The sequence below is a fragment of the Macaca nemestrina genome, chromosome 13 (assembly GCF_043159975.1).
Source record: "Macaca nemestrina isolate mMacNem1 chromosome 13, mMacNem.hap1, whole genome shotgun sequence".
Lineage (NCBI taxonomy): Eukaryota > Metazoa > Chordata > Mammalia > Primates > Cercopithecidae > Macaca > Macaca nemestrina.
This window is the reverse complement of record NC_092137.1, coordinates 108,040,664-108,112,752: the sequence shown is the minus strand read 5'-3', so window position 1 is coordinate 108,112,752 and position 72,089 is coordinate 108,040,664. Positions and strand designations below refer to the sequence as shown.

At 45.8% G+C, this 72,089-nt stretch overlaps 3 pseudogenes; 1 reads left to right on the top strand and 2 right to left on the bottom strand.

Annotated features, from left to right (window-relative positions):
* Positions 1–20,831: 20,831 nt before the first annotated feature.
* Positions 20,832–48,776, top strand: LOC139357936 (glycosylphosphatidylinositol anchor attachment 1 protein pseudogene; annotated as a pseudogene).
* A 1,030-nt stretch (positions 48,777–49,806) lies between these two features.
* On the bottom strand, positions 49,807–56,125 carry LOC105472040 (zinc finger and BTB domain-containing protein 45 pseudogene; annotated as a pseudogene).
* Positions 56,126–65,909: 9,784 nt separating this feature from the next.
* Positions 65,910–71,878, bottom strand: LOC139357740 (uncharacterized; annotated as a pseudogene).
* Positions 71,879–72,089: the final 211 nt, after the last annotated feature.

Genomic DNA, 72,089 nt, shown 5'->3' with positions numbered 1-72,089 from the left:
TTGGATTTGATATGCTAGTATTTTGTTGAAGATTTTTCTGTCTATGTTTATCAGGGATATTGGCCTGTACTCAGGGATATTGGCCCGTACTTTTCTTTTGTCTTTTTTTTTTTTTTTTTGAGACGGAGTCTCACTCTGTCGTCATCCAGGCTGGAGTGCAGTGGTGAGATCTCGGTTCACTGCAAGCTCCGCCTCCCAGGGTCATGCCATTCTCCTGCCTCAGCCTCTGGAGTAGCTGGTGCCTGCCAACATACCTGGCTAATTTTTTTTTTTTTTTTTTGTATTTTTAGTAGAGATGGGGTCTCACTGTGTTAGCCAGGATGGTCTCGATCTCCTGACCTTGTGATCCACCCACCTTGGCCTCCCAAAGCTCTGGGATTATAGGCGCGAGCCACCGCGCCCGTCCTTGGCCTGTACTTTTCTTTTTTTGCTGTGTCTTTTTCTGGTTTTGGTGTCAGGGTAATGCTGGTATAAAAATAACAATTTCTGTTCTGTGAAAGACACTATTAAGAGAATGAGAAGACAAGCCACAGGCTGAAAGAAAATATTTGCAAAGATATATCTGATAAAGGACTGTTATCCAAAATATACAAAGAACTCTTTTTTTTCTTTTTTTCTTTTTTTTTTTTTGCAACTTTTAGTTTTGATTCAGTGGATATTCGTGCAGATTTGCTACCTGGGTATATTGTGCGATGCTGATGTTTGGGGTGTGAATGATCCTGTCATTCAGGATCAGTACCCAATAGTTAGTTTTTCAACCCTTAGCACCTCCCATCCTCCCCCCTTTATTAGTACCCAGTGTCTATTGCCATCTTTACATCCATGAGTACCCAATGTTTAGCTCCCACTTATAAGTGAGAACATGTGGCATTTGATTTTCTGTTCCTGGGTTTATTCACTTAGGATGATGGACTGCAGCTGCATCCATGCTGTTGCAGAGCATAGGAATTTTTTTCCTTTTTATGGTTGCATAGTATATCATGGTATGTATGTATCATATTTTCTTTATCAAATCCATCATTGATGGGCACCTAAGTTAATTCTATGTCTTTGCTATTGTGAATAGTGCTGTGATGCACATGTGAGAGCACTTGTCTTTTTGGTAGAACGATTTTTCTTTTTTTTTTTTTTTTGAGACGGAGTCTCGCTCTGTCGCCCAGGCTGGAGTGCAGTGGCGCGATCTCGGCTCACTGCAAGCTCCGCCTCCCGGGTTCACGCCATACTCCTGGCTCCGCCTCCCGAGTAGCTGGGACTACAGGCGCCCACAACCGCGCCCGGCTAATTTTTTGTATTTTTAGTAGAGACGGGGTTTCACCGTGGTCTCGATCTCCTGACCTTGTGATCCGCCCACCTCGGCCTCCCAAAGTGCTGGGATTACAGGCGTGAGCCACCGCACCCGGCCAGAACGATTTTTCTTTTAGATATATGCCCAACAACGGGATTTCTGGGTTGAATGCTAGTTCTGTTTTAAGTTCTTTGAGAAATCTCCAAACTGCTTTCCACAGTGGCTGAGCTAATTTACATTCCCACCAAAAGTATATAAGAATTCTCTTTTCTCCACAGTCTTGCCAGCATCTATTGTTTTTTGATTTTGTAAGAATAGCCATTCTTACTAGTGTGAGATGTTTTTTCACTGTGGTTTTGATTTGCATTTCTCTGATGAATTAGTGATATTGAGCATCTTTTCATATATTTCTTAAGCACTTATATGTCTTCTTTTGAGAAATTTTTTTTTGCTTGTTGATTTGTTTCCATTCCTTATAGATTCTAGATGGTAGACCTTTGTCAGACATGTAGTTTGTGAATAGTTTCTCCCATTCTGTAGGCTATCTGTTTACTCCAAATTATACAAAGAATTCTTAACAGCCAATAATGATAAAATTAATGATCTAATTAATAAGTAAGTAAGAGATCTGAATAGATATCTCACCAAAGAAGATACACAAATGGCAAATAACTGTATGAAAAGATGCTCAACATCATATGTCACCAGGGAACTGGAAATTAAAACAACAATTACATATCACTAAACACCGATCAGAATGGCTAAAATCCAGAACACTGACGACATCGAATGCTGGTGAGAATGTGGAGCAACAGGAATTCTCCCTCAATGCTGGTGGGAAAGCAAAACGGCACCACTACATTGGAAGAGTTGGGCAGTTTCTTACAAAACTAAACATACTCTTACTACACAATCCGGTAATCAACCTCCTTGATATTTATCCAAAGAAGTTGTAAATTTATGTCCCCACCAAAAATGCACATGAGTGCTTATGGCAACTTTATTCACAATTGTCCCAAACTGGAAGCAATAGGTGATTGGATAAACAAACTGTGGTATATCTATATCATGGAATATTATTCAGCAATAAAAGGATATGAACTATATATATATATATATATATACATTTTTTTAAACAAGTTCTGGTTCTGTTGCCCAAGCTGGAGTGCAGTGGTGCAATCTTGGCTCACTGCAATCTCTGCCTCCCAGGTTGAAGTCCTCCTCCCACCTCAGCCTCCTGAGTACCTGGGACTACAGGCAGGCACTATTATGCCCAGTTAATTTTTCAAAAAATTTTGGTAGAGATAGGATTTTGCCATGTTGCCTAGGCTGGTCTTAGACTTGTGAGCTCAAGCGATCTGCTCACCTCAGCCTCCCAAAGTGCTGAGATTACAGTCACGAGCCACCACATTGTCCAGGACATGAACGATTAAGCCATGCAAAATCATGGAGAAACTTTAAATGTATGTTGCAAGGTGAAGGAAGCCTGTAGGAAAAGGCTACACACCGTAAGATTCCAACCATTTGGCATTCTGGAAAAGGCAAAACTATAGAGACAGTAAAATGATCTGTAGTTGGTGGGGGATGGGAGGAAGGAATAAATAGGCGGAGCACAGAGGATTTTTAGGGCAGTAAAACTATTTTGTACGATTCTATGATGATGGACATATGCCATTGTGCATTTGTCAAAAGCCCTACAAGTACAAAACATAAAGGCATAGCCCAGCCGGGGACAGTGGCTCACGCCTTTAATCCCAGCACTTTGGGAGGCCTAGAAGGGCGGATCACGTGAGGTCAGGAGTCCTCAAGACCAGCCTGGGCAACATGGCGAAACCCTGTCTCTACAAAAATACAAAAATTAGCCAGGCATGGTGGGGTGTGCCTGTAATCCCAGCTATTCGGGAGGCTGAGGCAGGAGAATCGCTTGAATCTGGGAGGCAGAGGTTGTGGTCACCCAAGATCACACCATTGCACTCAAACATGGGCAACAGAGGGAGATTCCGTCTACAAAAAAAAAAAAAAAAAAAAAAAAAGTAGCCCTAATTAAACCTAATTAAAATTAAGGATTCAGTGAATAATAATGCATCATTATTGGTTAATCAGTTATAGCAAATGTACCACAGTAAAGTTAATGACAGAGGAAACTGGAAGAGGGGAGATGAGGAGAAAGTGGGGGAGGAAGTATAGGAGACATTGTATTTTCTGCTTGGTTTTTCTGTAAAACCAAGCTCTAAACATAGTCTATTAGTTTCTAAAAAGGTAACGAAATGCTTGAAAAAAAGGTAAAGATATTGAGAAAAAGTCATGGCTTCAACAGTTGAGTAATGAACACAGCACATTTGATCGTCAACTCTGAAATCTACATGAAACATGCCAGCTAATTAGCTTCTATACATTTCAATAAATGTATAAAGAATTAGAACAAATGAACTAATTTTCCAAAACATGTAGAAGGATCTAAAGAGATACTAAATCAAACCACTGTTCTAGGTGGTGACACCGTATGTGGAAAATGTTTTTAAACGTGCCAATCCAAAATTATAAAAATGTCATTTCGATTTCTAGGAATGACAAAGTATTTGTGAAATCTCGCATAGACTTAAGTGATGTTTCCATAAATATTATTCATTTTTTTAAAATTATACACAACAGATTATGCTATGGTTTAGATGTTGGCCCCCGAACTTCATGTTAAAATTTAATACCCAGTGTTGGAGGTGGGGTCTAATGGGAGGTGTTGGGATCATGGGGGTGGCTCCCTCATGAGTAGATTAATACCCTCCCTGGGGGGTGGGGGGTGAGTGAGTTCTTGCTCTGTTAGTTCCTGTGAGAACTGGTTGTTAAAGGAACCTGGCACCACCTCCTCTTTCTCTTGCTTCCTCTCCCACCATGCAGTCTCTGCAAACCGACTCCCCTTTGTCTTTCTTCATGAGTGGAGACAGCCAGAGGTCCTGGCCACATGCCCAATCTTTCAGCCAACAGAATTGTGAGCCAAATAAATCATTTTTCTTTATAAACTATCCAGTCTCAGGTATTCCTTTATAGCAACACAGATGGGCTAAGACAGATGATATCCATTCTTAGTAACATAGCACAAATAATATAGTTATATGCCTTTCTAATCCTTGATTTCTTTATATATATAGAAACATGATTCATACAGCACCATGATCTTCTCAATATTACTGAAAATTTATTAAGAAAATACTCATTATCTTATCAGCATATGAGGTAATAAAAAATACCAGCTTTAGTAGTTAAGTGAATCTAATAGGTACAAAAATGAATATTTAATTACACTGAGCAAGAGCCCCAAATTTGGAAAATAGACATTTATGACTATAACATAATTATGACTAGACATAATCTAAATTAGTTTTGAGGTATAAAATTAGTTTTCCTTTCAAAATGATTCAAATCAACGACTTTAAAAAATGTTTTTTTAAATATGCCTGATGTTCAAGGACTACTCTGCCCCATAAGATCATTAATAGGCTCACGCCTGTAATCCCAACACTTTGGGAGGCTGAGGCGGGCGGATCACCTGAGGTCAGGAGTTTGAGCCTGGCCCACCTGGTGAAACTCCATCTCTATTAAAAAGACAAATTTAGCTGGGCATGATGGTGGGTGCCTGTAATTCCAGTTACTCCAGAGGCTGAGGCAGGAGAACCTAGGAGGCGGAGGTTGCAGTGAGCCAAAAGATTGCACCATTGCACTCCAGCCTGGGCAAAAAGAGCAAAACTCTGTCTCAAAAAAAAAAAATTATTAATAATACCTACACACTAAACTTTTGGTTCAGTAGTAATTTCAATTTACTGTCTAAGGTAAACTAACTTTTGTTCCTGTCATTCTCGACCCAGTTGTTTAAGATCAAGTTTAGAATGCCATGGTCTGGCATTTCCATCAGACTACTTCTTACAGGATCCTAAAAAATATTAGGCTAAAGGAATTTTAAATTTTTTAACATTTATACCTTTTTTTTTTTTTTTTTTTGAGATGGAGTCTCATTCTGTCACCAGACTGGAGTGCAGTGGCGCAATCTCGGCTCACTGCAACCTCTGCCTCCTGGGTTCAAGCAATTCTCCTGCCTCAGCCTCCTGAGTAGCTGGGACTACAGGCGTGCACCATCACACCCAGCTAATTTTTCTATTTTTAATAGAGATGGGGTTTCACCATGTTGGCCAGGTTGGTCTCGATCTCCTGACCTCATGATCTGCCCGCGTCAGCCTCCCAAAATGCTGGGATTACAGGCACGAGCCACCGAGCCTGGCCTAACATTTATACCTCTTTAAGAGGATCTGTCTCACAAATTCTTTTTTTTTTTTTTTTTTTTTGAGACAGAGTCTCACTCTGTCGCTCAGGCTGGAGTGCAGGGGCACGATCTCGGCTCACTGCAACCTCCGCCTCCCGGGTTCACACCATTCTCCTGTCTCAGCCTCCAGAGTAGCTGGGACCACAGGCGCCCACCACCACGCCTGGCTAATTTTTTTGTATTTTTAGTTTCACCAAGTTAGGCAGGATGGTCTCAATCTCCTGACCTTGTGATCCGCCCACCTCGGCCTCCCAAAGTGCTGGGATTACAGGCGTGAGCCACCACACCCTGCCACAGATTCTTATCCTCTCAGTCTAAGCCAAATAAACAACACTAACCAACATACTTTCAATGGACTAATTACAAGTTACTGTTCCGTGGAAAATAAAACATTTTGGTTTTTCATTTTCTAGGTGTAAAAATTGCTTAGGCTGCATTACCCCTAAAAGAGTATTTCTATTGTAGCCCCCAGTACTATTGCCTAACTCTTCAATTTTCTGTACAACAGAGAATCAGACACAATTCGAATTCTGTATTCCCCATTTGAAAAGCTGGCTTAGGCCAGGCACCGTGGCTCACGTGCCTTGGGAGGCTGAGGGGGTGGATCACCTGAGGTCAGGAGTTCAGAACCAACCTGGCCAACATGGTGAAACCCCTTGTCTACTAAAAACACAAAAATTAGCTGGGCGTGGTGGCATACGCCTGTAATCCCAGCTACTCGGGAGCCTGAGGCAGGAGAATTGCTTGAACCCAGGAGGCGGAGGTTGCATTGAGCCAAGATTGTGCCACTGTACTCTGGCCTGGGTGACAGAGTGAGACTCCATCTCAATAAATAAATAAATAAATAAATAAATAAATACGACTAGCTTAAAATAAACATGCATAGAAAATGAATTTACCCTTAGTAATAAATTAGAGAGGAAACCATATACTGCCTGAAATATCCCTACAATTTAGCATTTGTGAAACTTTTAGCGTTTTATTCACATGTCTATGAATTGCATTATGACTTCCCTTTATTATACGACTCAGATGATTTGTTCCAAAGTATAGAAACCTAACTTTGGAGTGAACACTCAGCTGAGTTTCTTTCAATGGAGAGCAGAGAGAGGTATGTTTGGTATGACCAGCGTTCAGAGCAACAGAATCGAACCGCCACAGCAGGGAGTAACACTGATACTCTTGCCAGCTGATGTGTGCGGCTTCATCAGAGGATGAGTGTGTCTTTAGTATCAGCTGAAACAGGAAAGATCACTTTGTTAAAGTTTACAAGTATTTGCAAGAAATACTTTCCAGTGCTGGTAAAAGCCATCTATATTGTCCTGAAAAGTCTCTAAGATGCTTTATATATAAGGTAATAAACCTATGGACACATAGATGAGTGGAGGCACCCTTTAAGAACAGTTCTGGGGCGGGCACAGTGGCTCACGCCTGTAATTCCAGCACTTTGGGAGGCTGAGGCAGGTGGATCACCTGAGGTCAGGAGTTTGAGACCAGTCTGGCCTTGTCAGGCGTGGTGAAACATGGCAAAACACTGTCTCTACTAAAAATACAAAAAATTAGTTGGGCGTGGTGGCAGGCACCTGTAATCCCAGCTACTTGAAAGGCCGAGGCAGGAGAATTGCTTGAAGCCAGAAGGCAGAGGTTATAGTTAGCTGAGATCATGCCACTGCACTCCAGCCTGGGTGACAGAGTGAGATGCCATCTCAAACAAAACAAAACAAAACACTTCTAATAGGTGCAAGATTAGAAACTTTGAGAAATAATTACAATTATTATTTAATATGATACAGTTGTTTTTAAGAAATTTAGCCTAATGAATGTTAGGGTTGTCTGGAGCTTGACTTGATTTTTAGCTACTGACAAGGTCACATAATGTGGTATGTTTTATGGACAATACATATGCTTTGTTGAATATATATTTCTTCCCTCAACAATAAAACCTGTTCCATAGCAAGTTACACCATTTGTTAGCTTATCTCCAGAAAAAACTGTGATGTCCTACAAGAGTCCCTTTAAAATCTATTTGGATAATAGTGAGTATTACAGTCATTCAAACTTAATTAAAATTAACGACAAACTCAAATATATGAAGGGATTTCTCAATGCCAGCTCACTTCTTTTCTGAGCCTCTAAAGCATTTTATGTATTTGTTTATGAATTTTGGAATTTTCAGTATGCTAGAAGTTTGAGTGTGTTTAAATCATGTATGGCCAGAAATATGCAATTCTCTAAAGTACATCACAGGCTGGCAGTGTGGAAGACATGCTAAGTTAACATTGTGACAACATGAATGGCTGCTGTGAACTAATTCTGGTCATAGCACAAGAGTAGTGCATACAAGCACAACCCATAGGAGATTGTGTGGGTAAATGATACTTTCGCTGAGTTCATAGAAAATACAGGAACCATCTAGGTGTTCTGGGTTATCTAATGGTTGAAAGCAGCAGCAGGGCACTTTGTAACACCTGAGCTTAACAGAGCTGGACCTGAGATTCCTCACAACTGAATGAGGTTGAACTAAATGACTGGTGGATTCTCACCTAGCTACACTGCCCTTCTCACCTGTCCTCATGAGGCTGTTGCAAAAATTTGATAAGATCAAAGACTTTACATGGTAGCTGGCCTCTACTTAGTGCTGAACAGGTAACAGGAATCACTACAATAATAATAATAATTATTATTAATATTATTAATAATTAATAATAATAATAATTATTATTATTATTGTTTCGATTCAGAGTCTTGTTCTGTCACCCAGGCTGTAGTACACTGGTGTGATCTGGTCTCACTGCAACCTCTGCCTCCCAGATTCAAGCGATCCTCCTGACTCAGCTTACTGAGTAGCTGGGATTACAGGCGTGCACCACCATGCCCAGCTAATTTTGGCACTTTTAGTAGAGATGGGGTTTCACCATGTTAGCCAGGCTTGCCTCATACTCCTGACCTCAGCCTCCCAAAGTGCTGGGATTATAGGCGTGAGCCACTGCGCCCGGCACCACTACTATAATCATAAAACCTATTTATAACACCCTATTTATAAAACCAAAGTAATCTACCTTAGGCATCAGTCAGGTCCCTACACTAGGGCTGTTTAGGAACGGGCTGGATGATCCTTTGTTGACAAGGATTTAGTAACTGGTTAGAACTAGGACTAGGACTCGGACTCAGGGAGCAAGGGAGAGGGGTCTAGATACCTCTGTTAGTTCTATTTATGTGAAACAAATTACCGGAAACCTCAAATTACCAATCGATTTATGTTGAATGTCCCTCAGACTTCCTTCACTTCTGACCCGCAGATTCTCTTCCAAAGGACTCTTCTAATTAGACAACAAATATCTCTTGATTATATCACAGTCAGAATACTATGCACCTTAAATACATCTGCAATCCCCGCCCCCCCAGCATTGCCATGTAAGGTTATCTAATTAGGGAAATTTAAGAACCCAATTTTGAGTTCTTAAATGAATTGCGGGCTAAAGGATTCTTTTCAGAAGTCCAGGCCCCCCTCAATGGGAGGAGATTTTACAGGGGTGGACTGCAGGAGACAGAAACTCAGGAGGTGTGTTAGAATCGTGTCTACCAAAATAGCCTTCCGGTCCCCTTCCAACTTGGAAAATCAGAGATTCTAATGTACAAAGAGGAGCAGCTCAAGGTTTATCAGAAAGAACTGGGAGAGATGAGAGAGTGAAACAACAGGAATTGAGTACCCGCTGTTCACCAGCGAGAGTGATCTGTGTGCTTCAGCTGATCCGATTTTCACAAGAACTGGTAGCACCCTCATGAGGAGGTGCGAGTTTCCCAGGACAGCACACCCACATCTTCATTGCATTTCCTCTCCTTTTTGGCTGTGATGCTCTAGATACTAAACTTGACACGCCTCATTTGCCTCATCAGTGCCTTGCCTGTCCAACCCTCTTCCTTCTTTCTGCTCCTACTGCCCTTCATTCCCTGCCACTAGTCCATCCCTGCCCCAACCATAGCTGGGGACACTCACCCGCATACTGCATGCTCCCTCGGAGTCTCTTGCCTATTTCCTCCCTCCTAACCTCCTCTCTCTGCCCTCTCCTCCTGCCTGTCAAGGTGAGGAATAATCATGGGAGTGTAGGTGGGAAAATATGGACAGGTTTGACATTTTAAAGGAACAATTATATTAACATCAGACTTCAGATAAATTATGTGTTATTTATCCACGTTCATATAAATATTTGCCATGTGTATGAACATGTAATACTAATATAATGGTTAAGATGCATAATTTTGTGTCCTATGTTTCTCAGTTCATATTCAGTTATTTTCTGATGGATCCAAATTTCTACTAATAAAATTATGTTTAGAGCTGCATAAAAAGCTAGAAACTGACCAACATATGGTATTTTTCAGCAACGTTGGCTGCATGTGTATTGAAAAGTATTAATCTGTTGAAAAGTATTTAACCTTTACCCTCATCACTTATTACTTGTCACAAAATTTTGCATTCAACAACCCAAATCATATCACAATCCTATTTTTATCTTACTTTTAAAAATGGAGTTACATGGTAAAATTCTGAGTTCTTAAATGAATGGTGGGCTAAAGGATTCTTTTCAGAAATTTTTCATTTTTATTTTTGTGGGTATGTAGTAGGTACATATTCATGGAGTATGTGAGATGTTTTGATTCAGGCATGCAATGCATGATAATCACATCAGGATAAACGGGGAATCCATCCCCTCAAGCATTTATACTTTTTTTGCATTACAAACAACCCAATTATACTTTTTTAGTTATTTTAAAATGTGCAATACATCATTGTTGACTGTAGTCACCCTGTTGTGCTATCAAATACTAGATATTATTCTTTCTACCTAACTAAATTTTTGTACCCATTAATCACCCCTATTTCCCTTCACCCCCTACTTCCCTTCCCAACCTCTGGTCACCATCCTTTTGCTCTCTGTCTCCATGAATTCAATTGTTTTGATTTTTAGCTCCCACAAATAAGTGAGAATATGGGAAATCTGTTTTTCTGTACCTGGCTTATTTCACTTAACACTACGACCTCCAGTTCCATCCATGCTGTTGCAAATGACAGGATCCCATTCTGTTTTTACAGCTGAATAGTACTCCATGGGGTATATGCACCACAGTTTCTTGATGCATTTGTCTGTTGATGGACACTTGGGTTGCTTCCAAATCTTGGCTATTGTGAATAGTGCTGCAGTAAACACGGAGTCCAGATATTTCTTCAATATACTGATTTTCTTTCTTTTAGGTATATACCTAGCAATGGGATTGCTGGATCATTTGGCAGTTCTATTTTTCATTTTTTGAGAAACCCCCCAAACTGTTTTCCATAGTGGTTGAACTAATTTACATTCCCTCCAACAGTGTACAGGGGTTCTCTTTTCCGTACGTCATTGCCAGCCTTTGTTACTGCTTGTCTTTTGGAAAAGAGTCATTTTAATTAAGGGGGGATGATATCTCATTGTAGTTTTGATTTGCATTTCTCTGATGACTGATGATGTTGAGCACCTTTTTATATGCCTGTTTGCCATTTATACGTCTTCTTTGAAGAAATGTCTACTCAGACTTTTGACCCATTTTTTAATCACATTATTAGTTTTTTTCCCCATAGAGTTGTTTGAGCTCCCTATATATTCTAGTTATTAATCCATTGTCAGATGAGTAGTTTGCAAATATTTTCTCCCATTCTGTGGATTGACTCTTTACTTTATTGATTGTTTCCTTTGCTGTGTATAGGCTTTTTAACAAGTGACCCATTTGTCCATTTTTGCTTTGGTTGCCCATGCTTGTAGGGTATTACTCAAAAAATCTTAATCTAGGCCAATATCCTGGAGAGTTTCCCAGTGTTTTCTTGGGGTAGTTTCATAGCTTGAGGACTTAGATGTAAGTCTTTAATCCATTTTGATTTGACTTTTGTGTATGGCAAGAGACAGAGGTCTAGTTTCATTCTTCTGCATTTGCATATCCAGTTTTCCCAGCACGATTTATCCTTTCTCCAATGTCTGTTCTTGGCACTTTGTTAAAATTGAGTTCACTGCAGATGTATGGATTTGTTTTCGAGTTCTATATTCTGTTCTATTGGTCTATGTGTCTGTTTTTATGCCAGTGCAATGCTGTTTTGATTACTATAGCTCTGTAGTATAATTTGAAGTCAGGTGATGTGATTCTTCCAGTTTTGTTGCTTTTGTTCAGGATAGATTTGGCTATTCTGGGTCTTTTGTGGTTCCATGTAAATTTTAGGATTTTTTGTTTTTTCTATTTCTGTGAAGAATGTCTTTGGTATTTTGATAGGGATTGTATTGAACCTGTAGATTGCTTTGAGTAGTATGGACATTTTAACAATATTGATTCTTCCAATCCATAAACATGGAATATCTTTCCATTTCTTTGTGTCCTCTTCAATTCTTTCATCAGTGTTTCGCAGTTTTCATTGTAGAGATCATTCACTTCTTTGGTTAAGTTTATTTATAGATATTTTACTTTATTTGTAGCTATTGTAGATGGGATTTTTCCTTGATTTCTTTTTCAGATTGTTTACTGTTGGCATATAGAAATGCTACTGATTTTTGTATGTTGATTTTGTATTCTGCAACTTTACTCAATTTACCAGTTCTAATAGTTTTTTGGTGGAGTCTTTAGGTTTTTCCAAATTTAAGATCATGTCAAATATAAGAATAATTTGACTTCTTCCTTTCCAATTTGGATGCCCTTTATTTCTTTCTCTTGTCTGATTGCTCTAGCTAGGACTTCCTAAAGGGTTCCTTAGAGTTTTTTCCTGGTTTGAGTTTTCTGATGAATTCCAGCAGATAGTTTTTCTACTTTGACTTTAGGATTGGTATTGCCCCACTGTGAGAACTGTAGTACTGACTGAGGAATGAGTGATCACTGGGCCCTGTCCCTCATTGGTTACACTGAAATTGTTCTGTAGCATGTGAATCCTTGTGTGCCTACAAGAGTTTCTCTGTGAGTAAAGGGTTTCTTATGTTTATTTCACTTCCTTCTCCAGTATAAATTATCTGATGTTCCTCTATTCCATTTTAACCACACCAGGGGTATATGGAAATCCAATTCTGACACTAACTATCAAGAGTTAGCATCAGACTTCACATATTTAAAGGCTCATTCCCACCAAGCTGCTCTTAAGATTTCAGATGCCAGGCACACCTTGGGGGGCCCCAAGCCACTTGTACTTCTACACAACTGGCTGTAAAATCAGAGGTTTTCATTTCTCCTCAGATTCAATAATTAACTGAAATGACTCACAGAGCTCAAGAGTAAGCAATAATTATGATTACAGGTTTATTATAAAACATACAACTTGGTAACAACAAATGAAGGGATGTATAGGGCGAGGTCTGGAGGGAATGTAAAGCTGTGTGCCCTCTCCCCATGGAGTCCCTGCTGGTTACCCTCCTGGTCAGCAAAGTGTTCACCAACCTAGAAGCTCCCCTGAGCCTCAGTGTCTAGAGATCTTTCTGAGGTTTCATTATGTAGGCTAGGATGATTAAATCATTGACCACATAATCAAACTCAATCTCCTGCTCCTCCCACCCCCAGGTTGAGCTGGCTCAAAGTATCAACCCTATAATTGCATAGTTGATCTTTCTGATGACCAGTCCCCATCCTGAAGCTATCTAGGGGCTCACCACAGTTACCTCACTAGCATGTCTAAGACACTTCTATCACTCTGAAAATTCCAAGGGTTTTTGAAGCTCTGTGATAGGAACTAAAGACAGTGTTAGATGTATTCTCTACTATACCACATCCTCCAGTATTTCCCTAAAACACCCAGGAAGCTTCCTCTTCCTGATTCAGAATGTCTATCCTATTTCTTGTTAGAGACTATTTCTCTTCTGGGTTTTCTTGTGCACACTGAGGCTGGACCTCTACTGAATGCTTGTTAAAGGTGATTACAGACCAAGGGCTTATCCCCAGTACAGTTCACTCCTGTTGTTTAAAGGATCAGTTAGGTATGAAGGCATTTCCACATTGATGACAGGCATAAAGTTCCTCCCCCATGTAAGTTCTCTGGTGTTTATGAAGTTTAGAGCTACTGCTGAAGGCTCTTACGCACTTATTACATTTATAATGTGGGTTCTCCCAGGTTGTCCATAGACAGAGAATTGGCTGAAGGCTTTCCCACATATCTGACATTCATATGATTTTTCTTCTCTATAATTCTTTGTGTGTGTGTGTGTGTGTAAATACAGTGAGAGCTCTTGATACAGGAGAGAGAAAGAAATTATTTAGGCAGATAGTGAGGGCCAAAGAGTACTCGACAGAACTTCCCTTCTAACAAAAAGCAGCCCAAGAAATCATTGCTTTTCTAACAAAGAGAAGCCTGAAAGATTGAGCTGCAAGCATTGACAAGGAAGCTGCAAGCTTTCACAGGGGGAGGCCTACGGCTACACCCATAGAAAAGGGCTATCTGGGGCCAGGCATGTCCACCACGGGGCTCCACCTTCCCTTTTTTTGTTACCATGTATAGAGTAAGAAAGAAATAAGCAACATGGAGTAGCTACCCACCTGCCTAATAAAAGGTTGGAGTGGGGGCTGCCAGAGATTCATGTCCTATGTAAATGGCACAACTGGTCGTAGCCGGTTTCTCGTGCCTTGTGTAGATCAGACACCATCTCCCCACTGGCTCACCTGTAAAAACCCCCTGCATCTCACCACAGATTGGCAACCCATTTTCCTGGGACCCCTCTCTGTAGCAGAGAGCTTTCTCTTTCTTTCACCTATTACAGTTCTGCTCTAGACCTCACCCTTGTCTGTGTCCGGGTCCTTAATCTCCGTGGCCATGAGACCAAGAACCTCCCCCAGACAACGAGGCCACTTCACTCTGATCTAAAATCCTGGTTACAATCATTTTATTTCTTTAGTGCAAATTCTCTCATGTTTACTAACCAGAAATTTGACCAAACTCAAGACATTTTGGGAAATTAAAAATTATGAAGTATTTTCAAGAATGAAGAGAAAAATAAAGAGGTGATATTGGAGATGTCATGAAAAGGAAAATCATCAAAGGGAAGGGACCAGGGCAAAGGCCACAATGTGAAGCTTTAACTCTAATGAAGACATGAATATATGTGAACAAAATTGGTTTATACATGAGAAATAATAACATTATGTGTGGAATTTTTCTCCCAACGGCTTCCCATAGGTTTTTTTTTTTTTTTGGACAGAGTCTTACTATGTCACCAGGCTGGAGTGCAGTGGCATGATCTTGGCTCACTGCAACCTCCGCCTCCCTGGTTCAAGCAATTCTCCTGCCTCAGTTTCCTGAGTAGCCGGGACTACAGGTGCGCACCACCATGCCTAACTAATTTTTGTATTTTTAGTAGAGACAGGGTTTCACCGTGTTGGCCAGGATGGTCTTGATCTCTTGAACTCATGATCTGCCTGCCTTGGCCTCCCAAAGTGCTGGGATTACAGGCATGAGCCACCGCGCCCAACAGCTTATCACAGTTTTCTAAAAATATCATTCACTCAAGGTCATCTGCATTTGTCATTATCAAAGTTCTGTCCCTCACCGACCAGGTACTCCCTGCACTGAGCATATCTGTCTGTGAGAGGAGCCGGGCACATTCCTCAGCCCTGGGCTCAAAACAAACAAGCCCAGTACAAACACACCCCATCCTCCCATCTCACCACATATCGCCACATATCTCTCAAACTTCCTGAGCCCAGTACAAACACATCCCATCCTCCCATCTCACCACATATCGCCACATATCTCTCAAACTTCCTGAGCCCAGTACAAACACATCCCATCCTCCCATCTCACCACATATCGCCACATATCTCTCAAACTTCCTGGGCCCAGTACAAACACCACCTAGAAAGTCTCCGATAAGGAGACAGCCGTTCAAAGTTTTACTGAAAGCGCGGGAACCAAAAGAATTCCTTTGTTCCCCTGTAACTTTCGGGCTATAAAAAGCAAACACTCGCATTGTTCGGGGCCCTCTTGTATGCTGTGTAATGGAGGGACCAAGTTTGAACTTGTTATAAAGATCCTTGCCGCTTGGCTTTGACTCTGGACTCTGGTGGTCTTCTCTGAGGAACAGAGGGTCTGGGCATTACATCTGCAGCCTACCTGGATTTGGGCTCTGGGGAAATCCTTCCTTCCCTCCACAGCACTGCTCCTTGCTTCAACTGGGAAATCACGAATGATTTGCAGAGCTGATGCTCTGTGGGGAAAGTTGCATGGATTTTGAATTCTGTGTGAGAACTGTGCATGATCTTCAGATCTGGGGCAGGCTCCCAACAAGGCAAGGTGAGCATAGAAGGGCACCCGGGGAAGAGCACCTTGAACACCAAGGACATTGAGGGCCCTTCCCTGGAGTAGGAAGGAGAACCCCTGACACCAAGCTCCAGACAGTCTCAGAAGCAGTGAAGATTTAAATATTTCCACCGTGGGTTGTGGAATTTATTCTCATAATTAATCCAATAAAATTAAGATCCATTGAAACAATCTAGGTTCTATTTGGAAAAGAAAAATGGCTGTTATTTTTATTACTGTGGTCTCAAACCCTAGCTTAGTGCTTAAAACAGTATTGTCACTTAGTAAAAATTTAATCCATTTATTTATTCAAAAAAATAGTCATTGAGTTCCCAGCACTGTTCTCAATGTTGGAGATGGAGTAGTAATAAAGACAAAAAGCTGTGGTCAGGAAGACATGTTCTAGGGGTTGATAAACTAGATTTAAGTAAACAAACAATGTTGAGGCAGTTGTAAGTGCTGTGAAAGAAAACAGATGAGGATAGAGACAAAGTAGCGTATGTGGAAGCCGCCTGGCCTGACGGGCTGAGCACCTGATGAATCACCTGCCTCCATGCCTGACCTTCAGCACCTGCTGTCACACATCCCTGTCACCTGTGGTCACCACACACCTAAGACCCCTGCAGCCTCTGACATGGTTGATTGAGTGAGTCATTTCCCCAACATGGCACTGGATGGATGAGAAAAGGACAGCCCTTCACTTATGTTCCCTGAAAGGATATCCTCAATGGAGAATGAAAAAATTGGTGTACATGTTGGGAAGGACATGATCTCATGATCAGTTCCTGACCTGCCATGAGCATTCCAGGGTTCTGGAGAAACAGAACGTTCATGAATACTTCTCAGACACACTTACTAATAGAAGATCCAGGCCAAGAGGAGAAATGTGCTCATCTGCTGGCAAAGGGTAATCAACTCAGGAGAAAGAGCAAGTCCCCACGAACCCCGTGGGTTCCTTGCCAGGAACTCGGCCGCCACCTGTCTTCCTTCACATTCTCCCTCAGGATAGTCTGAAAACTAAGCAGACAAAGCTGAAGAAGGATAAAGAAACCATGAGAGCCCAGTCTTATTCATCTCGTCATGGACCTCCAAGCCTTCATCTGGGAGTGAGTGCCACCAGGTCCAACCTACATGCACCTGCAGGGTGATCTAAGACAAACAGGAGGAGCCCTTTTTCCCAGGTCACAAGGAAGAAGGCTTTGGCTACAGCAGCTCATAAAGAACATATGAAAATCCTCATTTTATAGAAAAATAAGAGGACAATTATAGTGTTTTATGCTTTGCTTAGACCTGGTATTCAGGGATGTCATGTAATTCCCTCCCTGAGGGCAAATCCTAGGAGGACCTGACTCATTGCCACATGGTGATTCTTGTTTGCACAACCAAGAACAAAACTTTGTGACTTAATACTTCTTGGTTAGGTGCATTAGCATTCTTTCCCTAACACTCACCCAGCCCTGCAGAGCGACAACCTCCCTGCTGTGCCCGGCCCTGACCCTCCCTGTCCTGTCCCGCCCTACCCCCTTCCTCTCCACCCTGCCCTGTCCCCCACCCCCTACGCTTCCCCCTGCCCCCACCCTCCAATGCACTTGCCCTCAATCATCTTGATTCCGCAACGTGTAGGTTCAGGCAGCACCAGAGACTCAATCCTAGCTCCATGCCCCAGGGCCTGAATGCGCAGCCAAGCACCTTTGGAATCTGTTAAACAGTGGACATAACAGTTCAAAGCCTCATCTCCTGCTGGGGGGTTCAGTGGCTCACTATGTCAGTTTAGCAACAAAACCCCTTTTACCAAAAGGAAGAGGGATTGAGCCCTTTCTAATGCTACTGCTGTGTCTCACAGTCACCCTACGGCAGTAGAGCTCATAGAATACAGGAAGAAGGAGCTTAGTTTTGGGGGACATTTGATTCCTTTGGAAATCTGAGTGAAATGGTAGCTGGAGTTCTGCCTTAGTAATTATCATTGCAGGAACATCTCAGCATTTCATAATTTATGTTTTTGAAGCATTTGCCAACAGCAGACTACTTTCCAGAACAACGTTAATAATTGGATGTATTGCATGGACAGATAGTGATAATGAGTCATGAACAGGGTGGGAAGATAACTCCTTGAGTGAGGTCCCCAAAAGAGAAAAAAATTCCCATAGCATTAACTGAGACTCTCTGAATCAGTTACTTGCAATTGCTTATTTAATCCTCCGGGTGTGGTGGCTCACACCTGTAATCCCAGCACTTTTGGAGGCTGAGGTGGGTGGATCATGAGGTCAGGAGTTTGAGACCAGCCTGGCCAACATGGTGAAACTCTGTCTCTACTAAAAATACAAAAGCTAGCTGGGCGTGGTTGTGCGTGCCTGTAATCCCAGCTACTGGGAAGGCTGAGGCAGAAGAATGGCTTGAACCCAGGAGGCGGAGGTTGCAGTGAGCCAAAATCGTGCCACTGCACTCCAGCCTGGGTGACAGCACAGGACTCCATCTCAAAAAAAAAAAAAAATCCTCACAATAATTGTGCTATTTATGGATCAGCTGTCCATATAACAAGTGATGTGAAGTAAGTTCTAAAAGCTTTATGAATGTGACCAAGTCTCATGCTACAAAATGACAGAACTAGAATTTAAACCAAGCTCTGCCCATCTCTATCTCAAATTTCTACATGTGTTTGTCTTGAGAGAGGTGGACACCAGAGCCAGGTTTTACCGGGATATGTCTCCTGTCTGACCAGCGAGGAGAGGCTTTTCCTTGTTATCACAGCCTTGTCTTTTCAGTCTGTATGCACGGTCACTACCTACCCCATGCCCAGGTTCTACTCCATACCCCAAACATCAGCTCCCACGTCTCCTCATTTTTACTGTAAACCAGTAAGTGCCTGAGACAGATCTTCATTGATTAGAGGTTTATTTTGCCCAGGTTGAGAATATACCCAGGAAAAACAAATGAGAGTTTTGAGAGCTTCAATATTTAAAAGGAAAAGAGCAAGCAGGAGGGGAGGAAAAAAGAGGAGGGAGGGTAGGCAGCGAGGCAAGTGCTTTCATTCTTGTGGGGCTCTGATTAGCGCTCAATGAATTCACATTTCACATAACACAAGCATGTGGAATTACAGCCGTCTGTTTGGGAACAAAAGGAAGGCAGTTTTTGCCTGACTCAGTCTCCCATGCTTAACTTTCCCTTTGGCATAGTGAGTTTGGGATCCCAAATTCTATTTTTCCTTCACATTACTCATCCTTACTCATTGCAACACACACGTACCAAAGACCAACAATTCTCACGTCCATCTGACATTTCATATCTATTGATCAAGAGTCCAATCCCAGATGATTCCAAATATCACCTTTTCCCTGGCTGTATTTGCCCTAACACAGATAGGTGCTATGTCAAAGCCACCCTTTGACTGACAACAATCACCAAGGATCTTCCTGTTCATAAATCTCGGTAAGATCACAGTTACCGCCCTATCATTAAATTCCATGGAGTGTTCCTCAGCCTTTGGGTTGGAACTAAAGCAGAATTCAAACATAACCTCTTTTCGGGAACTTTATTTTTCCTAGTATGCTCTGACAGTTCCAATATCTGTCTATTATCAAACTATTCTAGTCACTCTGAACATGTGGATAATTGGAATAGAAGAGACCAAAATTAGACCCATGTAATGCAGTCAACCGATCTTTGTCACAGAGAAAAAGGAGCCTTTTGACTTATAGTCTTCTTAACAAATAGTAAAGGAAAAATTTGGTGACCATATGGGGAAAAACGAATATAGACATAAACTTTACACATAAAAAAATTTACTAAGAATAATTCACAGACTTAAATGTAAAATATAAAACTAAAAATCTTTTAGAAGAAATGTTAGGAGAAAATCTATGTGGTCTTGGGTTTTGTATGAGTGTTTATACACAAGTCCAAAAGCATGATCCATAAAAGACAAAAACTGATAAAATGAACTTTTTTTTTTTTTTTTTTTTTTGGAGACGGAGTGTTGCTCTTGTCGTCGAGGCAGGAGTACAGTGGCGTGATCTTGGCTCACTGCAACTTCCACCTCCCGGTTCAAGTGATTCTTGTTACTCAGTCTCCCAAGTAGCTGAGCTTACAGGTGCCCACAACCATGCCTGGCTGATATTTGTATTTTTAGCAGAGACGAGGATTCACCATGTTGGTCAGGCTGGTCTCGAACTCTTACCTCAAGTGATCCACCCACCTTGGCCTCCCAAAGTGCTGAGATTAGAGGCGTGAGCCACCGTGCCTGGCCGATAAAATGAAATTTATTAAAGTTAAAATTTTCAGAAGTGTGGAAGACCTTGTTAAGAGAATGAAAAGACAGGACACAGTCTGGGAGAAAACCTTTGAAAAAGACGTAACTAAAAAGGGACTTGTATCTAAAGTACTTTGTAAAAATTAACAGGAAAACAAACAACCCAATTAAAAATGGGTAAAGATCTAAACACCTCACCAAAGAAGATATACAGGTAAGCAAGGTAAGCATAGGAAATAAACAGGAAACATACAACATCATTTTTCATTAGGGGAAGAAAAATTAAAGCAATATGAGATAGTCCTAAACACCGATTAGAAAGGCTAAAATCTTAAAATTAAAAAAGAAAAAAAAAGACAATACCAATAGTCATACAGGATGTGGAAGAAATTAAACTCTCATTCATTACTGGTGGGAATGTGTAATGCTACAGACACTATGGAAGACAGTCTGATGCTTTCCCCCCAAAGTTAAATATAATCTCATTCTATGATCCAGCAAATCACACTCCTGCTTATTCAGCCAACTTTTTAAAAAGCTTATGTGCACACAAAAAGCAGCACATAAATATGTATAGCAGCTCTCTTCACAATGGTCAAAGACTGGAATAAATCAGGATGCACTTCAATAGGTGAATGGATAAGCAAACCAGGCTATATCCATGCAATGAAGCAATAGAAAAAAAAAAAAACAGTTATCAACCCATGCAAAGATATGGATGAACTCAACTCTATCTATATTGCTAAGTAAATGGGTCAGTCTGATGAGGCTATGTGCTGTATGATCCCATTTACATGACATTCTGGAAAAGGCAAAACTGCAAAGAGGGTAAACAGATCTGTGGTTGCCAGGGGTTTTAGGAGCAGGGAGCTTGAAGAGGAACATTTTTTATGATGCTTTAACGGTGGACACCTGCTGTTATGCATTAATTAAAACCCATAGAAGGTTACAACCCAAAGAATATGTGGTAAGGTATGCAAATTAACATAGTCACTGAGGAGGTTAGAGGATGTCAGGATGGAATGCAGAATGTGACAAAGAACCTAACCGTGTCACAAATGTATGAAACAAACATACCACCGATGGTGGGGGAAAGGTGCGGATCGAAGTGGCTTTGGAAATGACGGAGATCCAGAAAGCTAAAGGCAAAGGGACTGGACTTAAATGGTGCTGTCTCTTTTAGAAAGTTCCTTCCCACAAGGGTGACAGTTAACAGTTCTGATGCCACTCTACCTCTAGTGTGGAATTGCACAATGAATTAAATACCTGGCAGATGGGCGTGAGCCTGGTTTCTCACTGCTGGAGTGAGAAGTTACAGATGAGAAGAGAAGCTAGAATGAGCCACACGCTAATGGGTTAGTACTGAAGACATCAGTGTGACTCATGCTTACCTTAATTTAGACACACGTTCCATGAGTCTGTGTCCACGTGAGAATACACACATTTCCTTGTACTGTGAGCCGACAGCACTGAGAAGCAAGGCTTCCCTTGTTAGGATGGCTATTATCAAAAGGACAGGAGATAAACGATGGTGGAGAAAAGTGAACCCTTGTACACTGCTCTTGGGAATGTAATGTTTCTCAAACAAGTAAAAATAGAACTACCATATGATCCAGCAATCCCACTTCTTGGAAGATACCCAAAGGAAATGAAATCAGTATCGTGAAGGAATATCTGCATTACATGTTTAGTGCAGCATTATTCACAAGAACCAAGATATGGAAACGACCAAGTGTCTGTCAACAGGTGAGTGGATAAAGCAAATGTGAGGTATATATAGAATATAAGGCAGAATGTTATTCAGCATTTAAAAGCAGGAAATTTTGCCATTGGCAGCAACAACATGGGTAAGCCTTGAGGACATTATACTAAGTGAAATAAGTCAGACAGAAAGACAAATACTGTGTGATCTCGTATATATGTGGAATCTGAAAAAGTCAAACTCATAGAAGCAGACAGTAGATTGGTGGTTGCCAGGTGCTGGGGGTGTGGGAGGTGGGGAAATGGGGAGGTGCTGGCCGAAGAACACAAACTTCCAGGTATAAAACAAACAAGTTCTGGGGATCTAATGCACACATGGTGACTCTAGTTAATAATGCTGTGTTGGATACTTGAGTTTGCTAAGAGAGTAGATAGCAAATGTTCTAACCCCACGTGCACACGTGATGCAGGGGATGTGCTAATTAGCTTGATTGTAGCAATCATTTCTCAATGTATATGTATATCAAATCATCACCTTGCATACCTTAAATATATACAATTTTCATTTCTCAATTATACCTCAATAAAGCTGGAATAAAAGTTTCTCCCAAGGACAAATCTTATTCAAAGGAGAATGCTCTGGCATATTTCAAAATGGTGCCTGTTCTCCTCCACCTGCCTGAAGCCCTCTGAGATTTCTCTCCAGGATTCACTGTGAGAATCTGGTGGAGCTCCAGGAGGTAAGGCTTACAAATGTGCCCCCATGACTGGCTTCCCCTGCAGCTATCAGAATCATCCTCACTGAGCCCAGAGCCACCAGCTTTGCAGGCTCCCCTCCCACCTGGCACTCTGGTTCTGCTGTAGTTGTGGTTCTTTTTTTTTTTTTTTTTTTGAGACAGAGTCTTGCCCTGTTGCCCAGGCTGGAGTGCAGTGGCACAATCTCGGCTCACTACAACCTCCTCCTCCCGGGTTCAAGTGATTCTCCTGCCTCAGCCTCCTGAGTGGCTGGGATTACAGGTGCACACCACCACCCCCCACTATTTTTTTGTATTTTTAGTAGAGACAGGGCTTCACCATGTTGGTCAGGCTGGTCTTGAACTCCTGACCTGTGATCCACCTGCCTCAGCCTCCCAAAGTGCTGAGATTACAGGTGTGAGCCCCCGTGCCCAGCCAGTTGTGGTTCTTTGTGTCTAACTGTTGGTCTCTCTACTCTGGGGGGCTGAGGCTTGTCCTGTGACCTCACTTCTCTTACGGATCTAGGAAGAATTCTAGATATAAGTTTTTAATACGATCTTCCAATAAAAGAAACCAGAGCTTCTTGGAGAAATTGATAACAATGGGACTGGGGCAGCAAAAATACAAGATTGGATAGTAAGATTGAAAATAAGAAAGTGCTCAAAAAACAAAACTAAACAAACCCACAAAAATCTAATGTCAAACAAAGAAGGAGCTTTTGGAAAGCCCTCCCAGTGACCAAAGCAGGAACAATTTGAGCATCAAAATAAATAATGTAGTATTAAATTATAATTGAAAGCTCAAAATAACTATCCAGGTGTCCATGATGGCATATATAAATGATTAAATGAATAAATGAATGAATAGAAATCTCTTATGCAGAAGAACTCCTAATGATTAATGCAGATAACCAATCAACAAGGAGGCAGCACAAATTGCCCACTTCTTAAGTGAAGGCTTTGCATAGTGATTTCCTTCCAAAGGCCACATGCAGTATAGACAGGGGAAAAGTAGCTTCCCAGTGAAGAAAGCTGATAAACATAACCTCAGCCAGGTGATCAGCATTAATGTGAACAGGGTCTTGGGAGCATGTGCCCTTGCTATGATGTAAGAAGAATGGCACTTTACCTCAGATCATCTTTCTCAGAACCAATAGCCCCAATCTAACAATGAGAAAAACATCATTTAAACTGGAGGACATTCTCCAATACACCTGACCGGCACTCCTCAATATCATTCAAGGTTATCAAAAACAAAGAAAGTCTGATGAACTGCCACAGCCAAGAGAAGCCAAAGGAGACATCATTACTAAGTGGTATCCTTGATGGAACTCAAACAGACAAGGGAAATATATCAGTCCTTTCTCACGCTGCTATGAAGAACTGCCCCAGACTGTATGAAGCAAAGAAGTTTAATTTACGAAGCAAAGAGCTTTAATTGACTCACAGTTCTCCATGGCTGGGGAGGCCTCAGGAAAGTTACAATCACGGCAGAAGGCACTTTTTCACAGGACGGCAGGAAACAGAATGAGTACCAGCAGGGGAAATACCAGACGCTTAGAAAATCATCAGCTCTCCCTAGAACTCACTCGCTATCAGGAGAACAGCATGGGGGAAACCGCCCCCATGATTACATTACCGCCCACTCAGTCCCTCCCACCACACACCTGAGGATTGTGGGGATTACAATTCAAGATGAGATTTGGGTGGGGACACAGCCAAACTATATTAGGAAAACTAAGAAAATCTGAATAAAGTATGAACTTTAGTTTGTAATAATGACTTAATATTGGTTCATTCATTGTGATAAATGTATATACTGATGTAAGATGTTAGCAAGAGAGGAAATATACGGATGGGTCTGGACAATGTGAAAAGTCTTTGTGATATCTTCCCAAATTTTATGTAAATCTGAAACTATTCAACAACAAAAACTGTTAAAAAACATTATTTTTTCAAACACCTATTTGTTTAATTAGTTGTACTATTAATCACTAGTAATTGACAGTGATAACTGGCTGTACTTTTTTTTTGAAACAGGGTTTCCCTCTGTTGCCCAGACTGGAGTGCAGTGGCACCATCATAGCTCACTGCAGCCTGAAACTGCTGGGCTCAAGCGTACCACCATGCTTGGCTGTTTTTAATTTTTATTATTTACTTATTTTTTTTTTGAGACAGGGTCTCACTCTGTTGCCCAGGCTGGAGTACAGTGGTGTGGTCACAGCCTCAGCCTCCCACCTCAGCCTCCCAAGTAACTGGGACTACAGGTGCATGCCACCACACCTGGCTAATTTTTAAATTTTTTGTAGAGACAGGGTCTCATTGTGTTGTCCAGGCTGGTCTTGAACTTCTGGGTTCAAGCCAATCCTCCCACCTTGGCCTCCTGAAGTGCTGGGATTACAGGAGTGAGCCACTGCACCTGGTCCCTACCGTTTTTTAATAGGAACATTAAAAACATTTATTATAATGAAAAGTAAATGATACAGACTAACATAATTCCAAATAACGTCACTTTAACATATTTTATGATAATGCATATAATTATTTGTTATGTGTTACATTATTATTACTTTCATTGTTGTGTTGCTATGTCCTGAGCTCATTCTCTCTCTCTCTCTTTTTTTTTTTTTTTTTTTTTTTGAGACAAGGTCTCATTCTGTCACCCAGGCTGGAGTGCAGTTCTGTGATCATAGCTCACTGTAGCCTTGACCTCCCCGGCTCAAGCTATCCTCTCCATCAGTCTCTGGAGTAGCTAGGACTATAGGTGTGCACCATCAAATTTTCGTAGAGATGGGTCTCTGTATGTTGCCCAGGCTTGTCTTCAACTCGTGGGCTCATGTGAGTCTCCTGCCCTGGCCTCCCAAAGTGCTGGGATTACAGGCATGAGCCACTATGCCTGGCCAAGGGTTCACTCTGTAAACAGCTGATTACCTTTCACCAGGGAAAGATGCAGACTTTAGAGAATCTATTTCAATTCACAGTCAACATTTCCAAAACAGTAGCTTTATAAAATGATGCTTCAATGGTGAGCTCTTTCCTTGTGAGTGGCTCTCTTATTCCAAAGAAACTTCTCTTAGTTCTGTTTCATGAACATCTTTTAGCAGTGATACAAATACTTGCCACTAGAAAAACAATATTCAAGGATTGGAAGAATATTAACAATTTATGATGATGATTTGATGTTTCGCTGTGATGTTTTCTAAAACAAGTGATTATTTATTTTTTTAAGAAGTGTTAAAAGAATATTCAATCTCATAATTTTCTAGATGCTTTGCAGAAAGTGATGAAATCAGAGAAACAAAAATTACAGGATACTGTAAGAGTGATTTTAGGTGTTGTTATGTTTTGTAAAATAGAAAATTACCTCATAGAGCTATTATTGGAAGGAATTATTGGAAGCCCAAACACTGGAATGTTCCCAATTTTAGCTGACGTTATGATGTCCATATAGCTAGTCATGTAGCTAACGATAAAAAGGAATCTGTGCCTTATTTGTATAATAAAGTTCAAAAGGAATTTTTAATGCTCTTAGGAAGTCACGTTAAACCTGAGATATAATTAAGAACACCAGAAGTAAAATACTCTTCCGACCTTTCAATCTGTATAACAGAAGTAGCCAATCATGACCAAATGTATCATATCACAAGCTGTGTTCTATTAGCTATGCATACTTAATAAATTAATAAACATATCTTACCAGTTACTGGTATTGTATTGCATTGTAATTGCTACAGTACTGGTAATGTTCCAGTAACTATATATATATATATATATATACACACACACACACATATACACACACACACATATATGCACACATAATACATTACTGAGTCATAAGAAATTGTCAAACATAGCAATTATGTCACTTGAAAACAAAATACTCTAAGAAATATGTTTTAAGAATATAGTTTTACTGATGGAAAAAAAAAGAATAAAAAAGTAGATAAAATTAAGAATCCTGGGCTGGGTATTGTGGCTCACACCTGTAATCTCAGCACTTTTGAAGCCTGAGGCTGGCGGATTGCTTGAGCCCAGGAGTTTGAGACCAGCCTGGGTAACATAGTGAGACCCCTGACTCTAATAATAATAATAATAATAACAAAGTATTCTGTATAAAACGACAAATAGAGGATAAATCAAGTCTTTTAACTGAACAAACTGGAAACCCAGAGGAAATGGGTGATTTCATAGGAAAATGTAAATTACTAAAATGGACCCTGAAATAAGGAAAACACAAACTGCAATTTGCATAAAGAGCTGCCATATGACCCCACGACCATATGGGTTCACAGCTAAAGGTTAACTGACTTTCAGCTAATTCCGTATTGCAAATGGTCAAGACCAAGAAAAACAAACAAACAAACAAAGAAACAAAAAAGGGATTCTCCTGAATTCATCTTGTGGTTTAATATGAATACTTGATACAGCTAACATTTCCTCTAATCCACGACTCCGATGACGAAAAACATGCATTACCTATGCACACCTATAAATCTGCTGCCAATTAAACGGTGACTTTCTTAACAAAGGAATGAGAAGTATTGTTGATGCAGTTACTTCCATTATAGCCAGGAAAAGAAGACTGTAGTGAGATCTGATTTTGTTATAAATAATATATTTAAACGTAATGTAGTGGATTCCGCGCAGCTGTTTTCCACGCGTGTGCAGGGCTTTGGCCCTGTGGGAAAACAGACCAGCAAAACCTTGGCAACCGGGGCGCCCACCCCGCCGGCCCCAGCGTCTCAGCATCGGGGACTCTCCCAGAAACAAGCCAGAATCCGCAAATACACCGCGATAGGCAATGACCAGGAGCGGCAAAGCCTCGAGGAGGCGAAACTGCTAAAAAGTAAGTGTTTTAAAAATGTTCTCTGAAAAAGTAAAGAACCACGTGGGAAAATCCCAGAAAAGTGACCGCTTCCGTGGGCAGTTTTTAAGAGCGGTCCGAGGGCCGGGCGCGGTGGTTCATGTCTGTAATCCCAGCACTTTGGGAGGCCGAGGAGGGAGGATCACTTGAGGTCAGGTTCGAGACCAGCCTGGCCAACATGGTGAAACTCCATCTCCACCAAAAAATGCAAAAAACATTAGCCAGGCGTGGTGGCGCGGGCTTGTAATCCCAACTACTCGGGAGGCTAAGGCACGATAATTGCTTGAACTGGGGAGGCAAAGGTTGCAGTGAGCCGAGATCGCGCCACTGCACTCCAGCTGGGAAGACAGAGTGAGACTCCGTCTCAAAGGAAAAAAAAAAAAAAGGAACTGTCGGGAAAGCCGCGGCAAAGCTCCCTCCTCGGTCCGGGTCGCTCCCCTCCGCGCTCCGTGCGACCGAACTCCTGGGAAGGGAGCTCGGTTCTTCCCGCGCACGCCGTGTACCGGCTGCACACCGCGCACGCATGCACGGCGCGCGGGTGGAAAATAGCGGGATCGGGCGCACCCTGCCGGTGGTCAGCACACAGTGCAGGACCACCTGAGCCCACTATTTTGGAGTGAGTTGCATGCATCGCTTCGCGGCTGCGCCAATGCGTCACTGAAATTCAGTGTACAGATTATGCCAAGCGGTAATTTTGGAAATTCATACTGAAATGGAGCCTGCTATTCTGTGTCTTGATTAGAACGGATGGATATAAGAATCAAAGTAAAAAAGGGCAATGGTACAAGTTAATTGATTTCCTACACATCGGTAAAGAACAATTGGAATTTGATTTGAAATGAAAGAAAAATCATTTACAATACTACCCCCAAAACTGAAGCCCATATATAAACCTAACAAAATACGTACAAATGTTCATTCAGAAAACTTTGAAACACAGTTGGAAAAATAATTAGATAAAAGCTAAATCAATAATTCCTCCAAACTTGATCTATAGATTCAGTGTAATTCCAGTCAAAATCCCGGCAAAGACACCAATAAAATGTTTCTAAACCTAAAATAGGCAATATAAGACTGAGGAGGAACAAAGTTGAAGAATTTACACATCCAGATTCCAAGATTTATAAATTTATGAAGAGAGAGTAACATTGGGGAAGAAATGGTCACACAGACAAACGGAACAAGTAGACCAACATAAATATAGCCAACTGATTCTGTACAAGAGCAAAAGAGTCTTTTCCACAAATGGTGATGAAACAGCCAGATGACCTTGTGGGATCAAATGAATGTACAAATGAACTTTACAACTCCCACAAAAATACACACAAAATTATTCATAGACTTAGAATTTAAAGTAGAAAACTGTAAAAATTCTAGGATAGAACAGAGAAGAAAATCTACCTGACCTTGTATTTGGTGATGAGGTTTTATACACAACACCAAAAGCCAGTCCATGAAAGGAAAACTTGATAATGTAGACCTTATTAAAACGAAAATGTCTACTCCATAAAAGACCCCATTAGGAGAATGAAAAGGCAAGGCACATACTGGGATAAAATATTTGGAAAACATCTATCTAAAAAAGGACGATTATTCAAAGTATACCAAGAAAGTAAAACTCAACCAGAAGGAAACAAGCAATCTAATAAAAGTGGGTGATGATCTGAACAGACACCTCAACAAAGAATATATAAAGATGGCAAATAAGTATTACCAAAAGCAGCACAATAGCATATGTCATTAGGAGATTGCAAGTTACAACAACAGTGAGGTAGCTGTGTGGCTGTGAGGGTGTTTCTGGAAGAGATGGGCACTGAATGGGTAGCCTGAGCCATGCTCACCAATGTGGGTGAGTGCCATCCGATCCACTGGGGGCCGAAATAAAGCAATACAGTCTCTCTCTTTTTGAGTTGCAACTTTTGTCTTCTGTCCTTCCTGGTTCTCAAGCCTTTGGGCTCTGAGACTGCACCAGTAGCTCCCCACTTGACTATCTGGTCTTCAGGCTTGTGTGTTATACCACGGGTGTTCCTGGTTCTCCAGCTTGCAGGCAGTAGACTGTGGGACTTCTTGGCCTCTATAATCATGGGAGTCCATTCCCATAATAAATCTCTCTCTCTCTCTTTTTTCTTTTTTTGAGAAAGAGTCTGGCTCGGTTGCCCGTGCTGTTGTCCTGCAGTGCCACCTCGGCTCTCATTGTAGCCTTGACTTCCTGGGCTTAAGCAATCTTCCCACCTCACCTCCCCGAGGAGCTAGGACCACAAGTGTGCACCACCATGCTGGCTAATTTTTTTTGGAGACAGTGTTTCGCCATGTTGTCCAGGCTGGTCTCGAACTCCTGAGCAATCCACCCACCTCTGCCTCTCAAAGTGTTGGGATTACAGGCATAGGCCACTGCACTGGGCACAAATATCTCTCTATATATAGAGATATGTGTGTGTATATATATATATGTAAATATATATGTATATAAATATAAAATTCCTATTGGTTCCCTTAGAACAACTCAAATATAAAAGCAATGGCAATAGCAATTGCTGTGGAGGATTAGGAAAAACAGGAGCTCATCACTGCGGGTGGAAGGCATAATGGTACAGCCACTGGCAGTACCAATGATAGTTTTGTCTCAAAGCTAAACATAGTCTCAACCTAGGTGCTCCTAGGTCGACAACTGCTTTGAAAACTTATGTCCAAACAAAAAAAATGCAGTTATGTACAGCACCCTCTATTCAGATACTTTAAGTTTCCAGATACTTTAAATCAGGATGTCCTTCAATAGGTGAATAAAAAACAAGCTGAAGCACATTCACACAATGGAATACTACTCATTGATGAAAAGGAATGAGCTGTCAAGTCGCTCAAAGGCAGGAGTGAGCCTTCAATGCATATGGCCAAGTGAGAATGGCGGAGAGAAGAGGTTGCGTTATTCTATTTAGATGCCCTTCTGGAAAGGTAAAGGTAGAGATGCAAGGAAATCAGGGCTTGCTAGTGGTTTGTGCGGAGGCTGTTGAATAGGGGAATGGGAAATGGCAGGAGGTCCCTGGGGCCAGGGGGCCATGGGCTTCCTCTGGCTGTCAGCCATGGGGAGAATTTGCGGAGAAGCTTAGCTGGCTTACTAGCGTGAGCATGGCTGCTTTCCCCTAGGAAGGTCTTCTCCCGTCACACATTTATCTCTTTGGGGGCATTCTAGGGAGGATGTTTTACCCACACTTTGTGATTCCTCAGGACCACGTGGAGGCCCGTCCTCGGGCACAGACCCAGCTCTTCGTATGAGCAAGGTGAAGACGCACAGATGGAAACAACTTCATTCTCTGGGGCTCAGTTTTCCCTCTGCAGTGAGACCAAGCTCCAGCATTTCATTCTCGGTTTTAAATTCAGTTCCTTTTATCTCATCCTGCCATTCAATGGGTCTTAAGAAATGTTTTCCAGAACCTCAAGGGGTGGAAGGGACACTTTCTTTAGGGAAAGGTTTTGTCACGCACATGGCATGCTTCTTGGTCCCTGCAGAGGCTCAGGCCTTAGGGCAGCTGCCTCACTAGGCTTCAGGACCTCACAGGTGTCCAGGAGACCACAGGGGTCTGCACGCGAGGGCAGGGGCAGCAGGCGGGCACATCACAATGAGGTGTCGGTGACAGTGACGTCCTGCAGGTTCCCCACCTGCCACCTCCGTCCAGGGAGGTCTCCCTTGGGCCCACCCCAGCCGGAGAGGCCTTGCCCGGAGTCCCCCGCTTCCATGCTATGTGCCCTGTACTGCAGTTTACTGGTGAGCTTGGTAGGGCACAGAGAGGACGGCGCCACCAACTGGAGGGGGACAGGCCCCGAGCTGGGGCCCAGGATGCACAGAGCGGCAGGGATCGCGGAAGCCCCCTCAGCTCTGGTGTCCTGGCTCTTCCTGCACAGGCTCTCCACGTGACGCCCAGCAAGCCGGATCTCAATTTGTTCACCCATCCTTTATTTTCTGTATTTATGATTAATATTTCTCCACTTTGTCTTTTGTCGGCCTTAGTGACAGTGAGTTTTCCTGTTGAGTTTCTATTCTGTTGGATCTTTATTTGAACAGCGGATAGGCAAATTTGGGGTGATGTTTATTAATGCAAAATGGAAGGTGATATGTCACGCACATCCTTCTGCTTCCTGCAGCAGTTTCGCTGTGTGCTGCGTCAAAACAAAAACAAAAACATCAAAAAGAAAACAAAAAAACAGTAAAGAGTGATGGGGAGGACACTTCCTGGAATAATTCCCTTCGATGCCCATTGCGGGTTATGTCAGAGATGAACTGATTTAGGAAAGGAGCTGAGGAAGAAATCCAAGAATTCAAGAAAAGAGGTGCTGTAACTCAGGCTGTATTTCCGCAGGTGAAGGGAATCTTGCCTGTTTCACTCTGGTAAATTACTCATACTAGTTCCTACTACCATGAGAAAACACCGCCTTCAGAAGTTGACAATTAGCAAATTAGAGAATTGCAAAGCCTGTTTTACCCTGAGAACCTGAACCCTTTCTTGTTCCTGAAGAGCCTTCCATCAAGGAGTCTGTGTGGTGGACAAGAGACTGGATCAATTGAAAATAACAGAAACTGTCACCGTGTTCTTCTAGCAACTGTCACTCACCATAACTATCCCACCTGAGGCTTAACCAGAACCCTCCCCTCCAAGAGCTGAAGTCGCCCTGAGAGGGAATGAGCAGGACACCTCTCCACCCCCACAGGGGCCAGCGGGTTGCCGTGGAGCTGGGCTGTCGGAGTCTTGGTCTGACCTGTCCCTGGCCCTCATGTGGGGCCCTAAAGTATGTCTTACATGCTACCTCTCTCACCATCTAAACATGAAGAGGAAGAAAAGAGAAGCTGATTCCTGGGTCTAACGCATTTTAGTGTGGAAGCCAAGTCAAGGCCTCAGAGTCACTCGTCTTCTGTCTTTGCTGTTTCACTCCAGTCTCAAAAGCAATCCTGGTCTTAGGTCTTGGTCAGAGTTTGCCAAATGACAGCGCCTGCCCTCAGTTCATTTTGTCGCACTTCTTACTTTGACGGCGCCATTTGTGAGATTCCTGTTTGCCCATCTTCCTTTCATGCCGAGGAGGTAAGTGCATCCCTCGACCAGGCCACCACTGCAGGTGTGTGTGTCAGAGTGAGGAACAGCAGGGAGATGAGAACAGCATACGGTAGGCGGCCCAGGGGAAGCGTGCTGGGCCCTTAACCCAGAAGGAGGGTCTTGGTGTGTCCAGTTGCTCATTTCCCTGAAAGAAAACCCAGATGTCCTGTGAGGTGAACCTGGTGATAGTTTTCCCTTGTAGTTTTAAATGTGCTCATTCAAATTAGAATGCTTAGCCATCCGTCCCTTATTCCAGCATTTCTCCTTTAATCTATGTTTGCAGGGTTGTGAGTTGCGCTGGATAGTATGAAATGTGTTATCAGTGGACGCACAACTGTTGACCTCAGAGCATGTGACCAGACAGTGCAGGAGGAGATATTGTTAAGTTACTTTGGATGGAAAATGTCCCTCGGTGACCTTGTGGGCCTGATCCAAGGTGAAAGGTGGGGAGAGGACAGAGGGACTGGATGAGCCTGGGTGGGGAGGAAGGTGTGACTGAGGGAAGACAGCTCAGCCCCCAGGGGAAACCTGAGCCCAGTGTTGGGGAATGTGAGGACACAATGGCGGGGCAAGATGGCCTTGGCACCAGCAGCACTGGGGACCGCAGGAGGCCGTGCTTTGTGAGAGGTGAACTTGGCTCCAAGGATGCGAGGCTGGGAGCATGGGGGTGAAAAGGCAGAGAGACAGAGGGGAGCTGAGGCAGGCAGGGCAGAGACAGGGGGCCCAGCAGGGTCTGGGGCAAGAAAGCAAGTATGGGGCAGGGTACCTCCAGCAACTCAGTCACACTGAGGGGATGGCAGGGGCAGCAAGGGACTGGGTGGGGATAAAGTGACAAGACGGGGAGTATGGATATGGGCACTAGTTGGTATGTGAATAGATCAGCAAGTCTTTTAGAGTCTTGGGAAGTAAAATAAAAATTAAAACAGCAAAAAAAAGCTGGGCATGGTGGTACACACCTGTAGTCTCAGCTACTAGGGAGGCTGAGGTGGGAGGATCACTTGAGCCCAGGAGGTTGTGTCTGCAGTGAGCTACCATCACCACTGCACTCCAGCCGGTGACAGAGCTAGACCATGTCTCCAAACAAAACAAGCAAAACCAAAACCAAAACCACACAAATCTCATGTTTTTGTTTGGGATTATTGCCTGACTCTCATTCCACCCCTGAGAAACCCTCCTCCACTCCAGAGACACCAGCACAGCCAAGTGGTCATGCACCTCTGAGAAACCCTCCTCCACTTCATAGACACCAGCACAGCCAGGTGGTCGTCCCACCTCTGAGAGACCCCTCCCTCAGCCAGGTGGTGGTTCCTTCTCAGAATTTCAGCCCCACTCTCTATCTCTTCAATCATTTAGGTTCTGAGAACCCCAAACTCTTACCATGGTTCCTCCAGTCTTGGGGTTGGCACAGTTTTAGATCTGTGGCGTCTTTTTGTTAAATTCCCTATATTCAAGTCTCTTTTTTTCGTTTTTTTTGAGACAGAGTCTTGTTCTGCCGCTCAGGCTGGAGTACAGTGGCTCACTGCAACCTCCACCTCCTGTGTTCAAGTGATTCTTGTGCCTCAGCCTCCTGAGTAGCTGGGATTACAGGTGCATACAACCACACCAGCTATGTTTTTGTGTTTTTAGCAGAGAGGAAGTTTTGCTATGTTGGCCAAGCTGGTCTTGAACTCCTGGCCTCAAGTGATTCGCCCGCCTTGGCCTCCCAAAGTACTGGGATTACAGGCATGAGCCACTGCACCCGGCCAGATCTCTTTGTTATAGTAAGCTTGTGAAGTTTCTGTTTTCCTGACAGATTAATGACCAATACAACTGATGAGGGTAAGACAAATTTAGAAGCTCATCTTCTCCAGCGTTGATGATGCGTCAACATACGGGCACTCATTCAGTGTCAGGAGTGTAAATTACTGCAGCCTTGTAACAAAAATCTGGCAGTAACTCTTATCGCTCAAAATGCATAAGCACTTCAGCTGAGCAATTTTACTTCTACGTCCCTAAATTAGAGCCGCATTCTCTAATGTGTCTAAAGACACTCTTGCATATTTATTACTGCAATGTTTGGACTTAAATATCCACAACTGGATAACAGGGTAATTAAACAGTTAATTATAATATGGCTCATCCATCTGTTATACAAATGAAATCAATCTCTGTGCACTGTGGTGGAAAGATTTTCTGAACATAGTTCAGATTTTTTTAAAAAGGCCAACTGTTGAATAATGCTTCTGGTGTAACACCACATACATGAAAACGTATGCAATACACCATAATATCTAACGCATGTATATATCCAAATAAATATTTTTATTTTAATTTACTTTTTCTGTGATATTTTTGAACTTAATGGTAATTTCCTACTATGAGCCAAATAACATAATGACAATTTGAAATGCTTAGATCTATGGAGTATTCAATTATTACAAGATAATTAAGATAATCTGCAATTATTAAGTGATTCAGCAAAATGTTTTTATTTTTATTTTTTATTTTTTTTTATTTTTTTTATTTTTTTATTTTTTTGAGACGGAGTCTCGCTCTGTCACCCAGGCTAGAGTGCAGTGGCCGGATCTCAGCTCACTGCAAGCTCCGCCTCCCGGGTTCACGCCATTCTCCTGCCTCAGCCTCCCGAGTAGCTGGGACTACAGGCGCCTGCCACCTTGCCCGGCTAAGTTTTTTTTGTATTTTTAGTAGAGACGGGGTTTCACCGTGTTAGCCAGGATGGTCTCGATCTCCTGACCTCGTGATCCACCCGTCTCGGCCTCCCAAAGTGCTGGGATTACAGGCTTGAGCCACCGCGCCCGGCCCAAAATGTTTTTATTATATAATGTCTACTAATATCATTCTTAGCCTGTTTTTTTAAAATATGCTTTTTATTATACTTTTTATATTATAAAATGAGATTTATTTTATGAAATAAAATTTATATTATAAAATGAGATTTATTTTATAGTTCATCTCCCTTGGACCTTATCTAAAGGGATTTAGTTCTTGAGCACAAAACTAAAGGGATTTAGTTCTTGAGCACAAAAATGATGTCATTACATCACAACATACCTTAGGGCAGGATAATAATAAGACTCTAGTGTTAGGAACTTTGACTGCATTATCCTAGTAATGAGAGATATTAACTAGATCAATGTAATGGATTAAAAATTAAACAAGTTAGAGATATATTTGTATGAAATGACAACATTGGTCAAGCTATGTATATTTTGCATGTTGATTGACTGAATGATCCAATTCCATTAAACTACTGAAAAAACCAGGTCATGCTTGAGATAGTAACATAGAAACCAAAGCTACTTATTGTGGATAAAGAAACCTAAAATCTAATATCAAATATCTTTGCCTCTCCACACCTATGTTGTGTTATAACATTCTAATGACTCAACATTTTCTAAATAAATACATGCTTAGTTTTTGTTTTGGTTCTTATTTAAGTAACTCAGCATTCTTTTATGAGTTACTAGAAACTATTCAAACACTGCTTCTTAAAAGAGAAATCTTTATTTTTTTCTTCTGGGAAGTTTACACAAAGTAAACATATTTACCTCTTGTGTAATTATTAAAACATTAAGAAGCCTGGTTCAGTGGCTCACGTCTGTAACCCCAGCACTTTGGGAGGCTGAGGCAGGTGGATCACCTGAGGTCAGGAGTTCCAGACCAGCCTGGCCAACATGGTGAAAACATGTCTCTACTAAAAACACAAAAATTAGCTGGGCATGGTGGCACGCACCTGTAGTCCCAGCCACCCGGGAGGCTGAAGCATGAGAATCGCTTGAACCTGGGAGGCAGAGGTTGCAGCCAGCTGAGATCGCACCACTGCACTCTAGCCTGGTGACAGAGCAAGACTCCATCACAAAACAAAAACAAAAACAATTAAGAAGTATTCTTTAACCATGTATGTTAAAACCTATAAAAAATCAAAAGCATCAGCTGAGTTTGGTGGCCCACGCCTCTAATCCTAGCACTTTGGGAAGCTGAGGGAGGTGAATCACTTGAGCCCAGGAGTTCAAGACCAGCCTGGGTGACATGGTGAAACCCCATCTCTACAAAAGAATACAAAAATTAGCCGGACATGGTGATGCACACCTGTATTCTTAGCTTCTTGGGAGGCTGAGGGGGGAGGATCACCTGAGCCCGGGAGGTCAAGGTGCAGTGAGCCATGATTGTGCCACTGTACTCCAGCCTGGGCATCAGGGTGAGACCCCATCTAAAGAAAAAAAAAAATCAAAAGTATCCAAGTAATGAAGGCCAAGAATCCCAAGGGAAAGTGGTTCAAGGCAGAAAGCGTGATTAAAAATGAAAAAAAAAAAAAAAAAGAAATGTAAAATGTGAAATATAAATACACCCCTATAATTGATGATACAGAATTCTGCATTGAACCCCAATTCTTTCAGGACATGTGATCTTAGATAATACACTCAAGCTGCTTGATGCTGAATTTTCTTGAGGGTAGTGTTTGAGAGGTGTCTCCAGCTCTGCTGCAGGAAGCACATCCGTGTGTGTTAATGCCCTTCCATAGTGCCTGCCACACAGTAAACACCAAAACACAGGCAGCTCTTTGACTCGCAAAACTGTCAAAATGGGCATCCCCCAAAAGCAGAATGCTGGCAAGTGTCTTCAATGACACAAAATTCTGGCACCCGGCACATTTCCTCCCTTCCTCCCTGCTCTTTTGTATGGATCCATTCTCTCCCATAGCACAGCCGTTTCCTTCCACTCCAATGTGGAAATGCCTTTCTAGTGGAGAGAAGAACATGAGCGACACACAGAAATTCCTTTCCAGGGCTGCTTGGCCAAGCTCTTTCTCTGCCCGCCTCTCTTTGGCCACCTCCTGTTGGGGTGAGTGACAGCAGAGAGGGTACCCTGAACAAAGCCCAGCAAGGTTGCAGGGCTACAGTGTCCAGCAGCCAGGAGCTGAGGTGCCTACCCACATGCCCAGGCCCTGGCGCCCCTGGCTCCAAGCCTCGTGCATCCTCCCAGGCTGACATGGGAAGAAAAGATGGGGATCTGGGAACATTTTCATTTGGCAGAGGTAGATGAGCAAAGCCCACACAACCATGCTGACTGTTCTGGTCTCCTGGCCCGTCCCCACCACCTCCCTGTGCAGAGGAGTTGTACTGCTGTACTCCCTGCTGCCCCAGAGTGTGCCACGTGGTGTGATGGTTAATTTCACTGTCAGCTTGACTGGGCTATGAGATGCCCAGATAGCTGGTAACGCATGATTTCTGGGTGTGCTTTTCAGGTGTTTCTGGAAGAGATTAACATTTGAACCAGTGGACGGAGTAAGAAGATCTCCCTCACCAGCATGGGCGGGCCTCATCCCATCCACAAGGGCCGCTCGGAGCAAGACAGCAGAAGAAGAGCAGACTCTCTTTCCTTGAGGACTGGAGTCTCCCTCCCCAGCCCACCCTCACCTTGTCCTCAGGCCTTTGGCCTCATGCTGAATGACACTGTTGGCTTCCCTGGGCCTCACACCTTCAGACTCAGCCTGAATTATGCCACCGGCGTTCCTGGGTCTCCAGCTTGCAGATGGCAGATTGTGAGACTTCTCAGCTTCTATAATGGTGTGAGCCAGTTCCCATAATAAATCTCCTCTTATCTATATGTCTATGTATATATCCTATTGGTTCTGTTTCTCTGGAGAACCTTGACACACACACATATGGAGACAGGCAAGGGGAGCTGGTGGGAGCTGACACCCTCCCCAAGCTTGTGAAGCAGGGAGTGCCTCTCCCCCAGCTTATGTCAGGAAGGGCGTGGGGTCTCGGGCACAGGGAAACCTGAGCCCCACCAAGATATTCAGGGGCATGGATTTCTCCCCACCCTTCTGAACTCAGGGCTGCCCACCCCAAACCTTCAAGTTCCACTTTTGGGATATGCGAGGCCTCTTGTCTTTCACTCTCCCTGGATGCTCCGTGGGGAGATTCGGCCCCTAAGGCTCACAGCCTCCTCCACTATGCCTCGGGCCAAATGCATCTCCAGGCAATGGGGGAGGCCTGAGAGGCCCAGGGCATGGGGCTTGTTCTTTTTTGAGCATTTTCACTTTTACGAGCCCCGGAACATTTGTTCATTGGGTTTGTGCTTTGTCTTTCTAATGACAGTCTATTAAAAATAACAATTTTTCGGCCAGGTGCGGTGGCTCATGCCTGTAATTCCAGCAGCTTGGGAGGCTAAGGCAGGTTGATCACCTGAGGTCTGGAGTTTGAGACTGGCCTAGCCAACATGGTGAAGCCCCATCTCTACTAAAGATACAAAAATTTGCCGGGTATGGTGGTGGGTGCCTGTAATCCCAGCTACACTGGAGGCTGAGACAGGAGAATCGCTTGAACCAGGGAAGCGAAGGTTGCAGTAAGCCGAGATCACACCCAGTGCACTCCAGCCTAGGCAACAATAACAAACCTGCGTCTCAAAATGAATGAATGAATGAATGAATGAATGAATAAATAAATAAATAAATAAATAAATAAAAGGCTGGGCATGGTGGCTTATACCTGTAATCCCAGCAATTTGGGAGGCCGAGGCGGGTGGATCACTTGAGGTCAGGAGTTGGAGACCAGCCTGGCCAACATCGTGAAACCTCGTCTCTGTTAAAAATACAAAAATCAGCCAGGTGTGATGGCGGGCGCCTGTAATTCCAGCTACTCGGGAGGTTGAGGCAGGAGAATCCATTGAACTGGGGAGGTGGAGGTTGCAGTGAGCCGAGATCGCACCACTGCACTCCAGCCTGGGTGACCGAGTGAGACTCCATCTCAAAAAATAAATAAATAAATAAATAAATAAATAAATAAATAATAAATAACAATTTTTAAAATGAGATAACTTCACAAATGCAAGTGAGTGAAACAGGACGATGGCAGGGCAGCAAGCTACTGTTATCCTCTCTCTCTGATTCTTTCCCTTCCTAGAGGCCACAGCCAGCTCTCAATAAGAGCCGCAGCTGACCCATTCCTTTCCCTAAGCCCAGGCTCCTAGGAAGCCCCAGACCTTCCCCCACAGGGCACAGACAGATGATGCCTTCTCTTTTGTAAGGAACAAATATATTTGGGAAGACTAAATGTCTTTGATTGTGAGAATCAGAGGCCATCCTGTTTGGAGGATGTGGTGGTGTAAGAACTGACTGATGTTCTGTATTTGTGCTAAGACCTTTCTGGTGACTGTGGAGGAGGACATGGGCCTCAGACACGGCTTAGGGGTGTCCAGGGCTGTGCTGTCTTTCCTGGGGAGTAAAAGAGTGGGATTGCTTAAAACCATGGCATGACCTGCAATCTCACAGATCTCAAGGCACATGATCCTGTCTCAGGCCCCTCTGCTCTACCTTTCAGCTCTACTTGTCCTCAAGTTCCTCCCACGTGGGATTTCCTTCCATGTATCAACCCTGCCCGTGAGCCCAGGTGTCTCTGGTAGGACGCTGGTATGTTCCTCTGGTTTCATAGCTCTTTGCCCACAGCAGCTCTGATGTCAGGTGGCCTGGGCCCTGCACAGGTCTGTGGGAAGGTGCAGGCCCTGGGTGAGGAGATCAGGGGCGTGATGGCTCACTGGACCTCAGAGGTGATGGGAAAGAGCAGTGTCTTCTCCCGCTCCCCACGTAGCAGTACATAGCATTGACACTATATTAGGTATTATAAGGAATCCAGAGATGATTGAGAGTACACAGGAAGATATGCTCAGGTCATAAGCAAATGCTACACCATTTTCTATCAGAGACTTGATTGAACCTCTGTGGATTTTGGTGTCCTTGGGGGTCTGGAGTCAGTCCCCCATGGACCGTGAGGGCCGAGTGTGCGTTTATCCTGGGATTGATCAGTGTCTCCTCAGAGTCTCCTAGAGACTCAGTCTTGCTCTCACAGTGTGATTTTGTGATATTATAAGCATGTGTCTGGTCTGTGTCCCCAGTCTCTGGCACCGTAGAGTTCCTAACCCCTTGCAGTTTTCTGAGACCTGTAGGGGTGACAGGAGCTCCTTTTGTTCTGCGGTGACTCTTGGTGGGCCCCTAGGAAGCTTCAGTGTGGCCCCGGTCACCAGAAAGGCCACTCACACGATCAGAGGGTTGAAACGGTCTGTCCCACCTCTGCACCCCCAGGGAGAGAAGAGGGCTGGAGATTGAGTGAGTCACCCGTGGCCAGTGATGTAATAAATCATGCCACATGATGGAACCCCCATAAAGCCCCCAAGCAACTGGGTTCTGAGAGCTCCCAGGTTGGTGACCACAGGGAGGTGCTGGGAGGGTGCTGTGCCCAGAGTGTGTGGGAGCTCTGTGCTCCCCCCACCACAGTGCCCTGTGCATCTGTTCCTCTTGGCTGTTCTGGAGTAGTGTCCCTTGTAATAACCAGTGATAGGAAGCTGAGTGCTTTCCTGAGTTCTGTGCATCATTCCAGCAAACCATGGAGCCTGGAGACGGGGTTATGTAAACCCTCCCTTGATGGCTGGCCAGTCAGAAGTACGAGAGGCCTGGGGCTTGTGTCCAAAGTGAGGGCAGCCTTATGGGGCTGAGCCCTTAACCTGTGGGGTCTGCACTAACTCTGTTTAGTAAGTGTTAGAATTGAGTTGTGCATAAAAGCAGTTCAGACAAGGCTGGCCTTAGAGGAGATGACAGGCCTCGTGCAGATTCACCTGGGAAGGGAAGGCAGCTGATGAACAGGGGCTGGGGGATACTCTCCTGGGCTGCCTGGAGCACTCACAACAAGCCAGTCCATGGCCCCAAAAGCAGAGTGTGTAGGGTTTTAGCCTGGCATCCAGGAGAGACTGGAGAGAAGCCCCGGTCTGCCCTCCACCACCACCTCCTGCCCTGCCCAACCTGTTCCTCTAGATTGATGTTCTCCTCTCTCCTGTGACTTTCTACCCTGGGGGGCGGGAGGGGGGTCATCTCTCTGAGCTAATAATTGATTTAGAAAAGTGAAAAGAAAGCAAATGAAACCAAGAGTCAGACTCTTTTAGTGGGCTGGGCTTAGGGTTCCTTTACCAGATGGATGTCCCTGTCTTTCTTGCATATTGGTGACTTTTGGACGAACTGAATGCAGTTGCATTCAGTTGTGTGCACCCCACACAAATAATGGAAGAGGCGTCCAAAGCCCCAGGCTCACCAAATGCAGGAGAAGCCACCCTCTAGTCATCTAAAGTGTGCTGCTGCCTCACCTACAGGCCAAGAGAACACTCAAAATGGATGTTGAATTCCAGGCCCGAATCACAGCACTAGGGGAGGAAACTGCTCTGGGCCCATCCGGGCAGACCCACTCCTCCTAGCATCTAGATCCCTCCATCCTGGTCTGGGACTACCTGTTTTTCATCAAACTTACAAGTTTTTTTTTACTCCACTTACAATCGAGACATTGGCAGAGTTTCCCTCCGGTCCTTAGAGATAGAGGGTCAGACCACATGTCTGGAGGTTTCAAGATTTCTCAGAAGTCTTTTTTCTAATTTTCTGGCATTAAATAAAAAAATAGAATGCACAGATGAAACATACAAGGCGATGAATTTTCACAAAGTCAATATGCTGTGCAAGTAGGACTTAGGTCAGCAAACAGATTTATCCCAAATTTATCTGATAAGAGGACCCCAAATGCTCCCCAGGGGTGCTGACTGCTCAGCTTCCTACTCCATGACATCTCCATATGTGCAGCGCCGCCTCCCCACAACGCCTGTGGAAGGCCTGGATTGCTGCCACGTGACCTTGGAAATGTCATTTCTCCTTCTGGCCTCATTTCTCTGTCTGCACCATGGAAGTGTTGAAGTTAAATGACTTCATATATTGTCTTCCTCCGTTGATCCTTCCAGTGGCTTCTCTTTATATCCAGATTCAAACCCAAGTACCTTTCTTGCCTATGTAGTAGGCAGCCTCCCTAATGGCTCCCTGTGATCCACACCCCTGAGATACACATCCTTGTGCAACACCCTCCCCTGGAGTGTGCACTAGACCCTGTTCTAATCACAGAATGTGGCAAAAGTGATGGGATATCTCCTCCAAGGTTTAGTTGTTAGTAACCATGGCTGACATTTTCCCAGATCTTCTCAGCTCTCTCTTCCCCCCTCTCTCCCTCTCTTCGCCTCCTCTCTCTTTCCCCCTTCCTCTCTCTAAGCCCTGGCTCTGGGGAGCAGCTGCTCTGTTAGGAACTATCCTCAGGGGAGGCTCCTGTGGCTTAGGACCCAGAGAGGACAACAGAGGGGAACCTGGCCCTTCAGTCCACATGGAATCCTTCCAATAGCCCCATGAATGAGCTTGAAGGTGGATCCTGCCCCAGTTGAGTCTCAGAGGAGACCTTAGCCCAGCCCCCTGAGAGACCGTGTGGTAGAAGCACCCTGTTGAGCTGGGCTGGGCCTGGGCCTCCTGTGGAAACCAGAGATGGTGAGTGCCTGTTGTTATGGGCAGCTATGGGTGGGGCAGTGTTTCCACACAGCAGTGGGGCCCTCATACAGCAGACCTGGCCCAGGATCTGCTCCACCCTTCCCTCCCTCCCCTGCTCTGCCCCCAGCTCCCTCCAGCCACACTGTCTCCCTTTCTAAGCTTCTTTCTGGACAAACTCGTCTGCCCTGGAGCCCCTGCACAGTTTCACCTCCCCACATTGTGCTAGAAATGTCTGCAGGGCCGGCTGCCTCTTATCGTTCTGCTCATGGCATGAATGTCACCTCAGGGAGGCCTTTTCAGATCCCCTCACCAAGAAGTGGCCCCCAGCCTCCCCTGCAGCAGTTGCTTTACTTCGACACAGCACTTGCTCCTTTCCCCACTTACATGTTTTGTGGTTTGGTCCCTCTCCCCCTCCAGATGGTGCCTTCCCAGAGGGCAGGGACCATACCATGTCTGTCTTTTTCATGGGGGCACCCAGGCTTAACTCAGGCCCCGGAACAAGGCAAGTGCTCTGGGCATCATGACTGAACGAGTAAATGGGAGGATCTGGAGCCCCTCGCTCCCACATCCTACCACGGACCAGCTCGGACTGTGGAGATGGATGCTGACAATAGGAGAAGCAGGTCAGGTTGGAGGCGGGGAATGGCCTGAATGACCCCAGCTCTTCCCTGGCTCATGTGCTCCCGTAGAACACAGTGGGCACATGTCTCCACCTGGTGGCCAGAGCTAGCACTGCATCCAAAGAAGGAAAACCAGGACACAGAGCTTGCAAGGCAAATCCACTCTCCTGCATCCCAGGCGGCAAAAATCCAAGAGGATTGAGAGAAATATCAGAAACCCTTCTTACCCCTACTGCCAGCACTGTCCCGGGGTCCAGACACTTCCAAGGCCTCCTCACCACATCCAGGGAGGTGGCCCCAGCTCCACTTCCACAGTAGGAGGACCCGAGCCTCCCACACTGGCGTCTTTGCTCTTGTCCAGGGATGCACGGTTCATGCTCTGCCATGTCCTGCGCCGCTCCAAGTCTCAGGACACCAACTGCCCTGCCTTCCTCTGCTCAGAAGGACCTCCAGGGGTAGAAAGCATTTTCTAAGAACCTCGGAGCACAGCAGGTCATCTATGGAGAGCTGGGGCAACGGAGGCTTTCTGAGCCTGTGGGAGTCTTGGGGTGACCCATGCCCAGCACTTCAGTATGTGGGGAAGGAAACTGAGGCCTTCTGTCTTGTAGCCCCTTCAGTCTAGGGAGCTCATCCTGGTGGAAGCTGCCCAGAGCAGTGGACACAGGACTCCAGGCCCCGCTCTCCCCTGACTGCCCTGGAGGTGGCACCAGACCAGGCCGACCCGGGGGGACCTTAGGGATCCCCTAGCCTGGCCTCTTGGCATCTCTCCCTTTCCCATGCTATGGGCCCTGGTCATGGTGCTGGTGACTGGATGCTGCTGTCTGTAGCAGAGCTGCCTCAGCCTCTTTCTTCTTTCCCTTTGTTACCTCCCCAGGATCCGCTTCTCCTCCCACCCCACCCTTAGTCATCCCCTGTGATGTCAGCTTGTGTGCGCCTGTGGGTATGCACCTGTGGGGATGCTGAGAGGAAACAGCCTCTCCTGGGAAAAATGAGCAGAGATCTGCAGAATTTTAGGGGCTCCCATTCCCAAAACAACCCCATGGGATATGGTTCAGCTCTGGCCTAGGAAGCGGTAACTGGACTCTGCTCATGTCCTGTGTCCTGGGCCAGCCCCTCCTCTCCCTGGGCCTGAGTTTCCCAAGTGTCTAATGAGGGGTTGGACTGGAACTGCATATGGAGGCCCCACCGTGGACCCTGTCCAACTTCTCCATACTTGGTGGGTGTGTGGGATGTGCTCTGGGTGCCCTTGGGCCTCCTAATGAGTGGACATGTGTGGACTTTGAGGGGGATGCCTAGGCCTCATGTCCATGGCCACACGTGCACACAGGGTCTGCATGGGCCCCAGGTGGCAGGTGCACCAGAGCCACACTGCACAGCACATTGCATGGTACCAGTGGTTCCTCCAGCGTGTGTCCCACATGTCCCCTGGTTCCTGTCTCCTGCAACCAGGAAGTAAGCCAACCTTACTTAACCACATGGACTTGGAGGAAGGGAGTAGTTCCCCAAGGGGAAACTGGACCTCTGTGACTACTAGAAGTGGCCATGGATGTGGGACCGGTGAGACCCCCAGATCTTTATAATCATGCCGGTCGCCTCCACCCCTGCCTCTTGTAGGAGCGTGTGTCCCAGGGAAGGGTAGGACTGGTCCCAGCTCACAGAGATTCAGGGAAAAGTGAGTATCTCAACTGGAGTTAGATTTGTCTACACACGCAGAAAGTTCAGAACAGTTGTGGCACAGACCAGAGAGAATGCTTTCTTTCTCCTGTTAAAGAACTCTGGAGGTGGCTGTCCATGCTGACCTGGGTTGTCCCCATGGCCATCAGCCAGCACCTGTCCTGCTGTCCCAGAGTCTCAGTAGCTGACTTCTGTCCTCAATGCTGTCTCTGGACCCCAGAGGGCTGTGCTTCAGAGGTAGACAGAGGAGAGAAGGAAGGACCAAGACCCACTCAGCTGGCCAGGCGCGGTGGCTCAAGCCTGTAATCCCAGCACTTTGGGAGGCCGAGACGGGCGGATCACGAGGTCAGGAGATCGAGACCATTTTGTTTAACCCGGTGAAACCTCATCTCTACTAAAAAAAATACAAAAAACTAGCCAGGCGAGGTGGCGGGCGCCTGTAGTCCCAGCTATTTGGGAGGCTAAAGCAGGAGAATGGCGTAAACTCGGGAGGCGGAGCTTGCAGTGAGCTGAGATCCGGCCACTGCACCCCAGCCTGGGCAACAGAGTGAGACTCCATCTCAAAAAAAAAAAAAAAAAAAAAAAGACCCGCTCAGCTGTGTGAGTTCCAGGCAAGCAGCTTCCCCGAGCCCCTCACAGTGCCTCTGCTCATGCCCAGTTAGCTTGGACTTGTTCTGGTCACCTTAGCTACAAGGTAGGTTAGTTAGGAGCAGTAGCCTTTTTGCTTGGCAAATTGCTGCCCAGGATAAAACCGAGCCGTCTGTTCTTAAGAAAGAGGGAAATATGAAAATCCCAGGTGAAGACCAGCATTGTCTCCCTACACTGAACTGCAAGATGAAGGGGAGGGACTGAGTTACCCTTCGATAAATTGGGAATTTATTTGTCTAAAATAGACTCTCTTTTCTTGGTATTTATTCATTGAAGAGAGAGAAAAAGTCACGACTCTTCGCCAGGATGTGTGAGTAGGACGGCTGTTTTCAGTGCCTAAGCAGGACGATAGGAAGTAATGTGTTGGCTTCTACCTGCCTGTAATTTGTAAGGAGCTCTGAGAAAATCCTCTTCTGTTTCATCAATGGGGCAAGGCCAGCACAGGGGTTTATGGAGACGTCTAGGCAAGCAGCATGTTCCTAGAAGCTAAGACTAATTTAAATCTCTGTAAACTAAAAAAGTAAAATGCTTTGACCCCACCGTTTTGACTAGAGATACTTTAATTCTCATAGTGAAGACTAATAATACAAATAATGCATGCAAAATGGATAATGGTTAAAACTGTATGTGGTACAACTTATGATGACTAAAAATTGTTGGAAGAAAAAGATTTTGGAAAATATTTTGCTGTGTTTAATTTGATCTGGAAAAGTTGACTTAAAGAAATACTGATTCCTGAATAAAACTTATAATAGCAGAATCTGTAGTCAGTTAATTTTGATGTGGCCCAAAATGAAGTCATTTAAATAAAAAATAAATAATCCTGATAAAATAGTTCTGGTGAATTAAAAATAAGAGTTGATGAGCTAGAGGCTGGCCATGGTGACTCACATCTGTAATTCCAGCACTTTGGGAGGCCGAGGCAGGTGGATTACTTGAGACCAGGAGTTCAAGACTCACCTGGCCAACATGGTGAAACCCTGTCTCTACTAAAAGTACAAAAAGTAGCCAGGCATAGGTGAGGCATGCCTGTAATAACAGCTACAAAGGAGGCTGAGGCAGGATAATGACCTGAGCCCAGGAGGTGGAGGTTGCAGAGAGCTGAGATGATGCCACTGCCCTTCAGCCTGGGTGACAGAGCAAGACTCTGTATATATATATTAAAAAAGTGGATGAGTTATAATTGGGTTTCTATCCTGTAGTTTTATAAAATGGATCAAAGTTTTAAAATGTCTGAATAAAATTTGCCCTGGACAGCTGCCCAACCTTGACCTGCTCAATCTCTTCCAGACCTTCTGCCAGAAAGGGGGCCTGTTGTGCACGCTTCAGGGTAAGTAAGCTGCAACCCTAGGACTGGATGTCGTTGGCCAGACCGCTGCAGGGCCTGCAGACACTACCGCTCATGGCTCTGTGGCAGGCCTCCCGCCGCCCCCACCACTCCTATGGCCTCTTCTTGTGCTACCGTGTGGAGGCCCTAACCCTGTGTGGCATCAGTAGCTTCCACCAGTACCAGTATGACCTGCTGGCAGTGGGCAAGGCTTTGGAGGGCATGTTCTGCAAGCTCAACCACCTCCTGCAGCACCTGCACCAGCCATTCTTCCTCTACCTGCTCCCCACCCTCTCTCGCTTCGTCTCCATCGGCCTCTACTTGCCTGCCACCGACTTCTTGCTCCTGGTCCTTGGTTTCAAGGCTCTGAAACTGTGGATGCAGCTGCCTGAGGCTGGAGCGGGCCTTGAGGAGCCCAGGGGGGGTCCCTGGCCCCAGTGTCCCGCCTCCCCCAGCAGAGGGTGGTAAGCCCTCAGGTCCCAGACAGGGGCTGGATGGTGCGGAAGCTGGTAGCCCTGATCTGCCTAGCACTGCAGCTGGGCTGCATCATCTTCACCAATTTCTCACTGGACTTCTTGCTGGCTGCCACTATGGTGCCTGCTGCTGCGCTCACCGAGCCTCATGGGCCCCGGACCCTCTACACTGCCCTGCTGGCGCTGACAAGCCCGGCGGCCACGCCCCTTGGCAACCCATTCCTGTGGCAGGAGGTGCAGGAGGCACCACTGTCACTGGCCGAAGGCTGGCAGCTCTTCCTTGCAGTACTGGCCCAGGGTGTGCTGGAGCACCACACCTAAGGCGCCCTGCTCTTCCCACTGCTGTCCCTGGGCCTCTACCCCTGCTGGCTGCTTTCCTGGCATGTACTCTTCTGGAAGTGAAATCTGCCTGTCCAAGGCACCAGGCTGGGACAGAGACTCCCCAAGGACCCCATTCTGCCTCCTTCCGGGGAAATAAACAAGTGCGTGTTTCAGCTGCTTTAAAAAAAAAATGCGCTGGAAAATACTTTGTTAACAAAAAGATTTAAATATTGGTATAATTCTGATTTAAATGTTTTATTTAGCACAGAATCAAATATAGCACAGGAACAAAGTTTTCTGAGACAAAATGGCTGGGTTAAAATGGGTTTAAATGTCTAGAAAAATACTTAGCTAAGTTAGCAGTGTGGTTAAGTTTTTACTTATTTTGTTTTTGAGATGGAATTTCACTCTTGTTGCCCAGGCTGGAGTGCAGTGGTGCAATCTCGGCCCACTGCAACCTCCACCTCCAAGGTTCAAGTGATTCTCCTGCCTCAGCCTCCTGAGTAGCTGGGATTAGAGGCACTTGCCACCACACCCAGCTAATTTTTGTATTTTTAGTAGAGATGGGGTTTTGCCACGTTGACCAGGCTGGCCTCGAACTTCTGACCTCAGGTGATCCATCCTCTGTGGTCTCCCGAAGTGCTCGAATTACAGGCATGGGCCACTGCCTCTGGCCAAGTTTTTTTTCTTTTTTCTTTTGAGATGGAGTCTCGCTCTGCCGCCCAGGCTGGAATGCAGTGGCGCCATCTAGGCTCACTGAAACCTCTGCCTCCTGGACTTAAGCAATTCTCCTGCCTCAGCCTCCTGAGTAGCTTGGATTACGGGCGGGCACCCATCACCACACCTGGCTAATTTTTTGTATTTTTAGTAGAGATGGGGTTTCACCATGTTGGCCAGGCTGGTCTTGAACTCTTGACCTCAAGTGATCTGCCTTCCTTGGCCTCTCAAAGTGCTGGGACTACAGGCGTGAGCCAATGCGTCCGGCCCCGGGCCAAGGTTTTAAGCAGATGAATTAGTTATATTGTACTGAAGTACCAGATGACTCCCCCAGATTTCATTGACTTCACATATTTTGGGCCCACCAGAGCTTGCTGGCTGGGCGTTCAGGATAGAGGCTGCTCCCCTCTGCATGGCCATGCAGGAACCCAGAATCTTTCCATCAGGTGCCTTCGTCATCTCTGGGACCTCCTCCCACCTGCATCAACCGGTAGAAGGGGAGAGTGTGAGAAAAGCATTGGAGGCTTTTGTGGGCCAGCTCTGGAAGTGGCTCACGTTAGTCCATTGTCTCCCTTTGGCAAAAGCTGGTCATAGGACTACACCTAACACAAGGGGACTGTGAACTAGACTCTCTTTCTCTCTCCTTCCTTCCTTCCTTCCTTTCCTTCCTTCCTTCCTTTCCTTCCTTCCTTCCTTCTTTCCTTCCTTCATGAACTAGACCCTCCCTCCCTCCCTCCCTCCCTGCCTCTCTCCCTCCCTCCCTCCCTGCCTCTCTCCCTCCCTCCCTCCCTCCCTCCCTCCCTCCCTTCCCTTTCTTCATTCATTTATGGTTTAGGCCCCATAGCCTACAGTCTTCTATTAGCGTGAGGGTCCCGAGGACCAGCCCCCATATATGATGGGTCCACTTGAGCCTCCTTAGGCGCCCCATGAGGGAGTGATATTTTGGGTAGGGAGCCAGGGACCTCGCCCGGCCTGACACCTGAGCCGGGGACCCGCCCCAGTCCCCACCCCCAACCTCAGCAGAGGGCGGGGCGCGAACCGGAGTCAAATGTCTGGCCGGGTCCAAGGGCCTGAGCGCCCGGTTTAGGCTGGAAATGGTCTAGTTCTCAGAGGTGGTCTGGTCCCTAACCCGTCCCAGGCCCAGCCCCAGCCCGGCACCACCTGGAAGGTTCAAGTACGTGGAGGAGAGGAGTAAGGCGGACTTGGGCGTATGGAGAAAGGGGTGAAGGGAAAAAGAAGACTTGCTCTCAGGAGGGAGCGTGGCCTAGGGGCGGGAACCACGGGTCCTGCAGCGGGCGTGGCCGACTGTGCGGGAGGTCGCGGATCCACCGTGGGCGAGACCAGGCCCCAGCCCCACCAGGACGCGGGGTGCACGGCCAGGTGGCGCCCCAACAGCTCCTGGTGAGAGAAAACCTTGCAACAGGCGGGGCAGGGCGCGCTCTGGCCGGTGAGTGCGCATGTGCACATTGAGCGAAGTCTTCTGCGTGAAGCGCTCGGCGCAGACAGCGCACTGGAAGGCGCGCACGCCGGTGTGCGTGACCGTGTACTTGAGCAGGTAGTCGCGCAGCAAGAAGGATCGCCAGCACACGGCGCACTGGTGCGGCTTCTCCCCCGAGTGGATGAACGTGTGCTTGGTGTAGTTTTTCTCTGAGCTGAACGTCTTGGGACAGTGGCCGCACTCATAAGCAGGTGGCTCGGCACCTGGAGTGCGAGCAGAGGTGCCTAAGGGGGCTGTGGTGGGAGCAGCACAGGGAGCCGGGGCTTCCCACAGCTGAGTGCCGGGGGCTGCCTCGGGTTGGAGTGTGGGGTAGAAGGCGGGTGAGGGGGCAGGGCTGGCCCGGATGGTGCTGAAGGGAGTGGTGCGGGGGGTCCGGGAGCTCCCAAGTGAAAGGGGAAGGGTGCGACAGGCGGCCCTGAGGTCTTCACGCCAGGCGGGCGGGGTCCAGCCAGTATGCAGTCGGGCTGGACAGGGGTCTCGGTGGGACAGCCTTCGGGGACAGCGCCATCTGGAAATACGTCCTCTGCTGCCCCAGATCCCCGAAGAAAATCCCTCCCGCACCACTGTAGTCAGCGAGGCCAGTGGGTGCAGGGAACTCCTCGCACGCGCTGTCAGCAGCAGCAGTGAGGAAGCCGGCAGCACAGTCTGGGAAGGAATGAGGGGCCTGGCTCTCTCCTGGGCCGCCACCTTCGCCGTGCTCGCCATCGGTCTCATCGTCAGTTTCTTCGTCATCGTTGTCACCTCGGTCGTCAGGGGCCGCGGACAGTGAGGGATCAGCACCAAGCCCCTCGGATTTGGCAGGTGTGGGGGGCGCAGGCAGCTGCAAACGCGCAGGCTGGCGCTGCTTACAGCTGTGCGCGGCACAGGGGTGCCCCGGGGGTGCGCAGCCAGCAGGTGGCGCCGGCGGCGACGCAGCTGCGCAGGTGCCCGTGGCGGGGGCACAGGGGTGGGCAGGGGCGCGGGTGCAGAGGTGCTTGGGACTCGAGCGCCTGAGATAATCTGTGTGCATTTGTGATAACTGTCTGTATGCGAAGCACCGACGAAGCCGTGTGCACCTGCAGGGCTTCATCTTGTGCCACAAGGAGCGAACTGCCGTACAGGAACTCGACTAGCTGGCGCATCGTCTGCACGGGCACCACCGAAGGTACACGGATCTCAGAGTGGCCGAGTAGCAGCTTGTCTTGGAAGGAGGGCGAGCCGACTGCCAGCCGCAGCGATGTGCACGCAGCGAAGCTTCACGAATGCACACAGTCACGTCGCTGAAGTGCCCACCCAGCTTCTGCCCATTGAGGGTCTCAAGCAGAGAGCTTGAGAAGTTCTGCGGGTGTATATGGCGCACAGCCTCTGCAGCCGCCAACTCCGACTCCTCCTCAGGCTCCAGGCCCGGCCGTGGCCGCCTTCTCCCCGACTCCAAGGCGGCACTTCCGGGCGCTTCTCTTTATTTTTATACAGTTTTATTGAGATATACTTTACATGCTATCCAGCCCGTCTATTTAAAGTGTACCATGCAAGGGGTTTTTGTATATTCACAGAGTTGTGTAGCCGTCACCATCATTTTAGAACATTCATCACCCCAGAAGAAACCGTGTGCGCATCAGCAGGCACTGCCCATTTCCCCGATCTGCCCCGACCTAGGAAATCCGTAATCACTTTCAGTCTATGGATTTGCCTGTTCTAGACCATTCATATAAATGAAGTCACACAACACTGGGTCTTATGTGACTGGCTTCTATCAAAGTTTGCAAAGTTTATTCATGTTCATGGCGTGTATCAGTAGCTTGTTACTTTTTAGGTTTGGCTTCTGTTACTTACCTTCACCATATTTTATCTCTTCTGCAGTTTGTGGGATTTAGGTTGTTTCTACCTTTTGACTATTGTAAATAATGCTGCTCTGAGCATTCACATACAGGCTTTTCACATGATTTCATTGCTCCAGATCTAGGAGTGCAGTTGCTGTATTATATGGCAAGCCCGTGTTTCACTTTTTGACGAAGTGCCAGACTGCTTTTCAAAGGACAGCAGCATTTTATATTCCTGCCAGCAATGTCGAGGGATCCAATTGCTACACATTCTCACAAACACTTATTGTTATCTGTGTCTCTAGTTATTGCCTTCCTGATGGATGTGGAGTGCTTTCTCATTGGTTTTGATTTGCACTGTTTAAATGAGTTATAAGATTGAACATGTTTTCATGTGTTTATTGGCCGCTTGTATATCTTATTTGGAGAAATGTCTATTCAGATTGTCTCTCCATTTTAAAATTGTGTTATTTTCTTTTTTACTATTGACTTGTAAATGTTCAAACATATATATATATGTGTGTGTATATATATATATATATATATATATAGAGAGAGAGAGAGAGAGAGAGAGAGAGACGGGGGCTTGCTCTGTCGCAAGGCTGGAGTGCAGTGGCACGATCTTGATTCATTGCAACCTCCGCCTCCGGGGTTCAAGTGATTCTCCTGCCTCAGCCTCCTGAGTAGCTGGGACTACAGGCGTGCACCACCACACCCGGCTAATTTTTGTATTTTTAGTAGAGATGGGGTTTCACCATGTTGGCCAGGATGGTCTCGGTCTCCTGACCTTGTTAATCCACCCACCTCAGTCTCCCAAAGTGCTGGGATTACAGACGTGAGCCACCACGCTTGGCCCAAACATATTCTTATACAATTCTCTCCTTAGATACAGGATTTGCAAACATTTTATCTCACATTGTAATTATTTTTTCATCTTCTTGAAAGTCTGCTTTGATACACGAATGTTTGTGATTTTTATAAAGTACAGTTTATGTATATTTTCTGTTATACTTGTGGTTTTGGTATCATATCTATAAAATCATTGCCTAACCCAAGGTCACAAAGTCTCAGTCTCATATTTTCTCCTACGTGTACTAAACTTTTGGCTCTTATATTTAGGTGTTTGATCCATTTAGGGTTAACTTTTATAAATGGTGTGAGGGAGGGGACTAACTTCAGTCTGTACATGCGAACATCAATCTGTCCCAGGACTTTTTTTTCTTTTTCTTTTTTTTTTTTTTTTTTGCGATATAAGCTTTATTCAGGGAATTTATGTACAGGGAGCCCAGGAGCAGCAGGCAAGACAAGAAATCCCCTCGTGTTTGTCAAACGCATGCAGGTTATATGATATTCTTCCCAGAGCAACCTCCACTTAGCAACCTCTGCCAAGAAACCCCCACCTAGCCCAAAACAAAAGGGCTTGGTTTGTTGCATGACCTCTGATCCAAGGAATGTGCCAGCGCTGAAGTGTTCCTTATAGGTATGATGTAAACATTTGGATTAGCCTTTTTATTCAGCTGGGAACGCTGAACAAAAATTCACCGAGGAACGTACAGTCATTTTCAGAAGATGCTTGAGTTGTAGCTGTCTGACAGGACAAGCCAAACCTGCGCTGCACCCCAGCATACCTTTGAATGGCCCTCAAATTCTCACCACACTGTTTTTCTGTGGTTTCCCTGGGGCCAGTTTTGGGGAAGAGCATTGCTGCCAAACAACCCAGCAGCAATATAAGCCACAACAAAGGATTGTAAATGCAGTTGCAATTACACTAGATACAAAGTTCCTCCATGTGTCTGGGACTTGATTAAACCATGAGGTGATAGGACCGTAAGACAAAGACTATGACTGGACTCTGGTTATCTAAAGCCAGCATAGCCTGTATTATGTTATGAAAGTAGTGAGGGCTATATACACAACATTTTGTTTTAATTAATGCACAAGTTCCACCCTGGGCAGCAGTTACGGGATTTTAGGTCATATGTCCTGGGTCACACAATTTTGCAGAGGAACACACCTGACTCGATGGTTTCTGCATTGAGAAGATTAAAAGGATGATGAGTATCACAAAGGCTGCAGCCATGTGTTTAGCCAGGGCCTCAGTTGCCACTCTGCGATTATGGTTGCCATTTTGGACGTAAACATGGCCAAAGGGAAGAACCACCAGGATGCACATTTCTGGTGATGTCTAGCTTCTCCTGTTTCCCAGTAATTGAGGGTCGTGTCTAAAATGGGCACTATGTGCTCTGGCCATTCAGGATGCCCAGAGGTGCATCTGCCAGTCTAACTGAATGGCAAGTAAGGCCAGGTGTGGGTGCCACAGGCCCACAGCCATCTGCATGGAGAGGGGGAGGCACTCACATGTAGGGACTTGTTCTACATCCCAGCGGTGTGTCATTGCTTTAGTGTCCCAGGACATTTTTGAAAAGACTATTTACTGCCCAGTGAATTGCCTTGTCTCCCTTGTCAAAGTCACAACAATTACTGTCCTCATTTTTGTATCTGGTCACATGTTCCTAGTTGGTAATTATAACTACCTTCTTGTACTACCCATTCTGTATTCCCTTAGCTTTCAGCAAGAAACTCAGTTGGTCTTGGTTCTTTATATGGGATGATGACCCAAACCTTCCTTCCTGAAGGAATTGGGCCATTGGCAGCTGTGCTTGAATTGAGTTGTTGTAGTTTTCTGTTAAATTAATCACAGGGCATGGTAGTAGGTAGCACTGAAGACACCCTAGAAGATCTCCTGTATTCCAAAAGTATTATTTCTTACTTCTACTGTGGAGTAGAAGCAATTTCCCCTTGGTAGTCAGGATCAACCACCCCTGCCAGCACGGTAGCTCCCTTCTTTGCCTGTTTATTCAGAGGCATGAGGAGCTCAGAGTGGACAGGGATTATCTTAACTTCCAGTTCAGTAGAATCATTTCTTTGTATTCTGTGGGATGCACTCCTCCTTTTGGGACCAAGACTTCTAGACCAGCAGAGCATAAGATTGAGGGACAGGAAATGAAAATTTTGCTAGTGTGTCACTAGGGGTAATAGTGATGATGAGAACCAATTTGTGTGGGAGACCACAAGGATGGATAAGGCACTCTGTAAGTCTAGACAGTAGTGTAATTTTTATGAAGCACAATTTATCAGGTGTAAATTGTATGGTGACAGGAACATTGAGGGTAGGAGGGGAAATTCTCATATATAGTGTCTGTTTCAGTGAGAACGAGACTCTGCCCCTTTTATGATGGAAGTGGTTCAGAGCCACAGCCAGGTTGCCTTGGGAGTGGAAGTCCATGTTGCAGAGCCCAGGCATCACCTCCGACCCTGCCACCATGGCCACTGTATCCATGAGCCCATTGAGCAATGACAGGGGTGGCTGGGGAAAGAAGCACAGAACAGGTCATCCTATCTGCTTGATTATTGAAACCCTTCTCCACCAAGGCCACTTTGGAGAGCATTTACATAGCACTCAATGCACTCTTGCTTTTGGTTTACTATTTCACTAGGTCGAACCAGTCCTAGTGCCTTATTATTGGGTTTTCCTATCATAATTGTCCTCAGTCCATAGGTGAGACAACAAACGTAGGGATGCTGAAAGTTGCTGGGTATGTGTCTATTCCAGCCACAGGGTGGGTTCAGGAACACATTGGATCCACTGTGATACAGACATGAGCTAACACTCCATTCACCAGCTGACCTCCATAAGTCCCTACTCCGGTGGACCACAGTGATGTTTTTGGTCTCTGGGAATTCCTGCCAAATCAGAGAGAGTGTCCACTAATTCCCCAAATATCTGAGAATTTTTTTTCCCCAAGTCACAGTCATACTGGTAGAAGGCTGTAGGTCCCTTTGGGGAAGACTGGGAGAAAGATTAACAATGTAAAATTTTGGCAATGTAGCAGCATACTTCCCCAAGATCACCCAGCCTCCCCTTCACTTAAGGGGTTGTGGGCCTGTGAACTGGCTCAAGTCTGGGAATTGACAGAGGGTTTTAGATCCGTGTGTCATTAATGAGTTAGTCTTCTATTCAGTTGACCTAGAATTCTTCATTTTCTAAAGAACAAGTAAGACTTTGGTACAGCCCATTAGCTCTCCCCTGTGGATACCGTGGACTGCACGACGCTGTGGATTTCTGTGAGTCAAACCATTCTGACTGCTGCTTTAACACTGCTTTCCACTGTGGTGATCACACTTACCTCATCTTTGATGATTAAGGACAGCTCATGTTCCCTGCCACCCCAGGATTCAATTATCCTCGCTTTATTTAAAGATCCCAGTCCAGTGGCAGCAGTTCCTGCTGTAACATTTTGCCTACTGAGAGCACAAGCTCAAAGCTCTTCCAGGATACTGGGCTCCTCTCACAATATTCTTTCTCGTGATCGTTGTGAGAAGTATGTTCTCTAAACCCTCCAGTGTGAGTGAGCAGGTCCGACATAATAAATCCAGTCTTCCTTATGTGCACAGGAAAGTTATGTGCACAACCTTCCTGTGCACATAAACCAAGGAAGTTGTGGCATCTCAACTTTGTGTACCTTAGGTAAACTCTGATTCTGTTTCAGCCAACCAACCAAGCAACCAAACAAACAAGCAAACAGCCAACAAATCAACCAACAAGCAAGCAAGCAAGCAAGCAAGCAAGACACAAACCAACCAAACAAGCAAGAAAGCAAGCAAGCAACAAACCAACCAACCAACCAAGCAAGCCATGAAGCAACCAATCAAGCACCAACCAACCAATCAGGCAACCAACCAAGTAACTGATCAAACCAACCCTTGGAGCCCTTTCGAAAGCTTTGACCTGCAACCCTGAATCCAGAATCTCTGTTTAGTGGGCCCACATTAATACATTTAGCCTAATCCAACTTTATGTTACTTCTGCCATTGTGCCACACACTTAATATCCATTCCCACATATACTCTCCAGATTTCTTTCTGTATAAATTGCGTGTGTGTGTGTGTGTGTGTGTGTAGAAAGAGATTGTCAACTGAAAAATCACACAATTTATAAATTTAGAAAAGAGAGCTTTATTTCTTATAAAGGTTTGCAGCCTGCAAGGTGGCCATTATGACAGGCTGGGAAGTGTGGCCTACAGCCAAGGCCAGAGGCAGGCACTTCTAGGGAGGGAAGGAGAGGACAGGAATTTGAGCCGAATGAGTTGGCTACCTATACATATTCAACAGGATATCGGAGAAGCTATATCATTTTATGAGAATACTCATAAAAGAGGTTCTAACACATGCGTATTCAATAAACATGCATGTTCATTCTGGGGTGGAGACTTGACATTTAAATGTATTATAATTAGGCCCTACACATCAAAAAGTGAAGCAGGGACATGAAGGTACACAGCCTCTGTAAAGGCACAGCCTCTAAAACTGGCCAGAACCAGTCCATGGAGGATGGTCTCTTATCAGGAGGAAGTTACTGAAATCAGTCCCTTGTCCACTGAAAACTGTTGTTAAGGTTGGTGGGGCAGGAGGTCAGTTACTCAGTGCCTGTGAACTGGGTAAGTTGTAATTGTTTTAATCCTGCTTCTCTCACGGCCAGTGCTTGCTTGGCTGCTAGAGAAAAATAAAAACCATGTGGTAGTTAGAACCTAGTTCATTCGTTAAGGGTAGGGTGCAAGACTTAACCCTTGCCTGGCATGGCCCTAGGTCCTGTTTATAATTTGGGGTCTTATTGCCACAAAGAGTCTGTTCTGTCAGTCTCACAGTCTCTATTTTAACATTAATGCTTTTCAGTTGTTGGGTCTAAACCATAAGAGGGAGGGACGTACAGGGAAGTATGTCTGACCTCCTGTCCTGTCATGGCCAAGAACTCAATTTTAAGATTTATTTGAGGTTCGTTGGCCAAGAGGGGGTCTGTTAAGTCGGATGGGGGGCTTAGGATTTTACTTTTAGTTCTCAAGGAAGAGAAAAGAATTTTATCTATTGGCCCCTGTGACTGTGTGTAACATGGCTATGACCTGTGGGACAGACTTCAGGCTGGCCCCCAGGAAAATTCTATGCTGTAGTAAACGCGTCATGAACATTTGTAACAACATGTACATAACAATGTCACAAAATGCTTTCACGTTGACACCTAGATGAGTGTTTTATTGAATAACTGATGATATAACTTAGCTCATTTGATGCCAAGACTGACCATCACCACCATACCAAGGTCATCACTGATCAGAGGCTTTACCCAAGAAGGGGGTGGTGTGCAGACCCAGCAGTGGGGAGGAAAGGTGCTGCAGAAGAGATGGGTGCCCACATAGGCCCCTGAGGGGACATAATGCTCACTAAGTGGTAAGTATAGACTTAATGCAGACTGTTAGTTTATGCCCTGTGCAAACGGGACCCCATCCACTTGAGAGTCCAGGGTCTGTTTGGGTGGCCGGGATAGCCACTTGTGAAGGTAGAAAGGAAAATAAGCCACCAAATTGATAGCTTTCTGAGAAATAGACATCGTGCTTAGAATCTCCATTTTCCCCACAACCCGGAGGAATAAGTATTGTCATCTGCATTTTATAGCTGAGGAATCCGACTCAAAATTAAATTACTTGCCTAAGCAATTAGCAATTAACCAAGTCTTTCTGACTCAGAAATGCAGCTGTTGCCTGTTCACATCCAGCCCCTACACTGGGGTCAAGATCTGCCCTGTTCTTAATGCAGCAAGATCCGGCCAGGTCACACTGGACTCCCAGCACTGAATGTGGCTCAAGGGGACATCAAGCTTGACTGGGTCATGGGGCTCAGGAGCATCACTCTCAAAAATAGCAGCACAGGAAGAGGTGATGGCCCTAAACAGCATTTGCAGGCAGATCCCATGTTAATCATAAAGGTCAGGACTCTCTCATTGTCTGTCTTTCTCTCTCTGTCTCTCCTCTAGGGCTGACCCCACACTGGACACCGCTGCATCAATGTCCATCACACACCACAGCTGCCTTTTCTTCTTCTGCCTGCTCATGGGAAAGTCCCCTCCTCTCCTCCGTTTTCTTCTCTTCCTGCCCTATCACACCATGCACTTCTCTTCTCCCTTTCCTTAAAAAACCACCATGAACTTTAAGAGGAGGGAAAGGGGTGGCTCTGGCAAGAAAAGCCAGAATCCCCTCTAGACAGCAGAGAGAGAGAGGAATGGCTACATGTTTTCTCCCCCAGTCCAAGGCACTGGGTCTTGGCTGGGGTGCAGGTTCCAAGCTGTTCTCCTGCTGTGTCGGTGAGTTCTGGTCAACCTGCAACCTCCTGATGTGGCCACTGCAGTTCGAGTCTTCAGGGACTCCCCATGGCCTGGAGTGCTTTGCCTTGCTTACATGGGAGAGGAGAATGGATTTATAGAGAACATCATCTAAATCCAACTTGGCCATTTTCTGACCACACTTGCCAGATTACTGTAGTCTAAATCTACCATTGTAGAAAGACGGGGGAGCTTAGGGCTGCACAAACCCAGGTCTGGAACTGGCTCCTTACCTTGGAAGGTGAATAATCCTGGCAGGACTCTTAGCCTCCCTGGGCCTCAGTTTCTTTATGTTTCATGGGAATGAGGATCTCTGCTGGGTGGTTGGGTAATGTGGGGGCTGTGTGGAAGCAGTCTATCAATGCAAGCTGAAATAGAAATATTTCTCCACAGAGTATGAAGGTCAAATGAGAGAATACACTTAAATTAAATGGAAAATTAAAATGGCAAAAAAGACAAAGCTGTACTGAAAGTTCCAAACTTCTCTATAAGGAGCTTTTTGACTATGAAGGAATCCTGTACTCATTCCCCCTAAATATAAAACAAAGAGTTGAAGGAGGCAGAAGGGAGAGTGATGTATGATGGGCGAGGACTTCGCCTGCTGTTGCTGGCTTTGAGGATGGAGAAAAGAGGCCACAAATCTAGATGCTGGAGCCCCTAGAAGCTGGAGGCGGCAGGGACCTGATTCTTCCCTTGAACCTCCAGAAGGGACACAGCCCTACCAGCACCTTGACTTTAGCCGGGTGAGATCCTCTTAGGACTTCTGGTAACCAGAACTGTAAGACAGAAATGGAAGCCACTGAGTCTGTAGCTGTTTGTTGCAGCAGCAATAGAAAACGAATGCAGAGCCCAAGAAATCACTGGTGATGAGATCGGGAAAGTGGGCTCAGGAGGTCTGGATCCGTGATGAGATGGTTAAGTGGGCTCAGGAGGTCTGGATCCGTGATGAGATGGTTAAGTGGGCTCAGGAGGTCTGGATCCGTGATGAGATGGTTAAGTGGGCTCAGGAGGTCTGGATCCGTGATGAGATGGTTAAGTGGGCTCAGGAGGTCTGGATCTGTGATGAGATGGGGGAAGTGGGCTCAGGAGGTCTGGATCCGTGATGAGATGGGGGAAGTGGGCTCAGGAGGTCTGGATCCATGATGAGATGGTTAAGTGGGCTCAGGAGGTCTGGATCCGTGATGAGATGGGGGAAGTGGGCTCAGGAGGTCTGGATCCATGATGAGATGGTTAAGTGGGCTCAGGAGGTCTGGATCCATGATGGGATGGGAGAAGTGGGCTCAGGAGGTCTGGATCCGTGATGAGATGGTTAAGTGGGCTCAGGAGGTCTGGATCCGTGATGAGATGGGGGAAGTGGGCTCAGGAGGTCTGGATCCGTGATGAGATGGTTAAGTGGGCTCAGGAGGTCTGGATCCATGATGAGATGGTTAAGTGGGCTCAGGAGGTCTGGATCTGTGATGAGATGGTTAAGTGGGCTCAGGAGGTCTGGATCCGTGATGAGACGGTTAAGTGGGCTCAGGAGGTCTGGATCCGTGATGAGATGGTTAAGTGGGCTCAGGAGGTCTGGATCCATGATGAGATGGTTAAGTGGGCTCAGGAGGTCTGGATCCGTGATGAGATGGGGGAAGTGGGCTCAGGAGGTCTGGATCTGTGATGAGATGGTTAAGTGGGCTCAGGAGGTCTGGATCCATGATGAGATGGGGGAAGTGGGCTCAGGAGGTCTGGATCCATGATGAGATGGTTAAGTGGGCTCAGGAGGTCTGGATCCGTGATGAGATGGTTAAGTGGGCTCAGGAGGTCTGGATCCGTGATGAGATGGGGGAAGTGGGCTCAGGAGGTCTGGATCCGTGATGAGATGGGGGAAGTGGGCTCAGGAGGTCTGGATCTGTGAGGAGATGGTTAAGTGGGCTCAGGAGGTCTGGATCTGTGATGAGATGGTTAAGTGGGCTCAGGAGGTCTGGATCTGTGATGAGATGGGGGAAGTGGGCTCAGGAGGTCTGGATCCGTGATGAGATGGGGGAAGTGGGCTCAGGAGGTCTGGATCCATGATGAGATGGTTAAGTGGGCTCAGGAGGTCTGGATCCATGATGAGATGGGGGAAGTGGGCTCAGGAGGTCTGGATCCATGATGAGATGGTTAAGTGGGCTCAGGAGGTCTGGATCCATGATGGGATGGGAGAAGTGGGCTCAGGAGGTCTGGATCCGTGATGAGATGGGGGAAGTGGGCTCAGGAGGTCTGGATCCGTGATGAGATGGGGGAAGTGGGCTCAGGAGGTCTGGATCCGTGATGAGATGGTTAAGTGGGCTCAGGAGGTCTGGATCCATGATGAGATGGTTAAGTGGGCTCAGGAGGTCTGGATCCGTGATGAGATGGTTAAGTGGGCTCAGGAGGTCTGGATCTGTGATGAGACGGTTAAGTGGGCTCAGGAGGTCTGGATCCGTGATGAGATGGTTAAGTGGGCTCAGGAGGTCTGGATCCATGATGAGATGGTTAAGTGGGCTCAGGAGGTCTGGATCCGTGATGAGATGGGGGAAGTGGGCTCAGGAGGTCTGGATCTGTGATGAGATGGTTAAGTGGGCTCAGGAGGTCTGGATCTGTGATGAGATGGGGGAAGTGGGCTCAGGAGGTCTGGATCCGTGATGAGATGGGGGAAGTGGGCTCAGGAGGTCTGGATCCATGATGAGATGGTTAAGTGGGCTCAGGAGGTCTGGATCCGTGATGAGATGGGGGAAGTGGGCTCAGGAGGTCTGGATCCATGATGAGATGGTTAAGTGGGCTCAGGAGGTCTGGATCCATGATGGGATGGGAGAAGTGGGCTCAGGAGGTCTGGATCCGTGATGAGATGGTTAAGTGGGCTCAGGAGGTCTGGATCCGTGATGAGATGGGGGAAGTGGGCTCAGGAGGATCCGTGATGAGATGGTTAAGTGGGCTCAGGAGGTCTGGATCCATGATGAGATGGTTAAGTGGGCTCAGGAGGTCTGGATCTGTGATGAGATGGTTAAGTGGGCTCAGGAGGTCTGGATCCGTGATGAGACGGTTAAGTGGGCTCAGGAGGTCTGGATCCGTGATGAGATGGTTAAGTGGGCTCAGGAGGTCTGGATCCATGATGAGATGGTTAAGTGGGCTCAGGAGGTCTGGATCCATGATGAGATGGGGGAAGTGGGCTCAGGAGGTCTGGATCTGTGATGAGATGGTTAAGTGGGCTCAGGAGGTCTGGATCCATGATGAGATGGGGGAAGTGGGCTCAGGAGGTCTGGATCCATGATGAGATGGTTAAGTGGGCTCAGGAGGTCTGGATCCGTGATGAGATGGTTAAGTGGGCTCAGGAGGTCTGGATCCGTGATGAGATGGGGGAAGTGGGCTCAGGAGGTCTGGATCCGTGATGAGATGGGGGAAGTGGGCTCAGGAGGTCTGGATCTGTGAGGAGATGGTTAAGTGGGCTCAGGAGGTCTGGATCTGTGATGAGATGGTTAAGTGGGCTCAGGAGGTCTGGATCTGTGATGAGATGGGGGAAGTGGGCTCAGGAGGTCTGGATCCATGATGAGATGGTTAAGTGGGCTCAGGAGGTCTGGATCCATGATGAGATGGGGGAAGTGGGCTCAGGAGGTCTGGATCCATGATGAGATGGTTAAGTGGGCTCAGGAGGTCTGGATCCATGATGGGATGGGAGAAGTGGGCTCAGGAGGTCTGGATCCGTGATGAGATGGGGGAAGTGGGCTCAGGAGGTCTGGATCCGTGATGAGATGGGGGAAGTGGGCTCAGGAGGTCTGGATCCGTGATGAGATGGTTAAGTGGGCTCAGGAGGTCTGGATCCATGATGAGATGGTTAAATGGGCTCAGGAGGTCTGGATCTGTGATGAGATGGTTAAGTGGGCTCAGGAGGTCTGGATCCATGATGAGATGGGGGAAGTGGGCTCAGGAGGTCTGGATCCGTGATGAGATGGGGGAAGTGGGCTCAGGAGGTCTGGATCCGTGATGAGATGGGGGAAGTGGGCTCAGGAGGTCTGGATCCATGATGAGATGGTTACGTGGGCTCAGGAGGTCTGGATCCGTGATGAGATGGGGGAAGTGGGCTCAGGAGGTCTGGATCTGTGAGGAGATGGTTAAGTGGGCTCAAGAGGTCTGGATCCGTGATGAGATGGTTAAGTGGGCTCAGGAGGTCTGGATCCATGATGAGATGGGGGAAGTGGGCTCAGGAGGTCTGGATCTGTGATGAGATGGTTAAGTGGGCTCAGGAGGTCTGGATCCGTGATGAGATGGGGGAAGTGGGCTCAGGAGGTCTGGATCTGTGATGAGATGGTTAAGTGGGCTCAGGAGGTCTGGATCCATGATGAGATGGGGGAAGTGGGCTCAGGAGGTCTGGATCCGTGATGAGATGGTTAAGTGGGCTCAGGAGGTCTGGATCCGTGATGAGATGGGGGAAGTGGGCTCAGGAGGTCTGGATCCGTGATGAGATGGGGGAAGTGGGCTCAGGAGGTCTGGATCCGTGATGAGATGGGGGAAGTGGGCTCAGGAGGTCTGGATCTGTGAGGAGATGGTTAAGTGGGCTCAGGAGGTCTGGATCTGTGATGAGATGGTTAAGTGGGCTCAGGAGGTCTGGATCCGTGATGAGATGGGGGAAGTGGGCTCAGGAGGTCTGGATCCCTGATGAGATGGTTAAGTGGGCCAGGAGGTCTGGATCCGTGATGAGATGGGGGAAGTGGGCTCAGGAGGTCTGGATCTGGAGTGGGAATCTGGAGTGGAAGGGGAATTCATTTGTTCATTGTCTATCCTTTCGCGATGATTGAATTTTTTAATATATATATATGTGAATTTTCACAATAAAAGTTTTTTCCAAATTAAAATAAAAGAAACAAAAGGGGCTTTTTGCAACCCAATTCCCTTCTGTGTCTGAGCCCACTTGCATTGAATGAGTCTTTCTGCTAACGTCTTTATATTTGGGTGACAATCTGAATGTCAGTGACCAATCAGAGCAGAGGCAGACCTTCGAGTGGGCAAGGCATCCTGAGGGCCCTGTTTCCCGCCATGAGGCATAACCATTTAGGCGCCAGACCATGGGGAGGTCCAGGGGTTGCAGGGTAGGGCCATGCATCTGCAATGGCTCTCAGGGGGCTCCCGGTGGTGGCAATTGGTGAACCTGCACAGTGGTGCTTCAATATTGTCACAACCCTGCTGTCTCTCATGCCCTCGAAAAGCATTTCTCTTACCTGTGACAGACTTCTATACCTAACAGCTTGCAAAAATGTTCCAGGTTAATGAGAATAGTCTCTTGGAGCCATACCTTCCTGCTTGGAATCTCAGTTTCCCCAGCTGTCTCCAGAGAGATTAGGCTAGAAGGCCCCTGAGCCTCAGCCCCTTTATCGCCCTCCTGTCACCCAGACCTGACCTGGGTCTTGCAACCTGGGTGCAGTATGACAGGGGTGGGCAGGGGCTGGCTCTGGGCCAGAGGACCCTTTCTGATGGACTTCAGTTGTCGGCTTTCCAGGGGAGACTGATCAACCTCGCAAGAGTCATAAGGTGAGCAGCAGTGGGCAGATCCATCCCCCTCATCTTAGATTTATGGGGATACAGAGGGAAGGAGGAGACGCTCCAGGAAGACTGGCGGGTGGGAGTACCAGGTTGAAACCAAGGACACCTTCCTGGAGGAGCGGCTGTTTGAGCCAGCTCTGAGAACAGGTGGGGTCTGGACAGGACTGGAGAGGAGGAGGGGGTTCCCTATGAGCAAAGACTGGCCATCACCCCATCCAGCACCCCCACCGGGCCCCTCCGGCATCCCTGACCAGGCCCTGTCACCACCCCGTTTTTCCCTCTAGCTCCAGGAATGCAAAGTAACCAAGAAGGTCCGCTGTTCCAGTTGGCTGCAAATAATTACAATCTCGAGCCTAAGCAGCACTTGGGTCCTGGTTTGGGACCATGAAGCAGCTTGGTGAGACTGTGTAAGGCCAGGGCAGGAATTGGGACAGTAGGTTTGCATTCTCCCTGGGGGCCCGCCTCGGAAAGCCTGTGGCCATGTCCTCTTGGTCAGCATCAGACCCTGTGGCCTGGCAATGCCTGGGACACCCAGACCTCACTCTGGACAGGCCCTAGGAGGGGGCCCTGGTGAGACTCCTGGTAGCCTCACAGCCACCCTTCTGTCCATAGCTACAACCTGTCACACCAGCTGGCTGCTCCCTCCCAGTTGGCTGGGAACACAAAGGCCAGGAATACAGACATCACCCACCACAGGGGCCAGTCAGGGCCTGAACCAGGGCGGGCAGAGGTTGGCTGCCTTGGGCTATGGATGGGCTCAGGGAGTGAGACAGTAAGGGACTAACCTCCAACCCTACTGCTGACCAGCCCTGTGACTGGGGAGAGTCATCTTACTTCTCTGGGCCTCAGTTTCCCCCTCTGTGGAGTGACACTAAATCATCTCTGGAGACTGGGATCAATAGGGCCCTGGCGACTGACCAGTCACTCAGCACGTGCCTGGAGCACACAGTGCAGGGGCTGTGGTGGGCAGGTGATCTGAGTCCCTGGGGAGGCACCCATGTGTGCCTGCCCTTCCGACCAGCCACCAGGCCCTCAGGGCAGAGCCCACTACCAGCAGCAGCTCACACCCCGAGACCAGTTCAGAGGTGGCCTCTACCTTAGCGGCAGGGACACCACAGACACTTTCAGCTGGTACTAGGGCGGCTTCTCCAGCTCCCACGTGGAGAAGGGAGCCCACCTGAGTCCCACTCACGTGGAGTCTCATGCCCCTGAAAGTGCCATTCACCACTGGCCAGGCTCAGGAGGCTGCATGAGAGGGGGGTCACTGGGGAGGAGATATGGGGGGAACAGAGGGGTGGTTGAATTTTTGTATAATAGGCAGTGCAAGTGTTTACCATTTGGGAGGGGAAATGTTTGTTATTATCAGCAATGCTACACTTGAATATTATACTAAAATCCAGTTTCTCTATAACCCGGGAGTTGCTCTTTTGTTCTTTCTTTTCCTGTCTTAATTAAAATAAGATGCAGACTCTCACGGTCCACAGTCGATTAAGACATCTTGCAGGGTCATCAGGTTATGTCTTGGAGAGCAGGGTTTTAGTACCATCAGCCTGGCAAGGAGCCTGGCCTGCCCCTCAGAGCTCCTGGGACTGCGAGATTTGGCACATTCACAGGGCACCGCTACAGCCTCTGAAACATGCTGTCTTTAAAGACATTTGTAGGCTGGACGCGGTGGCTCACTCCTGTAATCCTAGCACTTTGGGAGGCTGAAGCGGGTGGATCACCTGAGGTCAGGAGTTCGAGACCAACATGGCAAAACCCCATCTCTACTAAAAATATAAAAAATTAGCCAATTGTGGTGCCTATAATCCCAGCTACTCGGGAGGCTGAGGCAGGAGAATCACTTGAACCTGGAAGGTGGAGGTTGCGGTGAGCAGAGATTACACCACTGCACTCCAGCCTGGGTGACAAGAGCAAAACTTCGTCTCAAAATAAAATAAAACATAAAAAAGACATTTGCAAGGACCACATCCTCACCAGGAATGGTACCTGCCTTTCTACAGTTTTTCAGGAAGAGGAAACATTTTCTGCTTCTCTCGCTGAGGTTTCTTTTAACCACCCATTAGGAACCTATGGATTTCAGGATCAAACACTGGGATTCCCTCAGCACTAAGGGAGGAAAATTGCAAACAGAGCTGAAAGTGCAATGTGGAAAAGCCAGGCTGAGGAAGGTTCTTAGCCAGTAGACCAAGGGCAGGAAGGACACTGCCTCATCAGTCTCCCACTAGGGAACTCGTGGTTCTTGTCCTCTGACCTCAGAATTCCTTGTCATGTTTGTTTTGCCTCCGAGGGAAGGGTTTGCATTGCAGAGTTTAAGGCTAGAGTGGGCCTCGTGCAGTTAACGTTAACCCTCTCTCTCCTTCGCTGGCCGAGGTGAAGTCCGGGACCGTGTGGTTCTGACGTCCACTCTCTCGGTGGGTCACCAGTTCACCCACCTCACCTGGCAAGCTGGGCCTCAGTTTGGTGACAGGCATCTTCTACCCACCTGAGAGGCAGGGTTCAACACTCTGTCTCTGACCTTGTTTCCATCCTCTGCCACCTCTTAGGCAGCCAGAAGGGGTTGTCCTGCCAGCACCTGGGCTTTGGCATTCCTCGAGCAGGTGGAGGAAGTTTCAGGCACCTGGCTCCTCAGGTGTCTGCATCCAGGTGCTCTTCAGGCCTGCCCAGCAGGGCTCTCTTGATCCAGTTCGAGCTGCCAGAACTGACTCACTTAGGAAAGTATAGACTTTGGCGTCAGGGGCTGCTTTAATTTGCACAATTTCCAAATACCTCTTTTTTCTTCTTTTTTCTGATGAGTCATCTCCCTAGACTTGCATTTTAAAGAGATAGTTATCAGGTTCTAGAGAAGATGTGGTAGAACATTTATATCTCAAAGGCACAGAGCTGAGACTTCAGGTTTAGATACCATCATTTGCCTAAACCAAAAAGGAGGGTGTAGGTAAAGTTCTAGTTAAGACAGGATGGGCCAGGAAAAACACCTTAAACAAAGGGACGGCTTGCTTTGCTGATTTAAGCCAACGGCTTCTTTATCGTAAGACTTCCCAGCGATTTAGTCCTCCCTCTCTTCCAGTGCACAGAGACATAACCCTCTTTACAAATAAAAATTTTCTCTATAGATGTAAATTTATCTTACAAAAATGTTTCAAAATAACCAGATGAAAACTGTCCTTATGCCAGAAAGGCATTTTTTTTTTTTTTAAATTAATAGAAACGAACAGTATTTGTTGTATTGACATACTTAGGCTTAGACCTATGTTTAACAAGAAAGCCTAATAATAGCACTGTGGTTAGACTCTAGCCTATTTTTCCAAGCCATCATTTTATTATTAAGGAAACAAGGGATCAAATACCTTTTATTCATCTGATATGATCGTTTTAAACACATTCCACTAATAAGTCCCATTTGGAACAGCTGAAAATCCTTTAATAAAAGCTTTTTAAAGATGAGCTCATGGGCTTAGTGTAAGTTTCACAAGCTTAATTAGGTCAAATGGAAGGAACTCAGATGAGTGGTTGCCCAATCAGAGCCCGTTATTTCTACGTTACCAGCCCCCCTCATGACCTTGAAACTCCACTCTGACCTAATTATTGCAAAGCTATATATAACAAAGTGAAAGGATTAATTTTCATTCCTCAACCTCTCAATCCCAGGTTTTCAAAGAAAAAGCCTATCTAACGAATACTTACCAAAACCAGACAGGAATATTAGAGCCTGCCTACTTAACAGTCACATTTGTTCCACTACAGCCGGGTCACATGCAATTACATCATTTGGTTCTTCATACACTCTAGAACTGACCAGGACAGAGTTTAGCGCAGAAAAACTATAAGAAATAAGTTCCTAAACATAGAAACTGCAAAGTTCACAAGGGTATGAAAGAAACTAATGTAAATGAGAGACTCCCCTCCCTTTGTTTTAAAGAAATTGACATTCTGTAAAAATACACACAATTTTTACAGACAAATACATTTACAAGTTGTTTTTATCTTAAAAATTGGGGATATTTCATATTTATAACTAATTATTGAGCCTTAAGTTTTCTTGGCCATTTCTAGGCTAATAAACTAACAATCATTTAAACTAAGCCAAAGTAGAATAGATATAAAAGTCCCGAACACTTCAGCTTCCTATTCTTTAAGAAGTATACCCGGGAAAGCTCATTTGAGAGAGGAAATGCTTTCCTCCACCCTCTGTTTTACAGAGCTGAGGCTTCTCATCACGGTTCTACGACTTGTAGCTTAAATCCATGTTACATGGTCACTGGCATTGTTAGCGCGTCTCTTTTAACATGGTAGGAATTAATCAACTTGGTGGCGTATTCAATTAATTCTATCACGAGCCTGGCTACTGGCCACCCTTTTCTTCTCAACAAGGAAATTAAGTCAGAAAGCTTTGTTTTCACTAAGACTTTGGGAACATAGCCAAGTTCATGACAATAAGAAAGAAGCGGCAGCAAGGGTTTGAAAAGAGTGGTTTCAGTCAACTGAGGGGTTCCTATGGGAGAAGCAGGATCAAAGAGAGAGAAAGAAAAAACTGGGAGGGCTAATTAGATGAGTTGATAGTTGTCCCAAGACTGATGCCATTGGGGGCTTCCCTTAGTGGGGAAACAGTCCAGGTCAAAGGGATGACCCATGAGATGGCTGCTGTAAAAGGGGACAATTCTTTTTCCAGTGGCCTGGCTATTTGCAAAAAAGGCAGACATCTTAGGGCACAGGGGTCTTTAGATTGCATGCACAAGTACAAGTACTCTCAATCCCTGCAGTTGCTGTAACTGGGAAGACATGCACCTGCTTACCTTTGTAAGGGTTTCCCCACTGTCGCCACTGTAACTCTAGGTTATGTTTAGGGAGGCCAAACTTACTATCTACTGAGCCCAGTCCAGTTTCCATCTGATCGTCAGACTGAGTGACCTCCTACCTGGATCCAATACGGTTCGCCGTCAAATCCAATTTGACGTTGGACTCAGTTCAGTTTTTTGCCAATGACTCATCAGCTACCCAAACCTCAAAAGGCCATATGTCATCTCACAGCACAAACTGGCCACTGGCACCCACCCCAAGGTTATTTGCCCTCTCACAGCACAAAACCCTGGATTCAAAACCCAAAAGGATCAAGGTTCAATGCAAAAAGAATAGAGTCTGGCCTAAAAGGAATGTACAACCCTCGGAAGGAGGGCAAAGGGGCCAGTAGTGTCTTTCCTGCGTTCCTCAAGGGGTCTTGGGAGGTGGATCCCACCTAGCTTGCCAGAACTCTCAAAAGACAAAATTACAACAAATTTAGTTTAAAGATCTCACTTAGCTTTTATTTATTATTTCAGAATCAATTTCCAAACCCAGTCTGGATTAAAAAAAAATTTTTTTGCTTAAACAAATACATAGCTCAAAACACAAATTCTTAGAGCTTCAAAATTTGAGAGAGAACTTGCCCAGACCTCTGCTGCTGTGAGAGATCTGCGTGCACAACGGGCTTGGGGGGTCGCTGAGCTTGGGCACTCCATGCTTCTGGGGTTTGATGGAAATTCTACTTCAGATTGCATTTCCTACACTAATCTGTTAAAAAAAAAAGAACTTTACATACATTAAATTTAGCAGAGTTTATTTGAGCAAAGAAACAATTTAGGAATCAGGCATCAGTTTGCACCAAAAATGGCTCAGAACGCTCCATGCCACCATATGTGCAGGGTATATTTACAGCTAGAGAAAAAGAAGTGCACAGAAACAGCCTGATTGGCTGCTGTTGGCATTTGCCTTATATAGTCATGTTTTGTCAGCTTTCAGCCTCTGATTGGCTGAAGGCTCAGCTGTTTTCATTGGCTGAGACATAGTTACATGTTATAAGACTATAGTCTTGGGTTAAATTACAGTTATTTTTACACATTAAGTTAGGTTACAACTAGCTATGTATAGAGAATTCATTAGGCCAAACTTAAAATAAGTATGGAGGCAGCTTTAAGACAAAGATAATTCAATTTAATAATACCCTTATGTATATATTTACTCTTTTTATGTATTTCTATATATATTAATAAATATAAGTAGTTATATGTACATATATAAAAACATACCTATGTGTGTGCATACACATGTATGTGAGTATATATGTTTGCTTCTACCCTGTGTGAGCAAAGTATGCCAGAGTGGCAGAGTGCTACATGTATATGTGTAAATTTTTATATTAAACATATTTATGTATGTTACCTATATATTTATATGCTCATATATATGTTTCTTTGAATAGTCACCTATGTTCTGTATTTCTAAATTTATAAATATGCATATTTATGTGTGTGTGTGTGTGTATATATATATATATGAAGAGGTGGCCTGCCCCTCCACACCTGTGGGTATATCTCATCAGGTGGGATGAGAGACTGAGAAAAGAAATAAGACACAGAGACACAGTATAGAGAAACAACAGTGGGCCCAGGAGACCGGTACTCAGCACACCAAGGACCTGCACCAGCACCGGTCTCTGAGTTCCCTCAGTTTTTATTGATTATTATTTTCATTATCTCACCAAGAGGAATGTGGTCGGAGACCAGGGTGATAATAAGGAGAAGGTCAGCAAAAAAACGTGAGCAAAAGAATCTGTGTCATAATTAAGTTCAAGGGGAGGTACTATGCCTGGATGTGCGCGTAGGCCAGATTTTTGTTTCTCTCTGCCCAAACATCTCAGTGGAGTAAAGAATAACAAAGCAGCATTGCTGCCAACATGTCTCGCCTCCTGCCATGGGGCAGTTTTTCTCCTATCTCAAAATTGAACAAATGTACAATTGGGTTTTAACACTGAGACATTCAGTTCCCAGGAGCAGGCAGGAGACAGTGGCCTTTCTCTATCTCAACTGCAAGAGGCCTTCCTCTTTTACTAATCTACCTCAGCACAGACCCTTTACGGGTGCTGGGCTGGGGGACTGTCAGGTCTTTCTCATCCCATGAGGCCACATTTCAGACTATCACATGGGGAGAAACCTTGGACAATACCCGGCTTTCCAAGGCAGAGGTCCCTGCGGCTTTTCGCAGTGCATTGTGCCCCTGGTTTATTGAGACTAGAGAATGGCGATGACTATTACCAAGCATACTGCCTGTAAATATTTTGTTAACAAGGCACGTCCTGCACAGCCCTAGATCCCTTAAACCTTGATTCCATACAACACATATTTCTGTGAGCACAAGGTTGGGGCAAAGGGGCTGAGGCAAAGTTACAAATTAACAGCATCTCAGCAAAGCAATTTTTCAAGGTACCGGTCAAAATGGAATTTCTTATGTCTTCCCTTTCTACATAGACACAGTAACAGTCTGATGTTTCTTTATTTTCCCTACATATATATATGTATATTTAATTTTTATGTGTTTGCTTCTGCCTTATTGGTAAGGTAGCCCAAAATGGCAGAGAGATTACATATGTATGCTATAAATG